General features: G+C 31.6%; 5 protein-coding genes and 2 pseudogenes across 13 annotated transcripts; 5 read left to right on the top strand and 2 right to left on the bottom strand.

Moving 5' to 3' along the window:
• Positions 1–12037: 12037 nt before the first annotated feature.
• Positions 12038–14707, top strand: LOC111317715 (type IV inositol polyphosphate 5-phosphatase 9-like). The gene is made up of 8 exons (XM_022920134.2): positions 12038–12055; positions 12174–12349; positions 12468–12575; positions 12699–13011; positions 13278–13462; positions 14025–14133; positions 14235–14386; positions 14464–14707. The coding sequence occupies exons 1-8, from the start codon at positions 12038–12040 to the stop codon at positions 14705–14707; spliced, it is 1305 nt and encodes a 434-aa protein (XP_022775869.2).
• An 8402-nt stretch (positions 14708–23109) lies between these two features.
• Positions 23110–29225, top strand: LOC111318139 (65-kDa microtubule-associated protein 6-like). 6 transcript variants are annotated; one of them, XR_002693612.2, is made up of 13 exons: positions 23331–23948; positions 24941–25144; positions 25253–25519; positions 26038–26253; positions 26328–26483; positions 26562–26721; positions 26816–26967; positions 27192–27279; positions 27363–27436; positions 27590–27664; positions 27938–28294; positions 28428–28578; positions 28687–29061. XR_002693612.2 is itself a non-coding variant. In XM_089754817.1 (12 exons), the coding sequence occupies exons 2-11, from the start codon at positions 24986–24988 to the stop codon at positions 28274–28276; spliced, it is 1686 nt and encodes a 561-aa protein (XP_089610943.1). In that variant the 5' UTR covers positions 23110–23227; positions 24941–24985; the 3' UTR covers positions 28277–28294; positions 28687–29225. The 6 variants fall into 6 exon arrangements, 4 of the variants coding, with proteins under 4 accessions (XP_089610943.1, XP_089610938.1, XP_022776542.2 ...); XR_002693607.2 differs by having other exon boundaries at positions 23331–24086; XM_089754817.1 differs by lacking the exons at positions 23331–23948; positions 28428–28578 and adding an exon at positions 23110–23227 and having other exon boundaries at positions 28687–29225.
• Positions 29226–30564: 1339 nt separating this feature from the next.
• On the top strand, positions 30565–31099 carry LOC149520179 (RING-H2 finger protein ATL13-like; annotated as a pseudogene).
• Positions 31100–32778: 1679 nt separating this feature from the next.
• LOC111318138 (IAA-alanine resistance protein 1-like) lies at positions 32779–43066 on the top strand. 2 transcript variants are annotated; one of them, XM_022920804.2, is made up of 11 exons: positions 32779–33552; positions 34747–34830; positions 34970–35019; positions 37370–37421; positions 38348–38467; positions 40258–40484; positions 40920–41072; positions 41157–41264; positions 42237–42338; positions 42419–42463; positions 42554–43066. In XM_022920804.2, exons 1-11 carry the CDS (start codon positions 33222–33224, stop codon positions 42707–42709), a joined length of 1428 nt encoding a protein of 475 aa, XP_022776539.2. In that variant the 5' UTR covers positions 32779–33221; the 3' UTR covers positions 42710–43066. The 2 variants fall into 2 exon arrangements, with proteins under 2 accessions (XP_022776539.2, XP_022776541.2); XM_022920806.2 differs by lacking the exon at positions 34747–34830 and having other exon boundaries at positions 32805–33552.
• Positions 43067–44048: 982 nt separating this feature from the next.
• LOC149520178 (uncharacterized) lies at positions 44049–45293 on the bottom strand. The gene is made up of 3 exons (XM_089754829.1): positions 45053–45293; positions 44707–44901; positions 44049–44449 (listed from the first exon to the last, which is right to left on the bottom strand). Exons 1-3 carry the CDS (start codon positions 45230–45232, stop codon positions 44192–44194), a joined length of 633 nt encoding a protein of 210 aa, XP_089610955.1. The 5' UTR covers positions 45233–45293; the 3' UTR covers positions 44049–44191.
• A 1263-nt stretch (positions 45294–46556) lies between these two features.
• On the top strand, positions 46557–49323 carry LOC111318136 (putative clathrin assembly protein At1g25240). Its single transcript, XM_022920802.2, has one exon. The coding sequence runs from the start codon at positions 47737–47739 to the stop codon at positions 48904–48906; it is 1170 nt and encodes a 389-aa protein (XP_022776537.2). The 5' UTR covers positions 46557–47736; the 3' UTR covers positions 48907–49323.
• Positions 49324–51114: 1791 nt separating this feature from the next.
• LOC111318137 (protein BASIC PENTACYSTEINE2 pseudogene) lies at positions 51115–53425 on the bottom strand (annotated as a pseudogene). 2 transcript variants are annotated; one of them, XR_016333824.1, is made up of 2 exons: positions 53246–53425; positions 51115–52324 (listed from the first exon to the last, which is right to left on the bottom strand). The product of XR_016333824.1 is annotated as a protein BASIC PENTACYSTEINE2 pseudogene, transcript variant X1 (transcript). The 2 variants fall into 2 exon arrangements; XR_016333825.1 differs by lacking the exon at positions 53246–53425 and adding an exon at positions 52682–53125.
• Positions 53426–60936: the final 7511 nt, after the last annotated feature.

Raw genomic sequence — 60936 nt, 5'->3', positions numbered from 1 at the left:
ATATTTTTGTTAACTTTAATTGAGATGGATGTTTCCGAATAAAAAAAAATGTTTTTTTTTGGCATTAACATGGATTTAAAAGTTTTAGCTCAACTTTAAACAAAGAAATTAACAGTCATATTTTTAGTATATAATCATATAAATAATCATATTTCTATATGCATGTGTATATACCACTTAAACTATTATCTAATCAATATATTTAATAAAGATGAAGTCCAAATAATATTATCCAATCCATCATGACAACTCATAATCCGGGTAAGTACTTAATCTGTCATAAAATGACAACTAGCTACAAGTGAATGGTGACACATCATTACAAAGAAGATAGAGCAAATTTATTCAATTTTAGGGGTGACCTTGACATTTTGTGTGGAAGATTAGGAGTTTGATTTTTTGTTCATTTTAGGATGTTGGATAAATTTATGTTGGACATAATTTGTACTAGGCCCTAATTATAGATTTTTATTTTCTTATTATAAATATAAATTTGTGCTCTATACATTTTGTTTATTTAATATGTTAATTTAAAAGTTTGTATAATTCAATTTATATAGTTAGGATGCTTATTTAAGTGATTCATTTTACTTTGTAAATTTTGAAGTTGATTTGAACCTAATTAAATTTTAATTTAAGATCATCATAATTATATGCCAATTTTATTTATAAGCTTTAATAAAAAATTTAATCAGAATTACTTTTATGTGTTATTGACATTTATGTCTTAATTGTTTAAGTAAAAAAAAAAGTAAAAAATAAAACCACAACGAAACACGATCATAAAATTAGTTTGAGTTAAATTCATAAAAGAGGATCGTACAAAGCATGTATCTCTTCTTACACTCTGTAAATCCCACATTAAATTAATATTATCATAGGTATTAATTATTGTATCCTTATCCTAAACGTGAAATCGATATCAATGAATTAGGTCTTATAAGTGTGTTGTATACCATTATCAAACTGGATATATGTATTAATTTATTGAAAATGATTTTAAATTGAATGTTATATAATCAATTGAAAACAAAACCATTGTGTCAATGTGTCCTAAAAATGGAGTGTAATTTCATATATATATATATAATTCCTTAATAAAATCATACTATGTGCTCAAATTAGATATTAATTCACCTGGATTTTATGCAAAAAAAAAAAAAATCTTATCTTGAACTCCAATTTCATTTTTGAATAAAAAATCTTAACATATGATATAATTTTACGAAAAAACTTATCTTCAACTTCACATAACACATTTTGTCTAATTCTTCCCTTTGTTTTCTTATGCGACGGGGCAAAGAATATTATACAAAATTATCCACTTGCATTATATCTTTATCCCCATTAATTCATACATGAAGATGAGATCTTAGACTAGAAAATTTTATATGAACTAGACAAGTATATGTATAAAAAAAATTATTGCCATAAAAAATTGGCCAATAAAATTTAATTGCTCAATCACCAAAGTATTAGCATGGTTTATTTTATAAAATTAACAACGAACAACCTTGAAATTAAATCAGTAGGCTGAAAAGCGAAAGCACTGGTCCCCTTTGCGCTCTGCAATAATGCCTACGGCCTATGGGATCTACGTAAGGTTCACTAAACTTTATGCCTATGGGATCTACCTTTTTATAATAATAAAACAAAAAGAAGCAACTTAAGAGTAAAATAATGAAATGTAAGTATTTTATTTAAATTTTAAATTTATTAAATATTATATTTTAAAATATATTACAATAATCAATTGAATTAAACTCCCATTCTTCGTTCTTATTACATACATTCCCCCTTTTCTAATAGTTCATTATTAAAGACACAAATGGGTCCTCTAAAATAGTATAATTTTTGGCTTTTTATAATGGCGTGCTTAATTACCACAACAACTAACTCTGACGACCAAAGCATGCATTATTAAAATTTACTATTGCATTAGATAGGGATTTTGGACCAATAATACTAAAGAATATAAGGTTTTTCAAGATTTAAGATTCACATTGTCTATAAAAGCCAAATATATGATTAGCAATAAAGCCTTATCCACAACGTTAGTGCTAATTTTTTGTCTTGGAATGATCTTGTCGACGACCTCATCACTCAGATTCTGTTTTTACTTCTTTGGTTGTCTAAAACGAGATGCTAAATATCTATCCACTTGTAATGGTTTGGATAGGTAAGAAATTTCGTTAGACATTTTATTTTTTTCGAGTTGGGGACTTGTTTTAAAAAAAACTTCAATGGCAAGATGTACGAAGACCTCTATAATTAATTAATTATATATGCTCGATTTTTTTCAAGTTGTGTAGGCCACTGTCATATCTATAAGAGGTTATTTAATTGGATTATATTTGTAATTTATTTTGTTTTTCATATATATATATATATATACATATATATATATATATATGAATTATGAAAGCTTATTGATTTTTTTTTGGGCTGGAAGCTCGTTAAGTTTAAAATAGTCAACTACTTAAACCCGATAAGCTCATTTATTGTAAAATTGAGTTTAAATTTGAATTATTTTTTTTTAAATAAATATTTTTGTTGGAAGTATTTAGTGATCAAAAGGGTATAGTAATATTTTTCTCTATTAGAAGCTTTCAGCAAATAATCAGAGATAATTTTGACATTAATGTCAATCTAACATATCAGATCAGTCTGACACATCCAATGTCACATAAACTCGGCATTGTTTTTATTGTCTCCTAATGGTCTCCCATCACTTATCTATAAATATGAAAGTCCAAACAAAATTGAGGCAAGTCGAATCTACCCTTCATTTTCCTTATTATTCTCCTTCTGACCTCATCTATTTTGACTTACGCGTCGGAATGCAAATACAATGAACACTCCCTGTCTTTGTCTCTATCCATCCTTGTCTTCTATCTTTTTAGGAATACCCTAAGATCAAAGCTCGACACAAACATTTGATACACTAGGTAAGGGGCCTTTCCATCTACTAGCCAAGCACGAGACAATGCCATTAAGGAAGAGAACTTTAGAGGAAGGAGAGATGACCATCCCAGCTGGAACAAAAATGTATAATAGTCAGCACTCAGAATAACCTCCCCCACCACAGACAGGCTCGACCATGGAACAATTCTAAGCCTTGATCGAGTAAATCCAGGCCTTTAAATAAATATTGCATACCATAATCTCATCACAAGTTTCGAAAGTGCATGACTTAATCACCCTTAGCTAAGGATTCGTGGTAAGACAACCAAGTTATGAGGAGTTAGAAGCCTTTTTGGCTTCGAAAGAAGAGAAGCATAATACCTTAGTTTGCCATTACCCCAACCATAACTTGACATGTGCGACAACCCAAAAATCTAAATAGACAAACCCCATACCCCAACCAAATAAAGACTTGGAAGCCTAGATGCAAGCCATGAACAAAAAGTTGAAAACAAAAGCAGTGACATTCGAGGATGAGCTTAAGTTCCTAGAGACCTCGCCTTTCACTGAAGAAATTGATAGAGCCATACCTCCTAAAAGATTTAAAATGCTGACCTCAAAAACCTATAATGGTATTTCTGACCCTTTCGATCATTTTGAGCTTTACAGGACAAACATGATGATGTAGGGTGCAAACAAAACTCTAATATGTAAAGGCTTGGCTACCACTTTGAAAGGCATAGCTCAATCCTGGTATAATAGCCTATAATCAAGATCAATTACATATTTAAATAACTCAGTCACTCTTTCCTGTCTCGATTTGTGAGTAACCGAAAAGTGAAGAAGATAACTTTGAGTTTAATATTGATCTACCAAGTTCATAATGAATCTTGAAAGAGCTATGTCATGTGTTTTAATGTGAAGGCTTTACAGGTTAAAAACTTAAAGCAAACAATTGTTATAGCCTTTCTGATAAGTGGACTCAATGATAAATAATACCGTATGAAGTTAACCTTATCGCTAGAATCACCTAAAACTCTGGTTGACATCTTACTAATAGCTGAGAAATATATAAATCTAAAACTACAATGAAAAATAGCTAGGTGCGAGAAACTCATCTCTCTCTTTAATGGTTAAAGTAAGAGAGGCTCATCCCTCTTTTTTGATTGTAAAAAAGACAATGATTTCTACAATTCTCTTTTAAGAGGGAGATGATATAAGAATGGAAACCTCAGTAAAGAAAGCAACTACACTTCACTGAATACATCTCAAGAGAGGATTCTGATATAAATTAAAATAAATCTTGACCTTAAATGATCGAAGTCACTAAGACAAAACACAAGAAAAGATCCGACTAAAAGATGTGCCCTTTATAAAGACATAGGCCACAATACCAAAGATTGTATTGACTTGAAAAAAGATATCAAAGCTTTGATAAGGAGAAAGTAGCTAAAGAGGTTTGTAGAACAGTAAAGATAGGGCAACCCAGAATGAACTGCAAATAAGACCAAAAAGAGCCTACTCGAGGCAAAGAGAAAAGGTAAGAAAATGAAAGAAAAGAAGTTTAATGAGATGAGTCGATTTAAGAAGAAGTCCGAATGGATAATAACAAGTCGATCGTCGGGGTGATGTGATCACTTAAGGTAGCTTTACCTCAACTAAAAAAAAAAGTTCAATCAGGCATGGTCATGGCTGTAAGTACCAGGATAAAGAGATAAAATGATTGAAAAAGATGAACTAATCTCATTCGACCCAAAAGACTTGAAAAAAAATCCAAAACCCATATGATGATGCTATAGTGATCATAACTATAGCATACAACTATGTAGTCAAAAGAATCTTGTTTGATAATAGGAGGTCGATCGATGTCATTTATTATAGCATTATAAAGAAGATGGGAATTGATGAAGATTAGTTGCAGTCGATCACCACAACATTAATAGAATTTGAGAATGAATAGGTACTAGTGAAAGAACCATCAAGCTACCTATTTCATTAGAGACAAAACTGAAGATTATCACCTCGGTCATAGAATTTATGGTTGTTGACATCTCATCAACTTATAACATGATATTGGGATGACCTAACCAATCTATTACACGATTCATAGGTTCAATTCTCTATCTAAAAGTGAAATTCTCAACACCTAACAGGGTTAGAAAGATCAGGAGAGATCAATCTTTGGTACAATAATGTCATGTCACAACAATGAAATAAAAGATTGAAAAGTAAACTGGTAGTTCGACCGAGAACAAAAGCATTAAAGAAGGGTAAATAATGAAAGCTAACAAGAAGTAGGAAGCTACAAACAAGAACATAAAACGTAATATCGACAGAAGCGTGCTCTTAAACTATTTCAAGCTCTTGAGCTCTAACAAAAAAAATCGTTTATTTTATTTTTGAATTTTTTAGATACCTTTAAAGATGATAGAGCTCTTAAGCCAGTGTGAACAACTATATGTTATTTGGATCGAGCTAATACGCTAGCCAAAATATAACATGAAATGAAAAATATATACTAATTTCACTACATATATATTCAATAAGTCATCAACAACGTATTGATCATCATGTCGAGATCTATTTTCATAAGAAATGATCTCGACCAAATCGAACAAAAAGAGATAATTGATTAAAAATCAAACTCAGATAAAAATTAACTTGAGCCAGTCGAGAATCTCATGACAATTCCATTTTAGGATAGCATCCCTGAAAAATATATGCAAATCAAAATCAAACTTTAATATAAGAATCAGCTAATTCAACTTTTGAGAGATAATGCTAACTTATTCACCTATACATTATCCGATATATCCAAAATTGATACCAAAATAATGGTTCACAAGCTGCATACTAATATCAAGGTAAAATCAGTTCAACAAAAGAAAAAAACCTTTGTTCTAGAAAGATAAAAGGTCATCGAGAAGAAGGTCGATAGATTACTGCAATCAAATTTTATTAATGAGATCTACTACTTTAAATGGATAGCCAACGTAGTTATAGTCAAAAAGCATATTGAAAAACAAAAAAAATGTATTGACTTTACTAACCTAAACAAAGCATATCTAAAAGATAGTTTTTCTTTCTCTAGCATAGATCGACTAGTGGCTGATAATGCCAAGCATGGCCTTCTCAGCTTTATGGATGCCTATTCTGGTTATAATCAAATCATAATGCTAAAGGATGATGAGAAAAAAATAGCTTTTATTATCGAGAAAGGCCTTTACTATTATAAGATGATGCCCTTCAGATTGAAGAATGCAAAGACGACCTACCAAATACTGGTAAACATGGTATTTAAAAACTAGATCGATTGCAACATGAAAGTATATGTGGATGACATGATAGTCAAAAGTAAAAGCTTGTTTGAGCACCTGAAATGCCTTAAAGAGACCTTTACCACATTTAAAAAGTATAATATGAAGCTTAACTCGAGTAAATGTGCCTTCGGGGTCATGTCAAATAAGTTTCTCGATTATATGATCTTCAAAAAAAGGATAAAGATAAAACCAAAAAAGGTTTAGACAATGTTAATCATGAAGACATTGACCTCGATAAAAGAAGTATAAAGGTTAACTGGTAAAATAGTCACCCTTAGTTTATTCATGTCTAGGTTGGCAGAATGATGTTTGTCATTTTTCAAAAATTTCAAAAACATCTCTGACTTCAAGTGGACCCTTCAATGTCAAAAAGCCTTGGAAGAACTCAAAGAGTTTTATCCTTTTCATCGGTTTTATATAAGTTAAGGTCCAACAAAACTTTGTACTTATGCTCGGCTACCACAAACCAAGCCATCAGTTCAATTTCGGCCAATCAATAGACCTTTAAGCAATCATGTGAGATATTTGCTTTTAAATATAAATTTTTATTATACTAATGTGACTTAAAATGTTATTTATCAAAATTAAAATATATTTTCTTGATTCGATGCTTTTCTTGGTGAATGACAATTCTATATTTTGTAATCAATCACCATCCCTTCATTTTCTTTCATCTCCAACGACTTCTCAATCTAGTCAAATAAGATATATTTTTTATATAATATCTAAATTATAATTTAATGAAAATAATACTTTATTGTAATTAGGATCAAATGATTGCTAAGGGTAATATTGGTTGTCATATATTAAATCAGATGATTTCTAATGACATTTATAGTTTTTTTGTAAAATATTTTTTTTTCATAATACTTTATGGAAACATATGCTAATGAAAGTGTTTTTCTGTCAATATTTAAAATTGGATGGTAGGACCATTTCTTTGATTCAACATATGATGCCTCGTGTGTACTTTTCAAGATGCAGGAATGATCAATCTCAGCTAATTGAAATAATAAATAATTTCTTTTTTACACGTTTGAGATCAAAGCAAAGAGAGAGAGAGAGAGAAAAAAAAAGGTAGGTTTACTTATAGTGGTCAATGGTTTTTAAATTAGACTTATAAAGTTTGAGCCAGGTGGAGATTGGATTTTTTCAGTTGGAATTGTAAGTTTGTCTTGTTACAATGACTAAAAGTGAAAGATCTCTTAAATCCTCCCTCTTTTATATTTTAGTTGAATATTTTTAATTAGTAATACCTCATTATTATTTTTATTAATATTGGGGCATAATTCTTTCAATTGAATAAATCTCATTAGAAATTATTGGAGAATAATTTCTTATTTAAGTATTAAATATTCTATTAATATTTTGTGTATTTTCTTTTCTTAAATAATGGATACATATATATTATTCCTTATTGACATTGTTACATAATTCTTTCTACCATTGTAATTTTACAGCATTATAATCACTTAACATCAATGACCTAAGAGTCAAGTTAGGTAACTAATATATTTATACTTTTAATTGTTTGATTTCTTGATACTCTCATAAAAAAAAGTTATTAAAATTATATTAATCACTAACCCTATTTACTTAATGAAAATTTTATTATGTAGGAAATAATCTTTGTTTTGTTGAAAAGAATTAAAGATCATACAAATTATGTAGCAAAAGGAATAATAATTAGTAAGAATCCTATTAGTCAAGTGGAAAGGCCACAATTAAAACCTGATTTTTTTTAAATAACTATTGAAGTACCTCTGGATAAGGATGAACCTTTAGCAAGACCATATGGAAGTGACAAAATGATTGGAGATGCTTTTAGAACAATTATTGCATGGCCTTTTTGCTTGGTAAGCTAAATTGTTAATTAATTTCTTTAAAATAGAAAAATATATTATAGAAGTTTGATAATTGATTATATATATATATATATATATGGAGTACATAATAAAGAAGTATAATTTGACTTATACTAGTTTTATTTATTTGTGCTTTTAAAAATAGGTGATTGAAATTGAAGATTAACTCTTGCAATCATGAAATCAAGTTGAATGCCTAGAAATATATAGTTATGTTAATGTTATGGAGCATTTACTACATGTAAAAAGGTAGAAATTTTGAATAATCACTATGTTGAAACTTTGTATTTGTTTTTTTTTTTCTCATATTAGACATTACAATTTAAGTATTTTGTACCCATGATGGTGGTTTTTTTAATTAATTAAATTTCTTTTTTACTTGTTCACTTTCGTATATGTTCCTTTTTGTTTGGTTAAATTTTATTTGGTTAGTGTTTAAAACAAAATGTTTTGCTATATATATATATATGTGTGTGTGTGTGTGTGTGTGTGTGTGTGTGTGTACAAATCATGTAATACTTTTTATATGGTCAATAACAATTAACATAAAGAACAATATATTTAGAGGCAAATGCAAAAGTCTCAAAATTATTTGTATAATAGTATGATAATTGTTGCTATTTATAATTACTTATAAATTTTTTTGCTACAATATCCTAATTTAGGTTCAACTTTAATTGCTTCCAAATCTAAAAGCAGAGGCATTAGTATGCGTCTCTAAAGATAATAATAAAAGACAAATAAATTTGCTTTTAAATAATAGTATTAAGAAGAAATAGATAGACACTATAAACAATTTTTAAAGACATATATATTTTGCAACTAAAGTATCCAGGACAGATAAATTGATTGCCTCTATATCATTTGGAGACAAATAATTGAGGTTTTGAGACTAATATATATGTCATTTGTGTTGTAGTGTTTACGTCTACGGACGAGATAAAAGATCCATTAGTTGTAAAAAATTATAAATAAACATCAAATCAAACATTAATAATCAATATTTATAGATTCTCTCATTATCTTCTAATCGCATGGAGTATTCTTAATAAAAACAAACATATATCTGTATGTATCAATATATCATATTTATGTAAACTCTCTCATTCTTCTCTAATTCACTCAAACATTCACACCCATAAAAATCATTTTAATCTCTTCTAGTCTTATATGGAGTGTTTATTCTATAAAATCATACAACTCTTTTATTTCTTTTTGTTATATCTAACTCTAAAAAAAACTCTACTTATTTATAAACATATTAACATGCCTTCTTTCTTTCTCTCTTTCTTCTTCTTTTCTAAAAATTAAATTATTTGACCAAGCCTATAATCAGGCAATTTCAATCATAATTGCTTCTGATTAACCAACAATACCCAGTAAACCCCCAAAAAACTTCACTATCAATGTCTCAATAATAATAACAAAAATTAATCATATTAAATTAAATAATTTCTAGTTATTGGTAGACTTTTGATATTTAACTCAAAGTCATGAATCTTCTCCTGATTTTCTTAAATTAAAATCTACAATAACAAAAAAAAAAGTCTTATAAAATAAACAAATTGTAGAGATCCTCCAGCTATTGGTGATTTGGTTTTTGTGGCTGCCATTACTGCTCAATCAAATCCCACCCAATTTGCAAGTTATATTATAGAAATATGTTATGGTACCTGCCACTGATGAAATACTCATTCGAATATTGGCCAATGGGATACCCCATATATATCTTTGGATCAGGATAGTTGGAAAAAAAAAATTGTGATAATGTAAAAGGATACAAACTTAATTTTCAGGATTAGGTTAGTTACTATTCCTAGGTCATATATTCTTTTTTTTTTTCTATAAATAATAATATCCATAACACAACAAGAATTACATTGAAGATTGTTTAATCTTTGTTCTGAAATTGGCGTATGCACCAGCTTTGCGGGTGTCTCAAAGTTATGCTCTGACTTGATCCCTTAGCCAAGTACATATTGAGCTACCTGATTATGTAACAGTGTATTTTACGAATTATCCTTTAATATTGAACCAAATTAGACAAATTTAGATCCTATATTGCTGAAATTAAAGGTCCATCGGATTGATATTCCTACATTACATGCATATATATTGGAGCATATACAGGATAGGTTTTAAATTGTGTATTTAACTAAATGTAATTTGATTTAGTCGAATACATGTATAAGCGAATGGCCTAATTTGGTTCCAATTGGCTTTAGTCCAATTTTCGAATAAACCAATTGAATTGATGTACCATTCAAATTTATTTGCACATGAATTTCATTTTCAATATGAACAAGATGTTTTTTTTAATTAAATTATAATTTTAGAAAAAATATTAAAATACAATTAACTTGTAATTAAAAATATTAAAAATATATATTCATCTTTATAAATCTTAATTAATTGGATTGGTTCCAATTAACTGGTCAAAACTTGAGTACCTACTAACTAACCAAATTAAAAAAAAAAATTTGATGAAAAGCAAAATTGATTATCTAATCATGTTTCGTATGATATCAATTAATTTAGTTCCATCATACTGTTACCCCCTATAATTAGTTATATCTTATTGCTAGCTTCCAACAGTGTCAATTTAAAAAAAAAAATTATATAAATATATTTTATGATTCGCGGTGAAAAACTCCATAAATGACCCAATGCAGCCTGATTGCAATAAATGGTGTTTTCCATGAATGAACTTAGAAATCAATTATACTAGCATTGAAAGAAATAATTGAAACAAATTAACCAAACGTTAGGAAGCAGAATACTGCACATTTATTCCTTAAAGGTGTAATTCAATCAAATTGAATCCATTATCTTCAAGCTCGAGGTTCTTCCAAAAAAAATTTGAGATTCCAAATTTGATTTAAACTTAATTTGATTTTATTTTTTTTATATTCAAAATTATTTTATAATTTATTCAAACAATTTAAATTTAGTTTGATAGGTTTAATTAAACTTGATAAAATTATAAATATAAATATTAAACATTAATTTTTATTATTTACATACACATTAAAATATATTCAAAAATAAAAATTCAATTAAATTTACAAACCCCTCAAATCAGATATTAAAGTACCAGTAGTAGACTTGGATTTCTTCTTTGAATAACTCGAGCTTAAACTCCGTTTGATAATAAACAAGTTAAGCTTGAATATTAACCGAACAGAACACGAGTAATTCACGATTGACGTGACTCCTTCGCATCCCTGTTATCGAAGCCTGGTTCATATTCGATTTAAAAGGAACTTCAATTTAAAAGGTCCTGGTTCAAATTCAAGGATCGAGAGAGATGAGATTTACGTGATGGCATAGGGTTACCTTTCATCGAAGAGTCATGTCCCATCGTGTAATTCAATCAAAGAGAAAAAAAAAAAAAGGAATATCATGCAAATTGAAGAAAGAAACAACCTGGGAAATGGGAAGCAGATGCCCAATCTAGAGTTATCAATAGCCAATTACCTATTGCCATGTAAGCAAAAGCTTGGTTCCCTGTAGCTTGGGCATTTGCAGCTCATCTGTTTAACTGTACTCCATTTTCTATTTCCTATAGTACCAGTATTTTATTATGGACCCTCCCCCACTTGCTCCATTTCAAACAAATCTAAAAAACATAAGATATCCACCCAATCAGCCCAGCAAATACAACAGTTTATGCCTGCAAAAAGACCCATGTTTTTCTGCTCTCTCTCTCTTTTTTGAATGAAATTAAATTTATTGCAAGTAATTGGCGCATCATCAATAACGTCAGTACTCTTTAAAGAAGACCTCCTTCCCTCGCAACTTGCAGAGGTCTCTCTCTCAATTCCTCAGCATGATCATCTGTCATTTTTATCTGTTCTGGCATACTCTATCCAACCCTTTCTTCCCATCCCCTTCACCTCTGCCTATATCACCAGCTTTCCTACGCTCCCATTTCCCTCTCTTTCCACCATGCCAAGACACCAAGAAGTCAGTACTGCTTAATTCACCATTTTCTCTTTCCTAACAGTACTCCATGTCATGCATACTAGTATCTCTTTGTCTTTTGATATAGTATTAAAGCTCTTATTTTTGGTGCTTCCTGCAGGTTATGTGGCCCAGATTAGTAGCTAACAAGATCCTTAGAAAGAGATTAGGAAGCAACAACTTCGTTGCAGATTTTCCAAGCAGCAAAGAAACCCTGTTGGAAATTCCAAGCTTAGATCATTCATCCCTGAGTTCCAAAACCATTTTCAGTCATCGTAAGGATACACATAACTACAGGTAAGCAACACTTTAATATATATTCTTTATACTTATATATATATGATAATAATAATAATAAGATTTATGCTTTTCCTTCCATGTCTTTCTTTCCTTTTTCCTCATTTTTCTTCCCCAGGATTTTTGTTAGTACATGGAATGTTGGTGGTGTTGCACCACATGAAGATCTGGATATGGAGGATTTGTTAGATACAGGCAATACCTCCTGTGACATCTACGTTCTAGGGTAATATTCACAAACAGTAAAATTATTATTATTATTATAGAAAGCAAACAAGGAGAGTAGTTGAAGTTTTAGGGTTTGATCAAGTCAATGATGTCATTGTCGTTTTCCTTTTCTTCTTTCTAGGTTTCAAGAAATTGTACCCCTTAGCGCTTCCAACGTTTTAGGGTCAGAAAATGACAAGATTTCCATGAAATGGAATTCCCTGATTAGAGAAGCTCTGAACAGGAAAACATGCAAAATCCAACATTCCAATGAAGATGGAAAGTCATCAATTGAAAACAACATGATCCCCGGGCAAGACTTCCGGTGTATTATAAGTAAGCAAATGGTTGGGATACTAATCTCAGTTTGGGTTCGAAGCTATCTTTGTCCTTATATCCGGTATCCTAGCGTCTCATGTATAGGCTGTGGAATCCTGGGCTGCCTAGGAAATAAGGTGATCATCATCATCAATCAAACCATATATATTCCTTGAAGTGGAAAATATATTTATCAAACAACCTTTCTTTCTTTCATTTACTATTCATCCCAAAATGAAAAGTGACTGTTGTCTATAACGAGTACTTCTTTCTACAGTTTTTTAATTACAATATAGAACACCAATCTCTAAAGGCTACTGGTATCAGGATAAATTACATGAGGGTTATTAATTTATCTCATCTGTTTTCCTTAATCCCCTCCTTCTAAAATGTTGGTTTGCAGGGTTCAGTATCAGTTAGATTTCGGTTACATGAAACAAGCTTCTGCTTTGTGTGCAGTCATCTAGCTTCTGGGGGTAGAGAAGGGGATGAAAAGCTTAGAAACTCCAATGTTTCCGAAATATTGTCCAGAACAAGTTTTCCTAGAGGCCCTTCACTCGATTTCCCAAGAAAGATCCTAGACCATGAGTATGTAAAATTAGTTAATTTATTACCAATATATTAATTTTTTTGAAGCAGTCCAAAACAATTTCGTTACTGATACATGGAGTAATAATTTAATTAATATTAATCATCATCTTTAATCAATGTTTCTTTACACTATAAATCATGCAAATAAGACATGAACATCCAATAAATTATAAAGCTTAAACATCATTATTTGATTACTAATTTCCGACTTTGAATTTGTCCTGTTCGATTTGTGGCCGCCAAAGATTTAAGATAGTTTCTTAATTATTTTATCAGTGACCTTTGGTTTATATAGTTCTAAATTCTGTAGTTTTTAAAGCAATTTTTAATCTGGTGGGCCAACTAAATTAATGGTTTGATAAACCAACTGAAAATGATGATTTCTTTACTCGTAAACCGTCTTTTATCAAATCTATTTGTTTTATGATCAAGTTGACTTCTAATTAATCAGCAAGTTAAAAAATTACTTTTTAGACTAATAAACAGTAGTTTAAATTAGTAAACTTAATACTGAGAATATCTTGGTGATATCAGCTAACCATACCTGGTTCCCTTGCAGTCGGGTAATTTTGCTTGGAGATCTGAATTATAGAATTTCATTGCCAGAATCAACTGTTCGAACATTAGTCGATGGAAGAGAATGGAATGCCCTGCTGGAAAATGATCAGGTAATTATATCACAACAAATACAATATCCAACATTAATTATTCTTCTTCTAGATTGATTCTTATTCTGAACTTTGGCATAAAACTGTTTATGCAAATGAAGCTAAGGATGGAGCTAATGAATGGACAATTTAAAGGTTGGCATGAAGGATCAATCTCATTTGCTCCTACTTATAAATATCGTCCGAATTCTGATGTATACTATGGATGTTTTCATCAAAGCAAAAATGGAGAAAAGAAGCGTGCCCCGGCATGGTAATTAACAACATACTGATCATTTTTAGTAACTCAAAGAATTTCAGTCGTCAACAAATTTCTTCTTTGTGATTCAGGTGTGATCGGATAATCTGGTATGGGACGGGATTAAAGCAACATGTATATAACAGAAGTGAAGAAAATTTCTCTGATCATAGGCCTGTCAAAGCAATATTTACAGCTAAAGTTGTGGTTTTACATTCACTGACACAAGTTCAAAGCTTTTTCTTATCAGACAGGTTTGACAGAATTACAAGCCAGTTAGAGATATCATCTACCGATGATTTTCTATGTAAAGGAAGATCAAGCTTCCAAATTTAAAAACATATAAATTAAACCACTCTTCTTGTATAATTGCTTGATGCATATTAAACTAGATAGCAGAGAGTATGATAGAACTTCTTAATTCTGTGGTATAGATGCACTTAAATTTGATGATGAGTGTACAGTGAGTTTTTAAAAAAAAAACTCAGAGAAAAAGTCCAAATTATCTTTTCTTTTATTTTCAATTAGATTATGAAAAAAATTAGGTTTGGTTTTGGTCCAACAACTAGAGTCCAAAATCTGATTGCTCCTTTTTGCTTCCAACCGGGGTGTTGCTTGCTAAACCCCATGCAGTTTATGTTAACCACCAATTTAATTTAATCAAAACTTCCTAATGATTAGAGTAGCTTAAGATTTCAAGCTAAGAAAAAAAAAATCAACTAGATGAGAATAATTGAGTAGTTTGAATGGAGGCATTGGTGAGCAATTGGATTTTTGTGGAACTGTGGGAGAGCAACAACCCAACCAAATTAATTTTGTCCAGCTAATTGGACCACCTCATTTTTAATTCATAGTTTATAGGTATGGTTTAAAAAATTGGCAAGTGGTGCAATAATCTTGTGCATGTGTCATGGTACATAGAAGTTCTTATTCAATGGTTGATGAAAATGAACCAATGAAAGAATTTCATATCAAGTAAAAGAGATAAAATATAGTAGATAACACTCCCCCAGTGAGGCATTTGAGAAAAACACAGTTTAATAATATCCAATTCCCAAAATTATTGATGCTTTTGAAACACACAAAAATAATGAAGAATGAATGATACTGATCAAAAGTCTTTCTTTCAATTCATCATGTCAGCTACAAATTGCTATAATTTTTCAAATTAGATCAAAGCACCTGTACCTGCAGTTTTCCTTTTAAGACCAACGGCTTCTCTCTCTGCCTTCAACCTCTCATTAGCAGCTTCTGCAACTGAAGAAGCAACATCTTTTGCTTCTGCTGCTCTACTGGCCTTCATTGAAAATCTCATTATAGCCTTGAATAGGACTAAGTAGTAACAACTATGCTGCAGTAAAGGAAGGAATATAAAGAATAGCAATTGACTTTCAGATTTGGGAATGAAATTATATATCTAGTGACTCCTCGGCACAGCTCTTTGCACATTGATCATCATTAGACCCATAATCAGCTCTTCCAACAAGCCTGCAACAAGAGGGTGAAGCTTTAAAACATGTCATGCCTAAAGACTATCTTAACAAACCCACTTTGTATTTCAATCCAAATCCTTCAGTCCAGCCCATTCCCAACAATTCATCATTATGAATTCCGTAAAGATGGATGATATGCAAGTAGATGGCAATCTCAGGATTATGAGTATATGTGCAAAGTGTTGTCTATGACCATCTTCTCTTCTCAGAGTGCTTTAGATAACAAAATCACATCCATTATAGAGATTAATTAAGTCTAGATGCTAAAGACTTTTTCAGGAAAATCTATATGTTTTTGCCTAAGAAAGAGTCATATGAAGTCATATTACTGCAAACAATTAGATCTTCACGTTACTACACTTTGAATTAGTGTCCAAATGAGGGATTTTTTAGAGAATGACTTATTCAAGCTTCTATTTTTAAAATGGTTATTAATGTAGAATTATTTGAAAACTTGTTTTGTCACTCTCTTCCTGGAAACTAGAAGGTTGAAACTCAGTGTCTGCTATAATCATAGATTTCTCTGAGGTGATGTCCCTGTCCTTATGCTACTAAAATGTTGACATGATGTCCGTTTTCTAAAAAATTAGGGAGATAAAAAGAAGATAATAATAATAAAACCCAAGCTTTTGGACCTTAAAGATTAATTTTTAGTCCATACTTAATTTCCCTTCAGATTGAAGGATCAAAGGCAGATTCAACATCTCTTAGTTGTTTCCAACTTACATGAAAAATTGTTATTGACACTACACGACTACTCGTGTCATCAGATTAATAAGCCGAAAGGGTAAGTGATTTACATGTTGCTGCTGCCGTTTGAACTATAGCACTTATCCAACATCACTCCAATCATGTACTGCTCAATTCCATCAAGACTGACACTTGAGTCTTGACCACCGGCCATATCATATCGTAAGCCCCTTGTATTACTACTAGTACATAAACAGCAAAAATGAAACAGATTCCATGGTCCATAATACAACTAGTACAGCATGAAATATTTGTCATCATCAATTTTTTGAAGTTTAATTGTCACTATTAGAAGAGAATGACAGTACGACACCTAGCCCTTAATTTCTCTTTCCCACGTTTTGTATTTTTGTGAACCCCGTGCCTTTTCTTTCAACCAATCTCGTGTTTTTGGCTCTACCCTTGGTGGAAGCAAGCTGTATCCAAGAAATTGAGTTTGTGGACCCCGGTTTAGGTTTTCTTCCTTGGATTTGACATTTTCTATTGAGCGTAATTTTAGTTGACATAAAAAATTCACCATTGGCAAAGAGATTCATCATGAACGAGAATTTTTTTTCTTCCTGTTATTGGAGGTAACTGTTTTTTTGTTAATGATTCTATTCAAGGAAATACACATAATCTTGATAGGATTTAGATTACTATTATAAATTATGACTTAACAGAAGTGAATCCGTATTTATTTTAATCAAATGTTGATTAACAAATAATATGAGTACATTCCAAAACAAGCCAGACCCTGAAGGCTAGAAACTTGGCCAACTTAATAACTCTTTAAAATGATGTTTCCCATTCTGTCAATACATTGATTTGCAAGGCAGGTATACTTTTTGGCAGCTTCTGTTTAGGTCCCCCCCCGCCCTCTTTTTCCTCTTCAATGGCAAGCAATATGACATATGGATGATCTCTTGCGACCAAAAATGTTAAACGTGAGAATCACACGTGTGGACACAATGGCTAATGGGAGACTCCTTAATTAATGTGGTTATTGGACTGATAGATTAATAGTAGGTAGGATTCCCATTTCCCACAGCCTGTCTCTTTGTATCTTTATTGGTCTTTGGATAAAGAGAAGAGACATAAAACTGAACTAAACTTATGTGATGAAGAGGACAATCATATTACAAAGGGTCCCACTTAGACCCACCACTGCCCATTTTTAGTTATTTTGCTTTCAAGTGAGATTGATCTTCTTCCTACACCGGTTAAGCTGTTTGATCTTTACTCTACTTTTACTTTTATTGATGTGCTATCTTTTTTTTTTTTTTGGTGTTTCTGTAGTCTTTATGTTATCACTGCTGCTCCCAGCCTGTTTTTCTAAGATATTATTGCTTGATTTAATTCATCTTAAAAATATGTTAGAATCTCCCACTTACAGTAAAGTTTGTGTCATCACATGAAGAAGAGCCGAAGAGGACATTGGCGAAGGGGTCAAGAACATCTTGAAGCATGTGTTTGAACCCCGTTACCAGCCAAAGATTTCTACAGATAAAGCAGCTTTATGGTATGTCTCCACTCAACTGACAATAGATAAATTTGGATGATTGATGATCTCTTTAATGCAAGTTTCTTGATAATCTAATGAATGATTTGTTTATATGATTTACATTAGAACAAAGGCTACTATTATTCTGCAAAGTTGGGGTAGGAGCATGAAAACTGTGGGACCTCATTTCTCTAAAACCAAAAAGTCAAAGCTGCTTTTCTACTCATATCTGGCCTGATGATATGCCGGCTCTAGCACACGGCCTATTGATTTATTAATATTAGATAGAAATGCATATAGTCAGGCTTTTGTTTTTCATTTTCACCTTTCTGCAATGGACTCCGTTTATTAGAAACAAAGGTTAGATGTGGCTTATGTCTATGGGTGCCACCATCACTTTGTCATCAAAACTTTTTTACTACTAATTTTCTGTCACTTTCTCCAAAATTTCATCTTTAATTTGCTGTAGCTATTTGACATTTTCTACATTTTTGATATATACCTACACAGTACATTATCACCTGCTGAGTTTTTTTTTTTGGAAGGTTTTGCTCCTTTGGCTTAAAGTTTCTTTTTTTTTTTTTTCTTTTTTTTTGTTTTGATGTTAATGTGAATTGTTTGGATTTTAATTCTTTCTACATGTTATATCTTGGATTACAAAATTAATTCATGACTGCTTAACTTGTCATGTTTTTAAGTAGATTTACTAGGTTTATGTCTGTGACTAAGAGACACTGTGATCATCAATTCATCATCAAAGGAGATTCATCTTTCATTTTATGTGAAGTAGTATTTTTGAAGGTGGGCCATTTCGCATAGGGGTATAAATGATACATTAGTACTCATAAACTATTCGAATTTTATTCGAAAAAAATTCAAATTCGGTTCGATTATTCTAGAGTCGAGCTCGAAAAATAAAACTCAATTGAACTCGAACCGAGTATCGAATCCTGAATTATGAGTCGAGCTCAAGCTCGAACTTTTCACTATTCGACTCGGCTCGGCTCGTTTACAGCCTACTTTCACATCTCATTGTTGAGTCTGATATGATTAATTTGTGAGAATATGACTATTTTAATGTAGTTTGTTGTTGCATTTAAGTTTGTTCTTTTTGTTCACAGAAGAGAATATTTATTTTGCTGGAATAAGAAAAACATTCTTAGGCATGAACTAAAGCCTTTTCGGTTGCATGTTATTTACTTGAGAGAACACGTGTCACTCTCGTTATATCATTACTAATTATATTTGACGGCCTAAAATATAATACAAAAATATTTTAAAATATATAAAAATAATTCGATATAAGATTTTAATAAAAAAAATAATATGGATGCATGTTAAAATTCGACTCCAATATTTAAAAAAAAAAAACAATCCAATTAAAAATCCGATTAAAAAAATCAATATTATAAAATCGCGTCACGTTAAAATCCGAAGAATTCGGGTATATTTGTGTGATGGTGAGCAGTAAATTTCTTGGGAAAATGTTCAACAGTTGTCCTTGTGGAAGTAGTAAATCACTACTCGTGAAGTATGGAATTGTTTGTTCTTTAATCTTATTTTAATTTCTTTTTCAAATTTTTTTTTTCAATTTCCCACTACTAGCAAGAGAATAAGCATTTGTTTTCGTTCTGAAGCAGCATTGGTCGGATTCCTATCCAACATTTTTCTTCTCATGAGTTCACTTTGAGGACAAACTTGGTCTTTTAGTTTGGTTGAAGGACCCTCCCGTCCCAATGTCTTTATAGGAGACATGTGACTATAAACACATGCTGAAAATAAGTAGGGATTGTACTGGTGGTCATGGACATGGAGGATTTGAGTAATTTTCAAGAAATTTAAATTATTATACATGAACTAGAAAATATACGATAACTATAATTCTCCTCCTTTTGCTAACTGCTAATATAGAAAGAAAGATGCCAAAATATTTAATAATCTATCACAATAACTTTTCTTTTCTTTTCTTTTCTTTTTTACTAAAAAAAGTTGGGATAGGATTTTTTTATTATTATTTGCCAGGAAAAACAATAATTTAACACTTAAAATCCAGAATTTAATTACTTATAAGGTCTTAGTTTGTAGGCAAGAAGAAAGCTTTAGAGTTTTGAAATCTTAAATTTAAATTTTACCATACGTAGTTTGATTTAATTTTACACTAAATTTATTTAATTATATTTTAATTTATTAGTTGGTTAATTTATTTGATTATTAAGTGATTGGTGCAATTCTTGATTATGTTTATAATTTGTACTTATAATTGAGAAAAAAATGGAAACACGAATCAATTGTTTTATGTAATTTTATAAAAATTAAAAAAAAAAAAAGGTGTTAGATGCTTAATTGCTTTAGGTGTTTTTGTTTTTACCATTGAAAAGGAGGACTTGAAAGGATAACAAACGGGGACCATATGAATTTTTGAGAAATTTCCTTATCATGCAGTTAGGATGGGATCCTTTTTTCCCATAATTGTTGCTATGGACATTGAGGGTCCCTCACCCTTATTTTCCCCTAAGCCAGCTATATTTTTTTTCCTGTCTTTGTCCTTCTCTCCAAGTTAATTTCTCGAAAGAAATATTGTTGTTTTTTTAATTTTATATTATGATTAATTTTCCAATGGATTAAGAATGTGCAATAATAATCCAATCCACCAAACCAACAAGAAGAGGCCATGTCAATAATTATATGATTGCTGAGATAAATTAATGATAATAATGTTGGTAGATTAAAGTTCAATCAAACATAGAAATGATAGTCTATTTTGGTCCAATTTGCGGGTCAACAGAATTATTATAATGTCTTTGGAGGCTAGCTATGCTACTTAAAAAAAAAATCGTAATTTTAAAATAAAAAAATAATTATAAATATTAAAATTTAAAAATAAACTTATTAGATATTAAATTTTAAAATAATTATATAAATTAAATTAATTTAATTTTAAATTTAATTAATTATGCTTTTTTTTTTCTGTTAAAATACAGCTCAAAGGTCAATCATACTATGTAATTTTCTTCTTCTTCTGGAAAAATAAAAAATTGGATCCAAGCTTACTAAACGCAAATTTAACTAGCAAGATATTTGTCATACATATATGATTTTAAACTTAAATCAATTGATATTTTTCACTATAAATCCTATGGTATGAATTGGGTAATTTTGTTAATAAACAACCTTAGACCTTTTATATAAGGTATTATGAGTAATTTTATTAGAATATGACATTAATGTGATTTCAACTGAGTCATGTTCAATATATGTACACATGATATATAATTCATTTAATAAAATAAATAAAAATAAGTAAACAAATCAAAACTAAAATAAAATAGAACTAAATCCATGAATTTTGTTCTTGTCACCAAAAATTTCCACAAATTTTGAACTAAATTTAAAATCTTGAATTAATTTTATAGATGAGAGATGAGACAACATCTCATGGACAAAGTTAGAAGGCAATGTGTTCTTTTATCAGCCTCGGAATCTTAAAAACACAAAGTGGGCATAGAATTCAGAACTGTGTTCTGTTTGTCCTCAATGCATTATTTCTGTAGTTTTGTTTTTTTCTTTTTAGAAAATTCTTTACCTTATCCAAATCAAATCAAAACAAAACAAATTACATATAGAATCTATGAGAATGGATGATAGAAAGCAGCATGGGAGGTGAAATAATTTTTTAATAAATTCATCTAATTAATATTTTATGTCATGAATTTAAGGTTTTTGTCTTTTTGTTTATGTTAAATCCTTTTCTCCATATAAAAAAAAAATAAAGTACAGGTTCTAAATTAAGTTCAATTTTTTTTACATATCAAATTTCCCGTAATTAGTGAATTAATTTATGGGCTGATCTTAATTAATTTAGCTTTTAATGGGTTTTAGAATTTTCTATAAATCATATAACAATCATAATAATGAATATTGATCTTCCAATAGGTTTAAAATTGTAATTTTAATGATGCTCGATTTAATGATTGTTATCTTCTTTAAAAAAAAAAACTAAATAGTAATAATTACTATTGAAATTGTAAAAATAGTGAATATTTCGATCTGTCAATTATTTATATGAAATAAATATTTATAAAATTATTATTTAATACATTATTGATTGTAGCACCATATTTGCAAGTAGTCATACCTTAAAAAAAAATCATAGAAAATAGCATAAAATGTACAAAATAAAAATATGCTGAAAAAGTACCTTGAAATTTGTATAATAAATTTACTAACAAGTCCTTCTGGCATTCTTTAATTAAATTACATTGACGAATTTTAATACATATGAAAAAAAAAACTTAATATAATAATAATTTTAAAAATACCCACACTCAACAAAATTATAAAAAAAGTACCGTGACATTAATGCAAAAAAATCCCAAAAATACAAGCAAGTAATAATAAAGTAAACTCAAGCTACCTGTATCAAGTACCAACCAAAGTACATAGCCATAAACTTTTCAGTAGTTTTTTTTTTTTTTTTTAAATCAAGCAAAAGCAACTTTAATTAATAACGTTGCCAATTGTCATTCCACCATTACTTCTACCAACCAAGCAAAAAGTAGACTATTCGTACAAGCATGAAAGAATTGTAGCTGTAAATTAGTCGTACAAGCGTGAAAGAATTGCAGCTGTAAATTAAAGTACAAAATATAAATATTCAGTACCATGTAAAAATAAATGTTTTAAAATTTTTTTGACCAGTATTTTTTTTTTTACTAAAAGACTTAATTTATTTTTTATTTTAATAAATTGTATTAATTTATATTAAATTTAATAATTTTAAATATGTTATAATGATATTATTTAAAAATAATATAATTTAAAATTTTAATTAAATTACTTCTATATATCTTTAAAAAAATAAAAAATAAATTTTATATTTAATATGTTAACATAAATTATAATATAATAATTTTATATTTTAATTATATTTACCACAAAATATGCACTATATAAATCCGGTTTATATAGTTTTTGCATGTTAAACCTCAAATCATAACATCTACTGGAGTCAGTAGTCACTCAAAAATAGTTTATGCAAACATCCCTTATAGTCCACGCGCCATCTTACATTTGAGCACCAAATCCACTTGTTATTTGGAAGTGTAGTACACGATCTTTTTCTCAGATTCGGTATGTTTAGATCACCTGTCGGTTCCTTCCTTCATTAATTTTCAACAAAACAATAAAATAATAAAATTATTTAATGTTTGTGAAATAAGATATTGGATTCTTTGTTCCAGTGTACTTAATGTTTTTCAGCTCGAAGAGTTTCTTAGTTTCAGACCCAAAACGCAAGAAGAAAAGAAAAAGAACAGATCTTTTATTCTTCTTCTTGTTCTTTGATAATCTCTTTTAACCAACCATGTTGGAAGCATTTGACCCAAATCCTAGAAGAATTAAGCAAAACCCATTTTTATCTGATTATGTTGTGCCTTTTAGAGTTTAATTCCTTTTCTTTATTAGCAAAAACTGTTGTCTCTGTTTTCTCTTCTCTTCTCCAAAAATTTTGAAAAAGAAAGAACCCCCAAAAGAGAAAAACTTTACCTTTATCTATCTTCTGTTTAAAGATCCTTTTTGGTGGGTGTTATTCTTGTTTTGCTTTTTTTTTTTCAAGAGAAAGAGTTTTGGGAAAAAGGAAATTGAAACAGAGTTTGTTGGGTGTTTTCATTTTAAGTATTTCAGATCTGAAGGAAGACTGAGTTTGTTTGTTCCTAAGCAGTGTCTCTTTTGACTTTTCATATCTACTTATTTCCCTCTCACTTTCCTTCTTTTTCTTTCTTTTGAGTTCTTTTTTTTTTTTTTTTTTTGGTAGGTCCTCTTTTGAACTTTGCTTCTGGGAAGTAACTAAACGGTATTTCTTTTTTCACTTTAAATTTTGGTATTGAATAATTAGAGAGTGGTATCTGTGGAAATGTTGGCCATTGGGAGTCCTTTGGCCTCCAGTGTCCGTGCAAGCACTAGCTGCAATGCATTGCTCAGAGAACTGCAGGTCCTCTTTGCCTCTCTCTCTTTTGGTATTTTGAGCTTCTTGTTCCATGCAAAGGAAGGTCTTTGGAGAAGAAAGGAGGGAAATGAGTTTTCTTGTTTCTTATTTCTTGTTTGGAAACTGGCCTTTTCTTTCAATGATCGGTGTTTGACAAAGTTTATGTCTTTGTTTAAGGATAAAAGCAACTATTATTATTCTCTTTATTTAACTCATATATCATAATAGGCCAAGTAAGAGAGCTATGAATTCAAGGTCTCTTCAGGTCCTTTTGGGGTGTCTGAAGAGAAAGAATAGCCTTTGTGTAGCAAGAATTTTTCTTAATGATTCTTGAAATGGTTTCTTTCAAGGACTTGTCTGAATTTCTTAATTTAATGAAAACTAGTTTGGTTTTTCTTTTCACTCCCTTTATTTCTTAAACTTTAGCTTATTACTGTTTCTTGGTCAAATTTCCTCTGTTTTTGATGTGTTTGTTTCAGTGTTCATGAGGGTAAAGAAGAAGTTTTTTGGTATAATAACTTGATGGAATTTGTAGATTAACTGGCTTTTTCCAGTAAATATACAATTATACATAAATATGCACCTATTATATTATTTCGGTATTTCAGTTTTGACAGGTTCGTTACCTCAATTTCCTTTTTATTTTTTGTACTTTTTGTAATTTTTAGTGGAAATAAGCTGTGAATTATGTGCATAATTGGTATTAATTTTGTCATTGGTTTTATATGTTTACATTGTTTTACCATAATTTTCTTGTCAGCTAATTTGGGTGGAAGTTGGCAAGCTTATAGTCTCTATCCTGAAAAAGAATTCAATGCACATTTCAACTCTAATGTTTTTCCTTTTTGTACTGAGAGCAGCAAATCTGGAGTGACATTGGTGAGAGCGAGGCTGATAGAGACCGTATGCTATTGGAATTGGAGAGAGAATGCTTAGAAGTCTACCGCCGGAAAGTTGAGGAAGCTGCCAATGCCAAGGCACGCCTACATCAATCTGTTGCAGCCAAGGAAGCGGAGGTTGCAACACTTATGGCCACACTTGGGGCGCTCAATATTCATTCACCGGTAGGAAGAATTTCCTGGCATTTGATTATCAAGAATATTACATGTCATTTCATACAACTTCCTGTGTGGTATCATTTTCTAATTTTGTTTTTATTTTATTATTCACAGATGCAGACTCAGAAGAAGATGACATCATTAAAAGAAAAACTTGCATCTGTCACTCCACTGCTTGAGGATCTGAGGATGAAGAAAGAGGAAAGAATAAAGCAATTTGCAGATATAAAGACTCAAATTGAAAAGATCAGTGGAGAAATTTCTGGTTACAACTATCCCGGTGATACTATGATTAGCTGTTTAACTATGGAAGACCAAGACTTGTCCTTAAGAAAGCTTACTGAATTTCAGACGCATCTTCAAACTCTTCAGAAGGAGAAAGTATGCATGTGAAGTTCCTGGATGCTTGCACTCTGTATATCGATTGGTTTTTCTGCAGTTTTTTGTTAGATAATCTGCTTAGTTCATTGAAAATTTTAGTAATTTAAGAAAGTTACGATAATTATAGGCACAGTTTATTCAATTTGACTTTAACTACAGTTGTCAAGGAAGTTAGGAATCTCTGCAATTCTAATTTTTTTCAGATAAACTTATTTCAAACATATTGCTTACCTTAAATACAGATGAAGCTGACTTTTTACTTTTTTGGTATTGGCATATTTTTTGTTTTTTCTTTCACATGTATTTAAATAGTTAGCATTGAGTGATTACATTACAGCTATACCTAAACAAGTTTTAAGATGAGAGATGAAGGCTATTAAGCATTGGCTAGAAATGGGTGCATGGTTCATATGCTTTTCTGGAAAATTACTGGCATATTTAATTCGAATAGATTTCAATAAAATTTTTATGACTTGTTCAAGATTTTTATGATATAAGCATTCTCTTTTGTTTTGCAGTCTGATCGCCTTCACAAGGTTTTAGAATACGTAAATGAGGTGCATTTGCTTTGTGGGGTACTAGGGTTGGATTTTGCCCAGGCTGTAAGTGATGTGCATCCCAGCTTGCAGAGGACAAACCAGGAACAGACAACAAATATTAGCAATTGCACATTTGAAGGTTTAGAACAGATCATTAACAAGTTGAAAATGGAAAGAAGAATTCGAATCCAGAAGGTATTCTATACCGTCTAGCTTTCAGTTGATTTTTCTTGTGAAATTTGAAGTAAAACCCTGTTTTTAAAATGCAGTTGAGGGATATTGTAGCTGCACTATTTGAACTATGGAGCTTGATGGATTCACCCCAAGCAGAGAAGAGTGTCTTTTCAAGGGCCACTTCAGTTCTTAGATTATCAGAAGCTGAAGTTACCGAACCAGGAGTTCTTTCAACTGAGATGATTGAACAGGTTTGACCACGTTACGAATCTGATTTTTAGTTAAATAATGAAAAGTAGGCGCTCAATTTTTTTTGGCTCTTCTGACAGGCATCAGCAGAAGTGGAGAAGCTCACTAAACTGAAAGCTAGCAGGATGAAAGAACTTGTCATGAAAAGGAGATCAGAATTGGAAGATATTTGCAGAATGACTCATATTGAACCCGATGCAAGTACAGCTGTTGAGAAATCTAATGCATTGATTAATTCTGGTATGGCTCTCTTGTTTCCTTGCCACAGTGTTCCGCATTCAGACAAATTTTTCTTTGAATCTGAAGAGTGATACACTTTGCTGTTGTTGTTCAGGTCTAGTAGACTCTTCTGAACTTCTAGCAAACATTGAAGCACAGATTACTAAAGCTAAAGATGAAGCTCTGAGCCGAAAAGAAATAATGAATAGAATAGACCGATGGCTTTTAGCATGTGAAGAAGAAAATTGGCTTGAAGACTACAGTCAAGTAAGCTGGAATAAATTGAGAGGAGGGCTTAGTGGGCTCAGCTTTGTGTGGGGTGTTTGTGCATATATCATTTGTGCACTCTTTCTTGATTTTCTCTTCAATGTAGCTTGTAGACTAATCCCGAAGTCAAACTAAATACAAGCACATTGACCAGCATTTCTGATTTGCGTTGTCTATATAAATTGTTAGAGCATTACCTGTTAAATTCTCTTTTTTAATTTCAGAATGAGAACCGGTACAATGCTGGAAGAGGTGCACATATTAACCTTAAACGTGCAGAAAAAGCTCGAATAACTGTAACCAAAATTCCAGGTATTTACTCACCTAGATGATCCTCTTTCTGATGGAATTGGCGGTGGCAATACTGTTGGAGCTGATACGGTATCGCTTTGCAGGGATTGTAGATAATCTGATCAACAGAACACTAGCTTGGGAAGAAGAAAAAAAGATGTTATTTCTGTATGATGGGGTCAGCAGTTCCTCTGCAGCTTAAGTTTCTGTGAACTTGTTTTAGAGCACACACTGCCACAGGCACAGACACTGACACTGACACACTCGCTCAGACAATCGTGTTCATTTGGAATTGTTTCCGAATAAGCTTCTTTGTAAACATGACATATAGGTGCGACTAGTGTCGATACTGGAGGACTACAAACTGACAAGGAAACAGAAAGAAGAGGAAAAGAAGAGATGCAGGGTAATTTTGATATGCTTTTGCTTGTGTAAATAGTATTGATTAGTTTCTGAACTGTAGCCCATGGTCCCTTATCCTTTTCTTTTTCTTTTCTCTTCTCCTTTTAAACTTATTTAATGTAATCTTTTATATGATGAATGCCATTTCCAAATGCTTCACATTGAATGTATGTATCTATACAAATATATGATGAATGCGATTTCCAAGTGGTTCACATTGAATGTATGTATCTATCTCTACAAATAATACATTAACAACCTCTTTTCCGATTCACAGGACCAAAAGAAGATTCAAGATCTGCTCCTGAGGGAGAGAGAAGCCATTTATGGGTCAAAACCTAGTCCAAGGAAAAATAACAGCTTCAGAAAGCCAAATGGATATCAAGCAAATGGTAATGGATCCATGACTCCTACACCTCGTCGGAACTCAGTGGGTGGAGGAACTCCTGAGCTACTTACACCGCGATCTTACTCAGGGCGTCAAAATGGCTACTTCAAGGAAATGAGAAGGTTGTCTACTGTGCCTCTGAACTTTGTTGCCATATCAAAGGAAGATACAGCATCTACATTCACATCAGTATGTGGTTCTGAGCTAGCCTCTCCACCACATAGTTAAATTTAGAAGCCACAACTGGTATGTTTTGCCTACCATTTATCTTTTCTGTTTATAGTTCCTCCCATTGCTGTGGATCTTGAGATAGAAATTAGAAAGTATGTATCATGTAGCTCCACATATTGTGTGACCTAATTGGCCTCTTATTTATTAGGAGGGGAAGGAGGTTGGATATGTGCTATTCACTCTCTTTGACACATTAGTGATGCATATGAACATCTGTTGAAAGGTTTTTTGTTTGGAGTATAATTGGAAGTTGGGGAAAATGGTGTGATGTACTTGCGTTATAAAGATTCTAGTTTCTGGTTTGAACCAAAATCTTTATGAACCTTATATTATTTCCATTTTGATTACAGGTTTTTTTTTTTTGGCATAATTGAATAACTGCAGATTTGATTATGTTCTTTTTGCAGGAAGAGCTACTGTTTATAGTTCCAACAAATTTACACTCGATTAAAGCAGCAAAACCTTGTGAATATGAAGGTGATTGTACACTAGTGTATGATTGTGAATTGGTGGGAGTTCCATAGGTGACTGACATTTGAGGACATGCATGTGGATGTTATTTGCATTTAGGACAACACTCATAGATAGTAGTTGGAAAATTGTGATTAACTTTTTGTGGTCAGTAGAGAAAGTATGGGGAAACTAAGATGGAGAGTGTTATAGCAGTACTGACCTTTCGTCTTTCATGGATTTTGCTTGTGTTTTCATTGTCTATGTATATATGTATTCCAGTGTGACCATGACCATTTCAGTGCAGGAAGTTTGTTATCTTTCGAAATGCATATTGTAGCATGTATGATATAGTTGATGTTTTATTTCATAGAATGCTGTTCTCCTGCTGCCTTTGAAGCATTATCAATGCATTAGTTTCATTACTTGCTTCATCACTTCCACCATTTCAGTTGTATTGATTGGAGTAATGGACTTGAAGATATTGCAGTCTTGACGATGTTGACGTGGTTTTGTTTCATAAGCTTTTCCCTTGTTATTGCTGTCTCTATAAACCTTTTTCATTAAACTTCTCAATGAAGTGTTTTATTATTCATTTTCCAACCGATAATTTAAAAATTTAATAAAAAGGATTTGTAGCCATCCAACAGTGCTCCAATAGCGCACTCTCCTTTATTGATTTGCAATTAAAGTTGCCAAAAGTGATCCATTATATTGAACTGTATTTGAAACTAGTGCTGGAAAAATTGATCCCAACTTGAAAAAATTTATTTGATTTTCAATTTTAAATGATTCAAACTCAGAGATGATTTGAATTTAGATTTCTTTGAATCAGAATAACTCTACCCGAACTGATGTGACTTGTTTAATTGTTAATTTTTCTTCTAATTCAAAGTGGAAAAGCTTGTTTTAAACATTTATGGGATATATAGAAAAATAAAAAATAATTATTAATATAAAAGTAGTTTTAATCTTAAAATCGTTTCGTCGCATCATGAGCATTCGTCTATTAATTTTAAAGAACGTTTGATTTGGAAGAATATATAAATTTTTTTTAAAAATTTTGATGGTAAATATTTGATTTTTATATTTGATTAAGAATAATTCGATTATGAAAAAAAATGATAAATTTATAACTATATTTAATATCCCAAAATCCAAATTTTTTTTTTTTTTGTGATATTTTAAGATTTCAAAAAAAGTTACGTAATTTTCAAATTTGATTTGAACAAAAATTTATGAAATAATAATTATTTTTTAAAAATACATATTTGAAAGTAAGTGCAACTCAATTATAAATTTTTATTGTTAAAAAAATTTTTATATTATAATTAATGATGTTTAACACGAATAAATATATTAAATGATCCATTATTTAAAGTGTTTGGGTTAAAAAAATATCATAAATGATGATTATTTAAGATTTTTTTTTTCTCAAAAACACTTATCATCAAATATGACATTTTTTTTCTTTACACGTTCAAATAATCTTTGCATCAATTATTTACAGTATTTTCCCAATTAAAACGCCTTAAAATCATATTTAAGTCTTCTCTTACCTCTGTTTCACTTCCTCTCTTCCTTTTTGACTTACAGCATCTGATGCAGTAGAAGGAAACAATTGTTAACCATCAAATCTTAACCAGAAGCCTTGCAAATCCGACAAACTCGCATCATACTGAGCTTAAATTTTCTTTCTTCTATTTGTATAGTCATCAAGGCTGGGATATATATATATTTTTTTAGTAGCCCCAGATGGTATCCTTGCTAGCATATGATTAAAGCCTAAAGTTTCAATCTTGGTAAGTTCTGTCCATCTTTCTCCAGATACAACAATGGACTGGATTTTCCATGAAATAAAAGCAAAGAAGGTTGCTTTCTCCTTCAGAGCAGCCATATTACCTCCCTCAATCAACACCATTACTGTCTCCACCACAAAATTTGCAATCTGATAGTCTCAATTTGGATAACAAGGTTAATCCCAGTATATTACTCATTATTATAATCCTAGCTATCATTTTCTTTGTTTCTGGTTTGTTTCACCTTTTAGTTAGATTTCTTTTGAGACCTCCTAATAGAAAGCCAGAAGATATAGATAATGTGATTGCTCTTCAAGAGCAGTTGAAACAGCTATTCCATCTCCATGATGATGGTGTTGACCAATCTTTTATGGACGCTCTCCCTGTTTTTCACTACAACGCCATCATAGGAGTAAAGAACCCATTTGATTGCGTTGTTTGCTTGTGTGAATTTGAGCCCGAGGGCAAGCTTAGATGGCTACCAAAATGCAACCATGCCTTCCATATGGAGTGTATTGACACTTGGCTTTGGTCTCATTGCACATGCCCTTTACGTAGAGCTACTCCTTGATTATTTAAGTCATTTTAAAAAAAAAAAACGTTTTAAATAATTTTTTTTTAATATAATAAGATTTTTCAATGTATTTTTTAATAAAAAATACTTTAAAATAATTTCTTTAAAAATATATAATAGGACTATTTAAGTTTTTTAAAAAATATAATAAGATTATTTAAGGTGTTTTTTTATTAAAAAATATTTTAAATAATTCTATTTTTTTATAAAGATTATTTAAGATATTTTTGATTAAAAAATACTTTAAATAATCTTTATTAAAAAAAGATTATTTAAGACAATTTTCAACAAAAATACCTTAAATAATCTTTTAATTTATTTATAAAAAAATTATTTAATATATTTTCTGTATAAAAAACGTCTTCAATGATCATTTTATAAATAAGTAAAATGAACATTTATTATTTTTTTCATAATATAAAAAAGTGACAAACACATTAATTAATCTTTTTTTATAACAATTTTCTCTATTAATTTTTATTACTCAAAAAAGTGTCAAAAGCCTCAATTGATGATATTTTATAAAAAAAATAATAATCAAATAAAAAAAATTTTTGCTGCTAAAGATATTACTTATTGTTTAAGTATTTATTATTAATAAAAATTAATGAAAACTCGTTCATATATATATATATATATCAATGAGATTATAATAATTATTAAAGAATTAATATATATTAATTTTCTAAACCAAACAAGTGAAGTTGAACATGAGATATTTTAAAAGTAAAAAAATATCTTGAATATCACATTTTTTTAAAAATCGTATTTTTTCTTAAAGTTCAAAATTTTTATAAACCAAACATCCATTTAAAATTTTATCTCATAGTAAGATAAAAAGAAAAGATGATGAAAATTTGATAATTTAATAACAAAATTATAAAATAAAAAAGTGGTTATGCTTTTTTTTTTCTTTCCTATCAAACATAATTTAAGATCTTTTTCTTTCCTACCAATCATAACTTAAGGGACAAAGCTAGCTTTTTAACTATTTATATTATATTATAAAGAGATAATTAAATCAGACATGAACACTTCAAATCCTAAACACTTTTTTATTCTTTATTTTTTCTTCTACTTCCTTCTTTGTTTTCTCTTTTACTCTTCAAAAATTTAATTCACTTGAATATAGAAACACATCTCAAAATATTATCTTTGATCTAACTTTCTTTTTTAATAAATTTAACATTTTCTTTAACTCAACTTCCAATAAATTTCATTCTTATTAGACTACATTCTATTTTCATTAGACTAAAAATTATATTAAAAAGTAACTAATCGAGTTAGTATCATGTGTGAATTAGATACAAAATTTTATTGATTTTATTTAAACTTTAAATTTAAAATATAATAACAAAATAAATATGGGAATATTTATTTATTTATATTTTTAAAATAAAAATAAAATTTTTACAATCATTTAAACAAAACAAAAAATTACCCATCCACCAAGTAACTATAACAAAAATTTTTAACAATTTTTTTACCGAACGTCTCAAAAAGAAGTAACGGTAAACACAATAACGACGTTGCTTGACAGTATCAAGCAACTTTCACGATCCATCAAATCAATGTTGGGTCCAACGAATATTACTAATATTGAAATTACAATATTATCCCTTACTCTTATGTCGTCATGATAATGTCATATTAATAATAATTGCAAAGGAGAAAGCGTCAAAAATTGTCAGGAAAAAAAACCATTTTATCTGTTGCACAGATATAGCATCCTAAGTCAGCATTACCTTATCGTCGGTCTTCAATTTGGGGGTTTCTTTAGTGTGTCAGAAATTTCTTTTCATTTTGTTTTATGATTCCAAGAATCACAGAAAAGAAAATTACGCTGAAAACGAAATAAAATGAAAATTATTTATTTACTTATTAAAATAAAAAGGCAGTAATTGGTTACAAAAATGGATGTGGTTACGTTCGGCATCATAGTGGCCGTAATCCTGCTTTTCTTAGTCATTGTCTGTTTCATCACCATTGAAGGCACCTGCAAACGCCGTTCCTAGTCCGTCTTTTTCTTACTCTATTACTCCCCCATCGAAACACAGCCTTTTCTTTCAATTTCCCTAAAAGCTAAAAAAGGGTATTTTCTTTTAATTTTAAACAAAAAATGTCTTTTGAGAAAACACCCATATTTTTGGCGGTGCTTTTGGTTATGGTGAGTTTGGATCTGTGTTTCGGGAGTGGATTCGGTGTGTCGCTGGCGCACGGGGGCCATGGGCATCATCACCATTGTGATCATGGACATGACCACCACCATCACCATCAACATCACCATGATCATGACCATCATCATCACCTCCATTCGGAGGAGGAGAAGAAGAAGAAGATGATGTTGCCGGAGGAGTTGGCTGAGGACGAAGACATGAAATTGTACGGATTTGGGCTCTATCGAGATGATCATGATCACGACCATTATCATCAAGACCTCTCCGGTTTAGGTAATTTTAAATCAAGTTTACTGTTTAAGTCGATTTTGAAGTATATTTAGTGTCTTCTCTAGTTGAGTTTGAGTGGAAAAGGTGAAACTTTATGAAGTTTGGCTTAACTTCTGAGGGAAAAGCTTGTCTGTTAAGTTGATTACTTCATTTTATTGACTTGAATCAACTTGATGATGGGTTTGATACTTGAGCTGATTTGTTAGTTTTATGGCTTTAGATCAGTTGAGAGTAGTGAGATCGGGATATTAGTTTTAATCCAATTGTAAGTGTGGTTTTTACTTGAGGTGTGCTGAGTTGGCCCTTTAAAAATAGATCTTTCTGGCCTATTGCATTGGATTCAGCTGGTGTATCAACTTGTAGCAAGGAAAGTCAATAATGAAGATCTGGTTTGTAGCTGGTTGTAGGTTTGCATATTGGATTGGATGTTGTATCAATTAGTTGCTATTGGTTTTGTGTTTAAGCATTTAGTTTTACTGCATGACAGATGGTTAACGGATGGCCTGCCTCCTTATAGTGCCAGAACCAGCTTGGCATGTTGGGTTTAATCATACATAATATAAGCTTCTAATACTTATCATTTAGCCATTTGTCCATAAGGCAAAGTGTGTACACTGTTTTCCAGAAAATGTTTCATGGAATGCCACCTTGCCATTGGTCTTATTGGGAAGGTGTAATTGCCTTAAAGTAGGCAAAATATTGTGATAACCTAATGCTACAATATTGCGATACATATATTTTCATCAATGTGATGTGAGCTTAAGTAGGTTCAGTAAATTGACTCTTGCTCCATACTGTTATGCTCTTATTAGCTGCATTGGCCAAATTAATTGGAGAAGAATGTGCATAAATATCTATTATTGATTCCAGAAACTTCATTCTTTTACTAGACTGGTAGACTTAGTTGAATACTGCTTCCAAAATGGTCTCCAAGGTGATAGTTCAGAAAATTGTTGGTTACCAACCATTGAGTTTAATGCTGATATTGGTATGATGCTGTTGGATTTTGTTTTTTCTATTCCGCATTTGCTTGTCATGTTGGAATTTCTCCTCTCTACTGGCTGCTAAATCTTTCTATTCTGTTCTGATTGATCTTTGCATTTTTGTTGTTGAACATCCAAAATGTGTCTAGTTCATATAACCGATGCCATTCTGCTGGGAGGTTTAAGCCTTATTAGGACTTTGTGTTTTTGACAGGCCTTTGGTTACATGCAATGGGATGCTCACTCTTAGTAAGCTTGGCTTCCCTTATTTGCCTGATTATTTTACCTGTGATATTTAGTAAGTTAATTCCTGAAGCGTAATTATTTATATATTTGGTCTTAACTTTCGCTTTATTTTCTGCTGAATTAATTATTAGCTTTCGTGATAAGATACTAATCCTGATAGTTGAACTTAAAATTTGATTATGTTATTGCAGTACAAGGAAAACCATCCAAGGCAGTTGTTGATTCATTGGCTTTATTTGGGGTTAGATTCTTCAAACCTTTTATTTGACATATAAATTTTAATTGTAAATATTGTCAAGATAACATCTATTGAGTGCTTGAATAATATGCAGCCTTGTTTTAATATTTATTGTTACTATTGATTGTTTCCTCTATGTTGTTACTGCTTTTTTGTGTCAAGTATGTATAATGAATCTTCACTTGTTATTTTTAACTTGTTGGTATCTGTTAGGTGCTTGTAGGATTTGTATCGTGCATTTTCATGATCAATTCTGCTTTCCCTTGTTTTGATCGCCAATAGTCCTCAATGTTAACTATAAGACTGAATAATTTGAAATACTGCTTCATGAGCTTCTCTTCTGCCACTTGAGTTTCATATTTTTCCTATTATTTAGGAAAATGTATTTACTGATTTGCAATCATATTGAACTTCAATTATGTAATGTTCTGCCTTTTCTGCCAGGAGAGTCCTAAGATTGTTAGATTTGCATAAACTAGGATTCAAATTATCTGCTGATATTTCCTTTTTGTATGGCTGGATTGCAAAATTCAGCTGCATATGTTTGTTCATTATGTTATGTATCCTGAACGTGATTACCCTTTGCCTAATCTTTTCGGAGGGCAGGAGTAGGCCTTAGATAGTTTTATTTCTATATTTCTTTTTGGGTTTATTAGATGCAAATATCTGTAATTAACTCCATTGCATCACTTTTTAGATCTTTGTTCATTGAAGGGTCCCACTGCCTTGAGGATGCCTTTTGCTTTTGACTGCAATAAATTTTTTCGGGGGTTTTGGAACCTAATTGTTCTCTTCCTCCTCCTGAACCTCCTCATCCTTGTCAGCTTCTTGATCATTATACCTTTTCTTTAAAGAAAAATTTTCTGTTAATTAGGAAAACTGATCAGGATATATATTCTATATGTTATTATATTGGCCATAAAACCTTTGCCATTGATAATGATTATTGTTATTTTGAGCAAATTACTGATGTTTTATATTATTGTTTCTCAGAAAGGAATCATTTGTTCTGAACATTTTAGTCGAGAATGCTAATTATGATAGTTGTTCAGTTCTGTTTGTTTTTATATTAAATAAAAAAAATCAAATTGACATTTATCTTTTGTAGTTTTTGTGAACTAAAAGGTGAGTTTAGTTAATGAATAAAGAATGATCATTGGAAAAAATGTTCTCAAAAAGTTTTTTAATGACAAAATGAAATCCTATGTCTTACTAAATTTAGAAGGGTGCGTTAATTTTATTAAAATTAACATCAAACATCTACTTTATTTTCTTTCATTTTGTGCTTGTTTCCTGTGAAAAGAATGTATTTTAAGTCTTCTTGAAGTATTTGTTTTCTTAACTTCTTATTTGTACTAGTTAAAATTAGAACCACGATGGAATTTCATTGTAATTTCTTCTAGTCTAGGACATGATTGATAACCATAAAACTATTTTAATTTACCCATTGAGAGAAGGAAAACAGTTACCTTTTTAACTGCATAATCAAATTCAGGCAAAAAGATAAAGAGGATATGGTAATTATGTTTTTTTTTCCTTTTTTCTTTTTTCTTTTAGTCTTTCCGAAGAGCTTACATTTGATATTCCTTACGAAATTTGTTCCCTCTCTATAGAGCCATTATTAATTGATTTCTTATGAACATGTAGTTCCTTGCTACTGATGAAAAGTTACCTTGCTTGATTATATGGCATGAAAAGAGTTGAGCACTAGTTAATTTTTATGATTCCAGTGGTTTGGTCGGTTAGGGCAACAACCCACATGATGAAGCTCTTGCTATTCCTTCTTTTGTGAAATTCCTGTTTTTCCTCAGTTGGGAGTAAAAAGCATTTGCTCTCACATTGGAGAGATTACATAAGACATATGCTCCCAAAACGCACCCGACATCTTCTACTGGAGTTTCTTGTTTTCCGTGGTTTGCATTTTTCAATTAATGCTTTCAAAGATTCTGATGATGATGTCCCAGGTGGCTCAAAGTCGTTCTTTTCTGAATTTTAGCTTTAATCTCTTGCACCTCCTGCCTTACATTAGAATAAGTTTCTTTCTATGACTTTTTGAGAAAGTTACCCTTACTTACTGTCTGTAACCATACCTTTATTTGTAACAGAGGTTGTCTCTGTTTTAAAACACCGACCCTGGAATATTGTTTTTTTTTTTTTTTTTAATGAATATTTAACCCTAATCCACGGGATTTTATTATATTGAATAATTCTCCTTGTCTAATTTCTTGATTTTAATTTTTCCATAGTTTTGGATTGAGCAATATTAAGAGCTCATTATTCAAAGCACTACTCTCTCTTTCTCTCTCACACACACAAATGGTTTTCTACATTTAATTTTACCTTGATTTTACAGGCAGGAGCCATGTTAGGGGATGCTTTTCTTCACCAGTTGCCACATGCTTTTGGTATGATTTTGATCATGTATCAATTGATGATAGTTCAACTTAGTTATAAGCCATAATTTTTGTGGTATATTTGAGGCTTTAATGCATGAGTTTTAATTCTAGTTCTGGGATCAATATAATCCATAAACTTCAATTTCCCTGACAATCAGTGAGAGGTTTACTTTGCATTTACATTTTTACATGTTAGAGTATGTCTTGAAGGCCACAGAATTACATTGCATCTGCAAGCCATTAGCTGGTTTTGGATGTTCAATTAAAGGGCTGCTATTGAACATCCAAGCTTCTGCTTGGGCCTCAAGGAAGCAATATACACCCTGCATGATTTAGAAGTTGTACTGATGTGTTGATAGTTCCGGGCAAAGGGATTTTTGACATTCTTGATTCGAAAAGGGGGGAAAAAAAAACTAACGTAAATAATCAAGGATTGAAGGCTCCATAATATGACTTCACATGAAACAAGTTCCAAATGGACCATGGCTTTAGTATGTTCCTGCAAGTGCAAGTTACTTTAATTCCCCAACCTAACAAAAGCCTAAAACAGTAATTAAAACTGGAGCAGTAACTCCTTAGTTGCCTAATTAGATAGTTGTGTGGGACCAAAGTGTTTTCAGCTTCAGTCTAAGGCTCCCAAGGAAATTATTTGTATCTAGACCTGTTAGCAATGCACCAACATTTTTTTTCAGCATCATGATGTGCTCCTAGAGAATATGTGAAATTCTGGAGAGACGGATAACCAAAGCGTCATTTTTAGGCTTTCTTTTGTTTTTATATCTGCTTGTTGGTTTTATTAATTTAATGAAAAGGTCAAATCTTAAATTCTGAAGGCTAAACAAGTTGACAGACTTTGTGTTAGGGCAGTTTGTACAATGCTTTGCTGGTTGAATTTTGCTATTAGTGAAGTCACTAACCAATGAACTGTCTTGCAGGTGGTGAACACTCCCACTCACATGATGACCATGTGGATCATGCTCATACCGTTCACACTGAGCATGATCATGCACATGCACACTCTTTAAAGGATCTTTCTGTGGGCTTGTACATTCTTGGTAAGTAGCAGAATATTAGACAAGTGTTTAAACAGTTATTAGCTACAGATATATGTGTGTGTGTGTGTAATGCATGAATATGCCAGGAACATATTGGTAGACTGGTCTTATCTTTTCTTTATATCTGCAGTGATGTAAGAAATTTCTTGTGCAATCATATCACTTTTGAAAAATTAAAATGCATGTCATAAGATAGATGAACTAATATGTTCCTATGTTTGAACCTTGGATGTTGTACCTATAATGAGCGTTTGGTAACTACTAGGACTGAATGAGGTTGACACTTACGCTATGTTTGGATAAATATTAATAAAGGAAAGGAAAGGAAAGGAAAAGAATGGAAAAGAAAGTTTTTTAAAGTAAAGAAAAGGATATATGTAACATTTGTTTGGATAATTAAAATTAATAAAGGAAAGGAAAGGAAAGGAATTTTAACAACTATTGTTTGGATAAAGAGTGAAAAAGAAAGGAAATGATTCATTATAATAATTTTTTCCAATTATAACCTTTTATTGCCTGTAATTTTAGAGCACTTCTGGACCATGATATGTTTGCTATCTTGTCTGGCCTCACAATTGCTGCTATATCAATGGTTTTTAATCAAGTGAAACAGGAAGATATTTTACAAACATGCATTGATGGATTTTGAGCTAGTCTGTCATCTCATAAACCAAAAAATATATTTATTCATATTCAACCATTTATCAAAATCAAATCACCAAAAAATTATAAAAAATTTTTATATTGAAAGAGATGTGAAACTTACTTGAAAAAAGATATGGTTTTGAAAAAATTACAGGATAATTGTGATCTGCTTAGGTTTTTTTATTAGGTTTTTAGTATTAATAAAAAGATGGACATAATAGTCATTTTATAGAAAAAATATTTTTCAACTTTCTTTTCCCTAGCTTTTCCTCCAAATTGGGGTATTAAAAAAATTGGGTTTATAAGGGAAACCAAAGGTTATTTGGTTTCCACCTCTTTCCCTTTCTTTAAATTAAAAATTTATCCAAACAAGGGAAGATGGGGTTTTGTTTCCTTTACATTCCTTTACTTTACTTTCCTTTCCTTCCTCTCCCTTCAATCCAAACACACTGTTAGGTTTGAGAATTTTGATTGCAAGATATCAAGTGTTAGCATGTATAGTTTAAGAACATTGATGCTGTTTGATTGTGGTTAAGGAATAGATGGGAGTCAAATGCATGAGATTATAGAATTTTCCAAGTGAAATACCAAAAAAGAAAATAAATGAATAAATAAAATTGAAAAACTTTAAAGATTTTGTAGCCTGCATAATTGATGGATTTTACTAGTCATGGAGATGGAGGTTTTTTCTTGAAGTCAAATAATCCATTTTTTATGGGGAGGGGATGATTCAAATGCAACTTTTTGAGGAGGATACGTGCACCATTGAAACAAATGTTTGGGTGTGCCAAATAGTTATTTAATGAAAGGCTAATGAGAAACTTTTGTTTTATAGCTGGATTTATTGGAGATATTGCATTTTTGGCTTTTCCTTGAGCTAGAGTTGATGTTAAAAACCTGTCATTTGAACTCTTATAAGCTTTTTTATTGCATAATTTCTTGTGGAATCTGTAACTTCAGAAAAAATAGAAGGCAGAGGCATTATCTGCTTTTGAATAGGTGATGCTTTAATACTTTATGGATGTGCATGTTTTTTGATACAAATGACTTCATAAAAGGTTATCTCTTATTTTTTCTGTTGTATTAATGTTTTACTTGATCTTATTTTGGATGGTGTTGTCATGGTGGTCTTTCTTATGTCATAGCTGGGATAGTACTGTTTCTTCTTGTGGAAAAGGTGGTCAGATATGTTGAAGAAAACTCTGGAAGGGCTAGTGGATGGAGCCATGGTCATCACCACCATCATCATAAGAGCAATACAAAATTAAAAAATGATGATGATGATGTTCATGACAACAGTTCACAATCACTAGGTGACATGTCAAATGGCTCTTTGAATGAAGATAATGCAACTCAGCATGAAATCCGAAAGGTAGGGTTTAAACTTTTACATGAGATTTCTGTCCTACTACAGACACACAACTGAGACTGGCTATAATTATATTTGCTGGCTATGGCATTATTACAAATTCTGGAATTGAAACTGGGTTGTACTGCATGGAGGGTAGACATGTTTTGGGAAAGTGTGTGAACCAGTTGTGAAACATGTCCAATTGACCAGTAAAATATCTGTCCTGCATCTGTGTCTTGAATAGAACATTTTTTACTTTCTTAGTAAAGATAAATTGCCCATTTGGAAATTAAATTCCCTAAAGTTATTTATGAAAGGGATGCTTGAACTTGAAGAAAATGACAACAGTGAGATGTAGAACACTTGAAGATTTCTAATGATAACATTGATATGTAGTTTGAACTTAAATTTTTAAATTAATATTATTCATCAATCTCACATTATTGCATCCAACAGAGAAAGATTTCTGCTGGTACCAATGATGATAAATCAGATATAGATCCTGCAGATGGCTGTGCAAATAGTGTTAAAACCTTGGTAGAAAAGGAAACTTCTCATTCACCATCAAACCTGGTGTTTGGCTATCTCAATCTATTCTCTGATGGTGTTGTAAGTATGTTTTCTGTGTGTATTCTTGAAATTTAATCTTCTTGTTCTTGAACATTAATTAGACATTATGTACTATAATTGCAGCACAATTTTACTGATGGGATGGCTTTAGGAAGTGCTTTTTTGATTTATGGATCTGTTGGTGGGTGGTCCAGAACTCTATTTTTGCTTGCACATGAGCTTCCTCAAGAGGTTTGATTTCTTTTATGATTTGATGAGCTTAATTTATGCCTTTATAAAGATGTCCTTAAAATTTGAATACAACATTGATATTTGTTAATATGCATTTAATATGGAAAATGGAAAAAAGAAAGGTTGAAGATACAATTTGTCAGAATCATGATTATTGAAGATACAATGTGATTTTGCATTATTTATGTGATGCTGTGTCGCAATAGTTTCCATGCCTTGACTGTGTTTCATATTAATGGACCATGGATATTTTTTATCTTCTAGCAAGCACAACACTACTCATAATTGAATGTTTTGTTTTATTTGGGCATGGCATCATTGATTGACATGCCATGATGGTTTGTGAGCATTGTGGATTATTCAAATACAGTCCTTTGCATGCTTACCCTCTATAGGGGAGCATTGAGGTTATTCAGACCTGGGGCTTGGCCCCAATGTTTAACCCAACCCCCTGGGGGTGAGACTTTTGGCAGGGCTAGGGTTCTAGCCCAATCTTCTGCATAGCTCCCCTCCAAAAAAAAAAAAAAAAAAAAAGACGGATGATGAGGTTATTCTATTAGTTCTTATGGTCCAGGTTCAATATGAGGTTTGATTTAATTGCTCCCTATCTGAGTAGGCACTCTGGTTTATCTTGAGTGAGAAGAGAACTGCATTACCTTCATTACTAATCCTTCCAAATGACCCCAACCATGCGCGCGCGCGCGCGCGCACACACACTCAAAATTCATCCCTTGTATGACTGAACCATTGTAACTCCTCTAACATGATGAAATGGGAGCATAACACGCATACACACTCAAAATTCATCCCTTGTATGACTGAACCATTATAACTCCTCTAACATGATGAAATGGGAGCATAACACGGACTTTCTCATAAAAGGTGCGGCTTGAATTTTTGCTTTTGGATTACCTCATATTATTTTACTGATTATTATTTCAATTCCGTGGCTTTGTTTGTTCTTCTGCGCAGGTTGGTGATTTTGGTATATTGGTAAGATCTGGTTTCAGTGTTTCAAAAGCCCTGTTCTTCAACTTTCTTTCGGCGCTGGTGGCACTAGCAGGAACTGCTATGGTCGGTATTCTCTGCCACTAGTGCAATTATTATTTTGAATGATAGGCGAACTAGTTAAAAACTTGTTGCTTTTCCTGTAGGCTTTGCTTTTGGGACAAGATCCTGGACAGTCATCTTTAATTGAGGTAATAGGGTGACCTATGAGGCATGTTCGATAATTTACTTTTGGTGGTCGTGGCAAGTTTACAATTTTTTTGTTATTTCCTTTCTTTCAGGGTTTTACAGCTGGTGGATTTATATACATTGCCATTGCCGGCGTGCTTGCAGAAATGAATAACAATAGCAACACAACATTGAAAAGTACTGCAGTGCATTTAATCTCATTAACATTTGGCATGGCTGTTGCGCTTTGTATTTCACTTTTGGAATAAAGTTCATTCAAGTTAATTTTTGTTCACATGCCTCAAAGCACGTGCAGGAAGGATTGAATCACAGCTTTCTTCTGACTCCAGGTTCCTGCTCGTTTTTGAGAGGTAAACTACCCTATGTTTGATCTCAGAAATTAGGAGAGAGAATGATAAATGTTACAGCTTACTCCTTTATCTGAGTGCCCTTCTTTTTATAAACCAGTAACATTATATTGTAGGAAAAATAGTGCTACAGATTTTTTAGCTCTTTTTTACGTAGTGGGAATGCTTTTTGTCTAAAGATTGTAACTGGTTAGAAGGAAAGAGTGTCTGTTGTGATTCCTGAGTGCTATATAAAATTGCAAATGGAGCTTGTCCCCATATGCTGCATGCTGACACGTCACTTTGGCACCAAAATCATTTGCGTTCTTTTTATTAAAGTTAAAGAAGATAATGTTTAAGAAAAAATATTATGGATTTGATGCTGCACAGAAGATACCAGAATCAAAGCATATACATTATATCATGAAAAAATAAATAAAAAAGGGAATTACTGTTAATGCATTGAAGCAAGAGTGCTTAACATATGAGGATAATCTTTGTAAAAGGAAAAGTTGAGCAACACTGATCCATTTAACAATAAAATATAATAAAAGATAAAAGAAATCTCATTTCAAATTAGAGTTGGACAGCCATGTAGTTAGCGCATGCTTTTAACAGACGATGAGATGAGCTGGTCGCCTTGACTGTATTGAGAACCGAGAATTATTTCAGCTTGGTTGGTTGTTTATTTGTTTTGATTCTCGTCTCTTTTGCCTTTGCTGAGCCATCTATTGGTTAACTGGGTTCGTAGCTCTACATTTGTTCTTTCTGCGAATTGATATGGTTTTGAAAGGATTAGATAAAATACAAAAATAAAAACTAAAAAAAGGAAGGGCTTGTTTGTGTCCATCTCTTTTTGGAGTTCAGTATGTGTGCAATCTGGTTCTTGATTTGGGCCTAGCTGAAATCTTAAAGCTACCAAATCTGTACGCTCCCGCTTTAAGAATTCGTTACAATATACTTGTAAATACTTGAATTTATATATGAGAATCTTTTTTTCCGAAACTTTTTTAGTACAATACTTCCTTATTGAATACAGATCTCCACGGAACAGTGTAATATTTATTATTATTTTTCATCAGTCCCTTATTGAAACTGAAATACCTTCTTCGAAAAACACAAGTCTAGAAAATGGGGTTATAATTCGAATTTGATCCTCCAGGGAGTCATAATTGTTCCTCAATAAGATAAGCTTTGGATATAAATAACATACAGATCACAAGTATTCGCACATGCTAGTACTACAGTTCTGAAACCTGGGCTACATCTAGTCTAGGATTTTCTTTTTCCCATCTAGTCTGGGATTTTCTTTTTCTGACATCTTTCCAGATGCATTTGAAACTAAGCATTACAGGATTGAAAAGGATGGGAAATTTTGAGGTATTAGTTTTTGCATATACCTTTTCAAGAGTTAAACTTGTCGAATTCCTCAAGCATTTGGAAAATGGTGAGGTTCTGAGTTGGTAGTGGACGGAGAGGAGGCATTCTAACAAGAGGCTTCATTATGTGGTCGTCACGGGTGAGAGTGTGATGCCTTTTCCGCACTGCTCTAACCGGTGGCTCTGTAGCCACCACAATTCCTTTCTTCACCATTTCTGTTAGTTCTGATCTCTTTCGTAAGCTTTCTGCTGCTCTAACCCTTTCTTCGTGGCCTTTTCCATCCTTGAAAAGAAAAATATATATATATATATTTTTTTCATGTCAGAAAAATTGTTGTCTTCATTAAGAGATATGCTCGGAACCACCCTTGAATTGACTCTTTCTTGTCAATTGTTGTCTTCCAAACAGAAAACAATAAAAAAAAAGGTAGGGTTATATAATTCGAACTTCTTCCGGAAAATAAATTTTCCAATCAAAGAAATGCTAGCTATAGCACATGCATAGAATTCTGAGCCGAAAATAGTAACAATGTACCGTACATTGATGGAAGAAGAAGCTGGCATAGGGCATTTTACAGGCCGATCTTCATCCTGTGGCTCCATAGGATGTTCAACAGGCCAGAACTCGATGTCGAACTCGATTGCATTTGCATGATGATGCAAGTCCATACCACTCTTGTGTCTGGTCTCCCAGCAGGTCTCATCTATTAGTGGAACTTCACTTTCTTTTCCATCCTGAAACCAAATAATATCAATTGAACCATGTAAGCACAGTGCAGCAAACTCATAAGGCAGACCATCTGCTAACAAAAAAGTGTAGTAAATATGAGACCAATTTCCCAATTTGAGAAATCCTGGTCATGGAGTGAGAGATGAAGGGACTTACAAAAACATCCCTAAATGCAAATTCGGTAGAGAAATATGCTCTTAAGCTCATGTCAGGTGCAGTGAAAATCTTACTTTGTATCTGTGATATAGAGAGAGGGAGAGGACACAAGGAAAGACTTGATAGCAGTAAAAATAAAAGAAAAGGTGAAGAGAGTAAAAAAAGAGAGAAGGATAGCATGAAAAGGAGAAGCAAGAAGGGAGAGAGAGAGAGAGAGGAGGCGGTGTGGGATCGCCTATACAGTGAAAGACGAAGGAAGATTCTCCACCATACAATTTTTTTTTTCCATTTTTAACTCTTGATTTTGTTTGAATAATTTATTTTTTAACATTTTTTCTTTCTTTATTAATTTGCTTGGTCTCTGGCTCTCTCTCTCTCTCTCTTTTCTATGTGTACATGAAATTGGAGAGAGCTTTATCACTGATCCTTCTTGCTTTTAAGAACAAGCAGCTGTAGTTTGGTTGAAACTCTTACAATTTCCCACTTTTTTCTGCTTTTTTTTTCTCCTTGGGTTATGTGCAAGTTGGAAAATGCAGATGAGACATGCGTGAGCTGTGATATTATGGCATGGTATCCTGTTGGCTATTGTAGAGCCAAAAGCTTAAACAGAGAGTGTACAAAATGAGGCAAAATCCAAGTAAAAGAGGGTAGCAGCCTGTCTTTTTGACACTTTTGTTCAGCTTAGCTAGCTAGCCGTTGAACATTTATTTGAACAAAATCAATGTGAAGGTGGGGGCAATTTCTCCTCTCCTATGTTGTAGCGTACGTTAGTCTTTTGCTAATTATATACAAACACATTCGCTTTAATGTACCTTCTTATCCTTATTTTCTTTTTATGCTCAAACTAGTTTTTTTTTATATAAAAAAATTATGGTCTAAGGATAAAAGAAAAAATATTCAAATTTAAATATAAAATCTGTTGAATACTACATTTTACGATTAAATATATGAACCAATTAAATTAAATTTTAAATTCTAAACTAATTATCTTTATTTTGATGGTATATTACCCTATTTGAGAAAAACTCTTATCATGCATTGTATATATCTGGGTTTTTTTTGTTATTAATTATGGAGCTTTTGAATTTTACATATGAGACTATAAGGTTGACATATATTCATTTATAGTAATTATTATATGTATTTTTTGAAATGTGCTAATTACTATATGTTTTAATTATAACTTAATTGATATATGATTAATCTTTGAAGCATTTTTGAAAAATTTAAAATTTTCATAATCAAGTATAAGATAATTTGTTATTAAGAAAATAAATTAAAAAAACTTTTTTATGCATACGAGAAGCTCAAAGAGACATGAGATTCAATTCTTCCTGGAAAAAGAGAAACCACTAGACTCTGTTAGATTAAATGAAATTTGCCAATCCTTATCAAACACTGTATGTGTGCAATTTTGAACAAACCAGATCCGTTTTTAACAAAAAAAAAATGTACATAGCCCAGATACCATAAGCTAGATAGCTCAGAAATATATTTTGGGCTCTTGAGTCTTGTATGTCTCGAGACAACATTCTTATTCTACTACCAGGAGAAAATCACGTAACTCTAAACTGCCTTAGTTGATGCAGACGCAATCCCTTGGAAGAAAAACTTCTTGTTATTGTTTAGCAGGTCTTTAAAAGAAGCCTGCTAACAACACCAATTCTTTCACAAAAGACAAAACCTGTTGATCTCAGCTTGACGACCTTTGTTCCTCATGGTCCAGCCTAAGCTCTTATAGCTTCTCTCTGTCCGCTGCTTCAAGTTGTGATCAGATTTCTGCTGCACTAACTCGGAAGAAAGGCCCGGAATATCTCGATGCCTGGCCGTCCTCTTGGTCTCTCTTAGGCTCCAAAATGACTTACCAGGATCATGGCCAGGGTACCTGTTGGACAGGACTCTAGCTAATGTTTTCTCTTCTAGAAGGGTACTTGTTGAAATTGATTAGTTTTGAGATTTTTTTTTCCTCCAACCATTCTCTCTTGTCATTCAAGAAATCATCCATTGTTATTAGGCATTATTTTCTGGATTTTATTCTAGAATGCTATGACTTGAACAGTTTCAAATATTTTCTGCAAGAACTCTCGATAGCTCAAGTTAACAAATTCAATTCAAAGGGTTGTATTAGAAATTAATATTACCTGCAAGCAATACACAATAAAAGAAAATCTTCTTTTATCTCAGGATTTTAATTCAAAACCTCCAAATTGAAGGCAGAAATTCTAATGTTAATTTGTCCCTTAAACCGTATATATAGCCTATGATTTTCGCATTTGTTACAAAAACATAAGCGCGTAATGACCTAATCGAGACAGCTCAAAATGAGAAAATAATAACCGTGAACAAGGCAAACATGTAGCGACGGTCCAAACTTCAAATACCATACTGCTCTCTGCAACTATATGCTAACAAATGGAAGAAAGACAGCCAATCATCACCAAATCACTGCCACTAATTCCATTAGCTGGCAATGTGGCTGCTTTTCTTCTCTGTTGTAAGCCATGTTTCCACACGTCCAATTATTGACTGTTGGTTTTCAATATTGTTGAACCAATAGAAACAAACAATAAGGAACTAAAGGGTATTACGAAGTTACAACTACCCCAAAGCTAAAATAGAGAGAAAGGGCTTCATCACCCCCAATCCGCTGCATTCCTCTTTGGGCGACGATTCAACACGAAAAAATGACGCTCTGGAAGAGGGCCACCGGTGCTATTAAAGACAAGAACAGCCTAATCCTGGCCAACTTTTCCAGAAGAACTTCCTTTAGGAATCCTGATCTTGAGGGTGCCATCATCAAGGCCACAAGTCATGATGAATATCACATTGAAAAAAGGAATGCGCAAATAGTGTTTTCGTGGATTCGGGCGTCCCCAATTAGCCTACGCCCTCTTGTTTGGGCTCTGTCTAACAGGATGGAGAAGACGCGGAGTTGGGTGGTTGCCATTAAAGGGCTGATGCTCATGCATGGCATTTTTCATTGTAAGGTCCCAGCGGTTCAAAAGATGGGTCGTTTGCCATTTGATCTGTCGAGTTTCAGCGACGGACATTCCAGGTCAAGCAAAGCATGGGGTTTCAATGCTTTTATTCGTGAATACTTTGCATTTCTAGATCGAAGAGCAGTCGTTTGGTTTGAGCATGACAACAGATCAAAAACCGAGGAATGTCCATTGATGGTGCAGCAGCTTTCGAAGCTGCAGAAATGGCAATCTTTGCTTGATATGTTGCTTCAAATTAGGCCTCGAGCGGAGAACATGAAGGTCCTTTTAATTCTCGAAGCCATGGATTGTGTCATCATTGAGATATTCGACGTTTATAGCAGAATATGCAGTGAGATTGCAAAGGTTTTGTTGAAAATACATTCAGTTGGTAAACTTGAAGCTGTAATGGCCCTTAAGATTCTTCAAAAGGCAACGACACAGGGTGAAGAACTTTCTCTATTTTTCGAATTTTGCAAGGAATATGGCGTTTTAAACGCCAACGAATTCCCCACAGTTACTCACATTCCGGAGGAAGATGTTCAAGAACTTGAGAGAATAATCAATGGGGATTCAGCCAAGACATACAAGAACGATGATTTCAAGGAAAAGAACCAAATGGCAATAGTTGTGAGTGAAGAAAACAGTGCACTTTGTGAACAGAGAGAAACAAGGGGAGCTTTGAAGACAATAATAACAGACAAATGGGTGGTTTTTGATGAAAATATAAAGATCAATGGTTTCTCTTTCCCTAATGAAAAGAATACTGCTGCTCCTGAAGAAGCTGCTGGTACATCAAATCTACCTCTTATACCCATTGATAATGTGCCTGTTTATAATCATCACTATGAAATTCCGGATTTAATTAGTTTCTAGCGGTTGGAACAATTCGTTAATGTATGCCTAGCTTTGCTCTCAAGGACCTATGTGCCTGCTTATAATCATCACTATGAAATTCCGGATTTAATTAGTTTCTTAGCAGTTCGAACAATTCGTTAATGTATGCCTAGCTTTGCTCTCAAGGACCTTCAATCAGTTCCTGACAACTCTTTTTGGATTACATGTGTACAAGCAAACCAAAAAATAAAAAGATTATAAATGCAGTATTTTTTCTGTACTCTTCGTCTATATATACAGTAACGCAGGGATATCCATCTTTATGTACGCGTTTGTTTGTTTATATTTAATTAAGATTTATGATATCATGAATGTAATGGTTGATTTTGAGCGTTAGAACAAGGTGGGGAACATGGATCGGCTATCGCCTCAGAAAGAAAGAATAATAACACGCGCGCGCGCGCACACACACCAAAGAAAAAGGATGAAAAAATTCCTGGAAGAAACAAAATCATTGTTTCCCTGATGTCTTGATGTTGATATGGCCTATATTCTTAGGCTACACTCAGATATAGTTTGTCTCCAGAACAATAACTGCAAGCGAACACAAATAATTGCCTTCATAGAACTCAATTTTATCAATGCTCAAACATATTCAGGTGTTTTCAAAGACTAATAAAGACCTCGAATAAGCCTCCAGAGTCCATATCCACCTTCCCTCTACGAGTTCTGAAACCATTCATTGGAAATATATGGCAAGGGCCTATATGCTTGTTCAGAGGAACAAAAAATGAACTACGTAAAACAGGGTATCTTTTATTATGAACCACAAAAAACGACATGAAACCTAAATAAGTTTTCTGACATTCCTCAACAAAAAATGTCCAGCTGACCCCGGAACCGATTTCATGGTATACACATATACACAGACAGACAAGTATACATACTATGATATAGCAACCTATACCATGGAACCTGTTACCATAGAATCAATGGATGATTCAAATGTCAAGTAACAACTATCAAAATAATTAACATCATTAAGACTAATAACAACAATAAGAAGTAACTAGCCTTCAAATTGTTTGAACCAGAATCTGCAGTGGAACCTACCATCACTTATAAAAGCTGCAATTCAGCAGGGGATAGGAGGAAAGGAGCCAACCGGTAAACAAAATATCAAATCTTTCCTTTACAATGATATCCATATCCTAATGGATTTTACAATAAATAGCGCAGCACCTAATGAAAGAAACAATAAAATCTGTCCTTAACACTGCAATTAAATGACAACAAACCACCTTGACCAGCAAATTGCACACATTACTGACTAAGCAAAACACATACAACAATAAATATAAGCATGGCAATGTCATATTGATCTTAGAACAATATTCTTCTATTAAAAATAACAAGATGATTTGGAAACAAAGTTTACACAAATTCTAGTGAACAAAATGCTCCAAAACATGTTTTATACATTTTACAGAATATCTTATGGTTTTTAACTTTCAGTTGCTTAAGAAAGGAGAAGATTGGTTCTTGATCTCAGTCAACATTTTCTTAGGCATTGCTACAATATGCCTCTTTTTTCTCCCTGCTAGCAAATGACAGAGTGAGTAGAATTTGGACGGAGTTGCAAAAGAGAAGTAAGATCATTCTACTTCTCAGTATAGCTATTTGGTATAATAGAAAAATCTGGAGGCACGAATAACCATAGGTAACTGACCAACATATCTAAAGCTAATGACTTTCAAAGAGGCTTTAACATAAATGCACAACAAACCATGCCTTATTTCATCACCTAGAACAATTTGGCAAGAGTTCCCAACAAAGATTATGCTATATCTTTTAGTATAACTGAATCAATGCAGAAGTAGAAAGCAATTACTCTAAAATCTATGCAATAGAGATTAGAGAATAAATCAGCATAGATGTAATCAATTTTTAAGTTTTAACAAACTTTCATCCTTGACATAAGATGAGTATCATCAAAATGCAATACTTGCATCAATTTATAGTCAGCAAAAGGGGACAAGACTATGAATTTTAGACCTCGGACTTTGTTCTCCAAGTAAATACTTCAATCCAACCCCCAACCTCCACCCCATCCCCCCCACCAATCTCTTCTCCAAAAAACTGAAAGGATTTAATAAAACATATTCAATTATGCAATTACTACTTAAAATGCAAATAAATGGATCACAATCACTACTTAAAAACCATTCAGAATCTAATGCAAATAAATGGAATAAATAAAATGTCACTGATGTCAGTTAAAGATAGCCAGGAAAAGCAGCAATTAACTGCCAGTCTTTAATAACGCTTGCCGAGTGGATGAAAGGTGATTATCCAACAGGATCCAAGGAATAAAAACTCATCCACAACTTAAAGTTGGCGACCACGATGTTCTTAGAGCACGAACATAAATGAAAAACTAAAAAGTTCAAAAGAAGCATGATGTTCAAATATTAAAACATTATCATGACTGAAAATTCATGAACTAAAAGCCATAAAAGATCTCTGCAGAAGGCCACAGAAATATATACAGGTGAAGCAGACCATATGCGATGGAGTCCCACTACCATTACCACCAATTTAAATCTACCTGATAGTGACAAACTTGTTAGTACCATGTCTAGCCCAATGAGTCCTCAAATCAATTGGGTCACCAAAGTTATAATTTTCAGCTGCAAGTTTCTCCAGGACCTTCTTGAATGCCCCCTGACTCATTTTCCGCCCAGCTATCCTCGCACCACGCCTCTTGGTGCTCATTGGCAAAGGATACATGGATACATTTGTGGTGCAACATGCTGATTGCCAACCACCACAGCCCCATCGATAACATTGTTGAGGGGTTCCAGTGCATGAGCAAACTGGAATTGGAATGCCAGAAATATCCATGTCGTACCCGTTTATTTTAATATCCATACTCTTCTTTGCTGGCTTCACACGTTGAACGGTAGAATTGGTATTATCCCTTGGCTTCCTAGGCTTTTTGGCCTTTGGTGTCTTTGGGGCAGACCCGCCCTGTCTTTTCTTCAACTGAACACCTTCCTTAGTAGCTGGTGGCTCTTCAACTCTACTGACCACCCTCTCATCTCTTGTTGCAGAATCAGGTGGTGGCTGCAAAATTGGCAATGAATGAGCTGTCGAAGTCTCCGGAAGAATGCCATAATTAGGAGCAGTGACTGGTAACATGTTGAAAAACTTTTCTCTCTGGCTAATCCAACTATCCCTAACATAATTCATGGCAATAGGTGCCTCTGAAACAACACAGTCCCGTGGGTGAAAAGCAGCATTGGGAGTAACCATGAGATTTGGATCACGCCCAGGAATAAAAGACTTTGTGTCCCGCTCACCCATGCTTGACATGAGCTGCAGACCAAGATGTCCTTTAAAGGAAGGCTCATAGTAACCCCAATTACGCATGTTCAACGCATCGTCATCCATGAAGCTACATATAGTCAACAACACAACAGTATGATTAAACTTTTACCATCATTTAAATTATTCCATCAATGCCATTCAAATCATGCTTGACATTCCCATTGAATAACCCACAAAGACCAAGAAAATGGAAACAAACTGAAAACAGAAACATTCAAACAAAAAAAAAGGCCTCGAATAAGAAATTCAACGCATTTACATGAAGAAAGAGCAAGCCAGATCCAAATACATACAAAGCCAAATAAAATATCTGATAGAAAAACAAGATTCAAAATTCAAAGAATGCCTCATAATCTGTTTGGTTCCTGAGAACACGAAGGGTAACAATATATGTTACATTTTTAACTCTTTAAAAAAAACCCACCTCCAATGAGTTAAATTTCAACAGGCAGCCTTCACATTTCCGCAGATCCAAAATTGGAAACCAAAGATCTCAACCCACAGCAAATAAAAAATATAGTAGAAATGGAAAATGCCAAAATTCAAAAGCAACGGAAATGGAAATCTAAAGATACCCAACAAAAAAATGGAAACTTTCAGATTCAAAATAATTTCTAATTTCCCACATTGTCCCAAGATCCAAACTTTCCATGCATCAAAACCCATAATAAGATCTATTAAATATAGCCAAAAAAAACCCCACAAAAACAAAAGCTTGAATAAAAAGTTTGGGTTTTTATTGCAGTTTCTGAGCTTTCAAATCGGAAACTTTATATAACTCCTAGATCTCCTTCACAGCTTCACCTCCAAAGCTCAAAAAAAAAAAAAAACAAATAAATAAATAAAATATAAATGAAAGGTCTCATAGTACAACAAAGGAGTAAGGACCCATATATTCAAAAAATTTAGAAAGAGAAAGCACAAGAGAGAGAAAGACAAAAAAAAAAAGGAAAAGAGAGATGGAAGTGAGAGGAGAGAGAAAACTTACTTGGGGGGTGTAAACGGCTCTTTAGGGTTTTTGCCCTTTCTGGAGAGAGAAAGAGAAAGAGAAAGAGAAAGAGAGAGGAGAGAGAAACCTGAGAGAAGAGAGAGAGAGGAAAAAAAAAACTTATGAAAGAGAAAGGCGAAGAGAGAGGAGAGAGAATGAGAAAGACCTAAATATGTGTATCTATCAAAGGGGAGTTTATATACATGGGACTTCCACTTTTAAAAAGCATTTATTTATTTAATAAAAATAAAAATTTTAAAAAAAAATCTTAAAAAGAGATAAAACCATATCTATGAATGTAAGTGACCACAAAAAGATTAATTCTTATTATTATTTTTTTTCTCTTTACTCACTTTATTTTATTATATTTTTTGTGCTTTAATTTCCCCTTTACTTCCTTTTACTTATTATCTCCTCTTTTCCTCTTTGTATTTTTTTTTTTGTTACATTAGTGTCATGGCTTTATGTTTTTTCATCCTTTATACGTGTGGACAAATATGGGATTTATGTCCATGAACATCAAACCTAGTCAATCTAACATTTCTTTTCATATATATATATATTTTTTCTCTCTTTCCTTTGTCAAATGGAACTTTTGAAGTTTAGATCATCCTACGCTTTCAGTCCTGAAAGGGTCAATAAAATTTTCCCTATTACCCATGATAAATCTAATAAAATTACGAAATATTTAAAATTTAGATATTTAACTCAATTAATTTATATATTATTTTTTAAAAAATAATATTTAATAATTTTAAATTTTAAATTTTAATACTTATAATATTTTTCTATTGAAACTTTCTTTATAAAAAATTATAAAATATTTAAATTTTTTGAATAAATCTGTCCAATAATTAAATTACTCAGAATTTAAAAATATGCTCAAAATTTGAGAGAGTTCAAATATGAATTTTAGGTCTGTTTTAAAAATGAATTGGATTTTAGATATAAAATTTCAGGTCCTGACTTGAATAATTATTATATATTTTTTGTTTATAATGATATTACATAAAAATAAATAAATAAATAATATACTAATATCCTATCTTCATTTATACTAATCACATTTACATACTAAATTAAATTAACAAAGTTTTTTTTTAGTATTTATTTTATCCTAGTTAATATTTATTATAATTTTTTATTTTTTATTTAAAAAAATATGAACAATCCTATACAAATTTAAACAACAAAATAAAACTCATATTTTCAGTCGAATCAAGTTTAAACAAGCATGAAATTTGTTAATATTTTATTTAAATTCGACCTTTACCTAACTCTGACTTATAAATAAATTTATTTTCTAACATGAATATTAACAAATTAAAATCTTATTCTATTTTGATGATAAAAAAACTCAAAATATTTATAGTAAAAAAATTATTATCTCTCAATCTCTCTAATAAATATCATGCTAGTGTACCTATAGAAATGTCATTTTGTTGATTTCACTCCCTATAAGAGTGAAAACAAAAATAGTATTCATTGGGAAAAGCTATTGAGCTAAATAAATTAACCATGAATACTTATCATTTTAAAATCAATATTTATGCATTTTTTATGGAAATATTTAGATATTAAACTTTTCATAATCATTTTTGGAGAGCTTTTTATGTCAAGTTCATGAAATTTTAGCTATAATTGAAATTAAAAATATATTGATCTAATAAATGCTAGTTTAATTAATGTTATTTATTAATTATTATGATATTTTATAATATATTTTAGGATTTGATATGACCTAGGTAAGAAGTTATGGTAAAAAAGTGGATGAAATAGCCTAAATTTGTAATAAAATATTCTAAATATGGTAAATAACTATGTGTGTACAAATTATATTCTAAATTTTGAAACATTTGCATTATCTTTTTTTTAATTAAAGTAATTTTATTATGAAAGAATGCATTATGAACATATATATATATGTATAAAAGATCTTATTTGTATGCAGATTAACATATTATTAAGTAGATTTTACTTATATTTTTTGGATTTATACTAGGTATTTCACAATTAATATACTAGTGCTATTTATATTATATATTTTTTATACAAAATTCATAATTTGAATATAAAAAAATTATAATTATTAGAATTTGAATCTCAAATTTATTAAATATATATTTTAAATGATTATATGAATTAATTAGATTAAATCTCATAATTTTTTGTTTTAATGAATTTCTCATGTACAAACCCTTTCACAAAATTGAGTTGGTTAATTTTATTTATTTTTTTTAGTTAAAAACCGAAAGTTTAACTAAACAGGAAATTGCACCAACATGTTTCGTCTTCTTTCACTCTGTTTCCTTATAATTTTTGTTAATTACGGTCTTGATTTGGGTCAGGTCGAGCAAAGCCCATACACTTCAAAGGGAAGAGCTGCAATGGGGTAGCTCATGGGTCCCTAAATGGAGGAATGGGGCTGCATGTTATCGCTTGGCCAAGACCCAGTCTGTTGGATTTGTCCTGTCCACTTAAATTTGGATCTGATCGAATTCACCAGTCCATGTTTTGGGATTGACCGTTTTTGTTTTGCATGCTTATTCGGAGGTTTTGAGTTTGAATTTTAAAGAATGAAGTTTTGAGATTTATGGGACAAAAAGAATTATCTCTAACATTATCGTGTAGTTTAAAAATAGGATTTATATTTGATACAATATTAATATATAAAATTTATATATTATTGATAAATCAAATAATATTATTTTTTAATTTATATATATTTTAAAAGTTGATATTTGTTTATTAATAAAATATTATTATCTGATTCACTAATAATATATAAAATTTATACATTAATAATACAACAAATATAAACTTCCAAAAATATATCTATACTAACTCTTAGAATTATTGTCATAAGTTAACTGAACATTAATTATATTAAAAATTTGATAAAGTAAATAAATTATAAAAAATATATATGTATCAATAAAAATATAATTATAATTTATTTTGTTAGTAGAGTAAGAATCTATATTTTGAAATTCACTTCTACCTTTTTTTTTTCATTTCAATAATTAAGTTGCACATATGTAAGTTTTTTTTCTCTCTTTTTCATTTTAAATAATAAAATCTTTTATTATTCCACCCACAAAGTGAGTGTGTTTAGGAATAATATATATATATATATATATATTTATATTTATATGAATTAAAGCTGAATCTATCAAAAGAAACAAAAAAAAAAAATTTTTCCTGAGAAAGGCTAAAACAAAGTTTTGACTACAATGTAGCAGTGGATATATAGTGAGATAGGTTGACACAAATAGTGTTCAAAATTGAGTAAATCAAAGGGTTGAACTTTTCAAAACATAAATAAAGCCAAAATGGGATGAATAAATAAGTAAATAAAAGATAAAGAGTTTTTATTTTTATTTTTTGCCAGAGACATAGAAAATAAGGAAAATATGATAAGTCCGATCATTTTTGTATACTATGATAAGATATATGATTATTAATTTTTTATAATATATAATTTATGAATTAATTGATTCACTCATGAATTAGTAGATCACATAAATGAATTTATCCAACTATCATATTATATAAGAAAGTATAAAAATTTGAGATTGGACAAGTAGCATGAATCAAAATATAATTAAAGTAAAAAATGGCAATCTCTGGTGGAAGGACAATAATGGAATCCATTTTCTTTCCTTTCCTTAAGCTTCCATATGGACCGCAACACTACACTATGGTCCATAATTTAAATTTCCATTTAATGGGTGACAAGGCCCACAAACAAGCAAAGATGGATAATTGGCCCTTCCTACAACCAAATTAAAATTGATCTCTCGCAATCGTAGCTTGAATTTTTTTGGTATATATTGATCAAAGGCCAATGGACTTTGATTTTTTATTTGCATGGAGAGTTATGGCCATTCTTTTTTATACACATCATCAGCTTTTTAATGGATTATGTATTGAGATATAGATATTTTCTATCCCATAAATCTCAACTCTCTTCCCAAAACTAAAATCCAAAACTTTGAAGCTGAAAGTTGATGGAAAGATGAGGCAAAATACACATCATACGTACATATTATTACGAAATATGAACAGAACAAAAAGTCATGTTCTAAATCGCCAAGTACGGAGCATATGATTAATGCATGTTGACAATCTAGTGTATGCGTTTCTGGTGTTGAAAGAAAGATGATGGAAGGCCTTATTCATGAATTAATACAGTAAAAAAAGAGATGCAAATGGTGATATTAGCTGATTTTGATCACGAAAACTCCTCATTTTCCACCAATGAGAAAAGCAAACAGATTGCCTGGTGTGGCCGCTAGAAGTTGCAACAAAGTTTTGTGAAACTCCACTAAAGGAATTTTCTTTGAAACTCAACTTGATTGAGACTTTAACCCCCGATGTACTACAAATAGACGATATGGCTAAAGAAAATACGTTTCGTTACCATCAAAGTTGATGGATGACAGCTTAACTACTCGTTCAAGTCCAAGTTTGCATCAATCAATGAAAAAGCATTGGGGTAGAAACTTTCTAAAAGATCAGTGCACGTTTTGTTGTTTGAATGAAGTAGGAACTATTTGCAGAATACTTGGAGATTGGAATAAAAGCCTTTTTTTGGTTTTCTTGGGATTCCTGCCCCGAAAGTTCTACACCACCAACTGAATCCGTTTCACATTCAGTGTTTTGCAGTAGCAACAGCCAAGACTGCAGGTCAGTTGAATGGTGACCGCCCCAAATGCCCTTATCACGAATGTAAATGAAAGTTAGTCGGTTGAATGAATTGAAGGCCGACTCTTGACAGTACTAGGGCTTTGATTCTCTGTTCAAATGGTCTGAATTAAATGACTTTGTGATTTGGACGTGGTTTATAATTATCATTATCAATTCTTCAACTGATTTCATATATCACCTAATTTTTTAGGTAATTATTGGGGAAAATCCGAACAAACCAGAAGCAGACAACAGATTTGATTATTGATTTTTGAGTCCAGTTCTGATTTCATTCAATCATCAATGTAATAATGCATTTTTTTTTTTAAATTTCTAATCTACTTTTAAACTCTCTACCCTTATACTTATTTAGTTAAAAAGGATATTATGTGCATAAACTCTTTCAAATCTGTAATCTTCAAACACCAGCTCCATCATGCTAACTGTTTCAAAGTTCAATGGCTATGTAATAATGCATGTTAAAATATCTACTTAAACAGTTCCAAAATTTCACTATGTTTGATGTCTTGTCATATCTATAAGAAGATCATATGCTTAATTGCCATAATCTATTGTCTTGGTTTATCTTCGTTGGACGGGCATGGAAGAAATGATTTGTGCAGGAAACCTTCTTGTCTTGCCCTCCATACCTATAGCCCTGATTGATGCCATAATTGAGCAAGTTAATCTTGTGAACTAACACTTTTCCTCAATGTTGATCAAGGAATATCTTCCATGAAAAGGAAAAAGACATCTAATTCATGTTTTTCTTATGAAGTAGAACTCTTTCATTTTTTTTTTTTTTTTGCAGTTCTAATATTTTCTGGTCATGCTGAGCTGCTGGTGATGTCAGGGGATAGTTTGGTGCTCCTTCAACCAATTTTAACCATCTAATTTTGCATTCTATAGTTATTCTTTTCTGTATCATCAATCAAATGAAAGGACTAACACATTTGACTTGTTGCCTTCAATTATTAGTGGGTAAAGTCTCTTTCATTAATAAAGCCTTCAGCAACACAGACCTCTCATCGGCACCACCATTTACCATAATCTTTTTTTTTTCCTTTCAGCTTTTCTGAAATACAATGAAGAAAAACAAAAGAAAAACCGGGCAGCTTACTGTATCTGATGGCTGCTTCTGCTTCCATTCCTGACACTTGGCAAAACAAAAATTGGGCCTCTTGAGCTAAACAAAGTGATGATTTCTGGCTTCCAGCTGCTTTCAGTTTGTTAACAAACAAATGGCAGAAATTTACATTGTTTGAAGTAATTGTACAAACCAAAAAATTAAAACTATGAATTGAAGCTTCAAAGAGTACATTTAACATGTAATACAGCTCAACAAAGTTTTGCATCAATTTTAAGATCGAAGATAAATGCATGCACCGCAAGCTTTCTGATAATGCTAGCTTTCATACGACTAAATCATAAAAATGAATCACCACAGTTGGGTGTCAAATCCATGGACTTCTCGAGACATAATAAATTGACCTAACGATCACCACACTGGCCACCCTTCTTAAGATTTTGTCTTGAGATTTTTAAATTTGTTTGGTTATATTCATTCATCACAGCATACAACTTTCAGGGTAAAGACAACAGCATAGCGACAAGGAAACCCAAAGAAGAAAAAAATCTACATATATACAGATAGCCATAATAAATGAAATTTATGTTTTTGACTACTCTTTCAGTAAATGAATTTACTCTTATAAAAAATAAAATAACTAGGCTAATATCTGATTTGGGTTTTCTTTCTTTCCTTCTTTTCAACATTTCCAGGGTATATATATGGTATGTAAGGGTGATTAATACATATGTGGTCCATGCAATAAGGATTTTAAATCATGTTTGGTATATATAATTATGATATGATAAATTAAGATGATATTATAAATATAATTAGATTAAATAGTATCATCATATCTTATGTTTGATATGTGCAAAAATTAAGATAGGATAATTTATTTATTAGTCAAAATTATCCCTCTTCAAAATTTATATAATTTAAATTATTGATATAATTTTTGAATGATATAATAAGACATGTAAGTTTAATTTTAAGAATTAAAAATAATTTTTTTTACTTTAAGAAAATTAAATCATCTTATATTAAGAGAATGATAATTTTCTTTATAATTTTTTCAATTAAATACAAATCAAATATAATATAAAATAATTATTATACTATTCTATCTATTATCTTATATACTAACCTTAATTCTCAATGCATCGTACGTTAAACACAAAATTTTTGTGGTAATTGTAGGGGAAAGGAAGAAAAACATGCCAAACAAGCCTTAGACTGTCGGCAAAATTATTTGGACTGAAGTCGATGGAATAAGATTTTCGTGAGATTGGATTTGGTACTTGACAAACCCTTTTGTAATTGGATCTGGTTGGGCTTTTCTTTGTACTGTTCATAGCTAGCAACCCTCGATTTCCTGCTGGTGCCATTGTGTCATATAGTAAATTTTTGGATTCAAAATCAAACATTGTTGATGTAAAACCTGTCATGATTGTTCATGATGGCACTTAATCCAAAGACCTGTAAAATATAAACGGTTCTAAAACGTTCTTGGACGATATAAGAGAATAGAATCATCATTTCTCGTATGACCAACAACCCTTGATTCAACTAGCTCTCTATAAATGCAAAATGTCACCGTAAAATTCCAGGATTGCTGCATCAATGGGGATGATGATTCAGAGAAAGTAAAGGCCATGTTTTCTATGTATTGAAGTAAGATGTTATATGACTTTGAGGAAAAATTGCTGGGTAAGGAATGATAGGTAGGTCCTTTGGAGGGGAAGTAAACTACTGAGCGGTAGAAAACCACAGGAGGATTTTTCTCTTTTATTTTTGGGCTCTTGGGAAGGCAGTGACGTTTGCCGCCGTATTGTCTGCCATGACGGAGGAGATTTGTCTGATTTTTAAGCCATAGATTTTGGGTCTTACGGAACTTTACATTTATTGTAAACAGTAATAATAGCATTCAAAA

This window comes from Durio zibethinus, chromosome 2 (assembly GCF_047325235.1).
Source record: "Durio zibethinus cultivar Kanyao isolate XHJ-2024 chromosome 2, ASM4732523v1, whole genome shotgun sequence".
NCBI classification, from domain to species: Eukaryota; Viridiplantae; Streptophyta; class Magnoliopsida; order Malvales; family Malvaceae; genus Durio; species Durio zibethinus.
The sequence above is the reverse complement of the archived record's forward strand: the minus strand, read 5'-3'. Positions and strand labels throughout refer to the sequence as shown.

Bases quoted from the DNA above. Each gene is read 5' to 3' on its own strand.
- LOC111317715 (XM_022920134.2), top strand. The intron at 12,576-12,698 runs GTAATATTCACA...TCTTCTTTCTAG, and splicing joins TGTGACATCTACGTTCTAGG to GTTTCAAGAAATTGTACCCC. The intron at 14,134-14,234 runs GTAATTATATCA...ATGCAAATGAAG, and splicing joins CCCTGCTGGAAAATGATCAG to CTAAGGATGGAGCTAATGAA.
- LOC111318139 (XM_022920807.2), top strand. From the start codon at position 24,009: ATGTTGGCCATTGGGAGTCCTTTGGCCTCCAGTGTCCGTGCAAGCACT. The intron at 26,484-26,561 runs GTTTGACCACGT...CTCTTCTGACAG, and splicing joins CAACTGAGATGATTGAACAG to GCATCAGCAGAAGTGGAGAA. The intron at 27,437-27,589 runs GTCAGCAGTTCC...CATGACATATAG, and splicing joins TGTTATTTCTGTATGATGGG to GTGCGACTAGTGTCGATACT.
- LOC111318138 (XM_022920804.2), top strand. From the start codon at position 33,222: ATGTCTTTTGAGAAAACACCCATATTTTTGGCGGTGCTTTTGGTTATG. The intron at 34,831-34,969 runs GTAAGTTAATTC...ATGTTATTGCAG, and splicing joins TATTTTACCTGTGATATTTA to TACAAGGAAAACCATCCAAG. The intron at 35,020-37,369 runs GTTAGATTCTTC...TTGATTTTACAG, and splicing joins ATTCATTGGCTTTATTTGGG to GCAGGAGCCATGTTAGGGGA.
- LOC149520178 (XM_089754829.1), bottom strand. From the start codon at position 45,232: ATGCTATCCTTCTCTCTTTTTTTACTCTCTTCACCTTTTCTTTTATTT. The intron at 44,902-45,052 runs GTAAGTCCCTTC...ATTTGGTTTCAG, and splicing joins TTGCATTTAGGGATGTTTTT to GATGGAAAAGAAAGTGAAGT. The intron at 44,450-44,706 runs GTACGGTACATT...TTTCTTTTCAAG, and splicing joins CAGCTTCTTCTTCCATCAAT to GATGGAAAAGGCCACGAAGA.
- LOC111318136 (XM_022920802.2), top strand. From the start codon at position 47,737: ATGACGCTCTGGAAGAGGGCCACCGGTGCTATTAAAGACAAGAACAGC.